General features: G+C 45.7%; 4 protein-coding genes across 5 annotated transcripts; 2 read left to right on the plus strand and 2 right to left on the minus strand.

Annotated features, from left to right (window-relative positions):
* Positions 1 to 13,136: 13,136 nt before the first annotated feature.
* LOC123179906 (general transcription and DNA repair factor IIH subunit TFB5) lies at positions 13,137 to 15,615 on the plus strand. 2 transcript variants are annotated; one of them, XM_044591816.1, is made up of 4 exons: positions 13,137 to 13,322; positions 14,288 to 14,354; positions 14,453 to 14,654; positions 15,396 to 15,615. In XM_044591816.1, the coding sequence occupies exons 2-3, from the start codon at positions 14,320 to 14,322 to the stop codon at positions 14,628 to 14,630; spliced, it is 213 nt and encodes a 70-aa protein (XP_044447751.1). In that variant the 5' UTR covers positions 13,137 to 13,322; positions 14,288 to 14,319; the 3' UTR covers positions 14,631 to 14,654; positions 15,396 to 15,615. The 2 variants fall into 2 exon arrangements, with proteins under 2 accessions (XP_044447751.1, XP_044447750.1); XM_044591815.1 differs by lacking the exon at positions 15,396 to 15,615 and having other exon boundaries at positions 14,453 to 14,844.
* Positions 15,616 to 16,468: 853 nt separating this feature from the next.
* Positions 16,469 to 17,975, plus strand: LOC123179905 (cysteine protease XCP1). Its single transcript, XM_044591814.1, has 2 exons — positions 16,469 to 17,364; positions 17,573 to 17,975. Exons 1-2 carry the CDS (start codon positions 16,531 to 16,533, stop codon positions 17,792 to 17,794), a joined length of 1,056 nt encoding a protein of 351 aa, XP_044447749.1. The 5' UTR covers positions 16,469 to 16,530; the 3' UTR covers positions 17,795 to 17,975.
* A 20,368-nt stretch (positions 17,976 to 38,343) lies between these two features.
* Positions 38,344 to 40,495, minus strand: LOC123179907 (uncharacterized). The gene is made up of 3 exons (XM_044591817.1): positions 40,191 to 40,495; positions 39,422 to 39,633; positions 38,344 to 39,191 (listed from the first exon to the last, which is right to left on the minus strand). The coding sequence occupies exons 1-3, from the start codon at positions 40,468 to 40,470 to the stop codon at positions 38,592 to 38,594; spliced, it is 1,092 nt and encodes a 363-aa protein (XP_044447752.1). The 5' UTR covers positions 40,471 to 40,495; the 3' UTR covers positions 38,344 to 38,591.
* A 9,260-nt stretch (positions 40,496 to 49,755) lies between these two features.
* Positions 49,756 to 53,080, minus strand: LOC123179909 (uncharacterized). Its single transcript, XM_044591818.1, has 3 exons — positions 52,684 to 53,080; positions 50,703 to 50,914; positions 49,756 to 50,472 (listed from the first exon to the last, which is right to left on the minus strand). Exons 1-3 carry the CDS (start codon positions 52,964 to 52,966, stop codon positions 49,873 to 49,875), a joined length of 1,095 nt encoding a protein of 364 aa, XP_044447753.1. The 5' UTR covers positions 52,967 to 53,080; the 3' UTR covers positions 49,756 to 49,872.
* Positions 53,081 to 65,646: the final 12,566 nt, after the last annotated feature.

Consider the following 65,646-nt stretch of genomic DNA (forward strand, 5'->3'; position numbering starts at 1 on the left):
CGTGCACGACTGGCTCTTCGCGGGCGCCGCCGGCGGCGCCCGCCCGGCGCTCTTCATCTTCCGGCCCATCGTGCTGTCCAGCGCGTCCGTGGGGGCCTCCACGCCGCTGCTCGCCGGCGTCGACGGCGCCGCGGGCGCCACCGGGTTCTGCCTCTACCTCTACGCCTGGAAGCTCGACTGATCGATCGACAATTTCATTCGATCCATCATAGCCATTGTCCATCCTCATCATCACCATAAAAACAAAAATGTGAAACCAAGATGAGCGCAACGTAGTAGCAACAATTTTCTCCGATTTTGTATTTCTTTTTTTCTTTCTCGCGAAAACGGCATAATTGAATATAATTCTTTCATAGACCACACAAACATAGTGGTTCACTTTACTCATTCTCCTGAAATTTGCATTTGTTGAGCTCAAGCTCAGTGAGTGTGTGAGTTCACAATCTTGGCACTGTCCCATTCTACATGTGTGTAATTAATATGTGTGACACTGTAATTAGTAGCTTGATTAGTTAGGGATTAGGGAGACACTGTGGGGTGGATGGCACATGCGGTGAGAGGGAGAGTGGGATCCAGTGGTGTGGTGTAGCAGCAGCTGTGCATGGACTGACTCATCAGACTGACCGATCAAGAGAGAGAGAGAGAAAAATATTGCCACCGCAAAAGGTGACAGGTTGGATCCACCACCCTAATCTGATCATGCTCATGGACCCAGATGAATTTGATTAAGTCCATTGTTTTCTTGCCAAATTCACGCTATCATTGATCTGGGGTATCCTATGTCTATGTGATGCCGTCTCACCTCTTTCTTCCCTTGACTTGTACTCCCTCCGTTCCAAATTACTCGTCGTGGTTTTTGAACTGAATTCAAAAACCACGAGGAGTAATTTGGAACGGAGGAAGTACACGCAAAAGTAGTACTAGTGATATTAATGTTTAATTATATATTTGTGCAAATATGAGTAATTTGGGAATGTTAAAAAAAATGTGAGCTGGACCAGCATGTAGACCAGCTTAAATATAGTTATTTGACAAAAAAAAACTATATGCTGGCTGATTTGTATTGCACAATGTTTTTTGACAATTAATATGACTTTTTATGTCACGTAATCAACTTGTGTTTTATTGGTGCCTAACTGATGGTCAAATCTGGGCCTGGAAATGTGTGGGCGCCTTTCATGAGAAAGGGAACGGATAAGTGAAAATGTTCAATTTACTCTAACGTGAGAGTTTTGCGGCGAAAACAAACAACATATGATACTTAATGCGCCGCAAGATTGTCATGAGAAATTTGCAAGGTTGTACTATCTTCTTATTTGTCTACATCCATCCACCTATATTATCTCTATGTTGTATGGATGTGTAGGTGAGATGCTAAAAGGCTGTAAGATTCTGTCATGGGAAAACAATGAAGGATGAATAAACAAATGTTCGTCCATTTTGTTCCCTTGCTAGTAGGAGTAGCTTGCATCTGCTGGATAGCTGGTGCCAACCAATCAAAAGATTAGCTTCTCCGTTCAAAGAAAAGATTATATTCCGGTTGGTGCCATTTGTCTTTGAACCGTGTATTCAACAATTGCTGTGAAGGTATGCATATATAAATCGCACTTAATAACACGGAACAAAACAAAAATAAAATGGGAGACCGAAATTCCAACCAAGGCGATGCTTTGTCAAAGATGGCGATGTTTTCAACAGAATAATAATATATGAGAGGTGGGTGAGGACAATTATTTTACATCGACACGAATCCCGAGGCGCAAACTTCCAAAACATAAATAAATTAGCATATGACAGTTTACCTGTCGCTCCCATTGCCCCGGTCAAAATTGTTCCGTAGCTGGTACAATCTTGCTGATTAATCAATCAACACTTGGTGTAGATTATTGACATGACACTCCAGTGGGATCCTGTGTTCCTGCTGATTCCTTATCACTAGTCTTGCTTATACAGTGAACGAAGGCTTCTTAAGCGAAAGATGTTGAACGTCTGGCTTTTGTAAATTAATAATAAACCCCCAAAACTCTAAACGGTTGAAAGATACAAGAATGCTCAATGAATAGCTTACAACACAATGCACACACGACAAGCACACAAACTCAAAGGAAACTAACCGCAACTTGAAAGATGGCATCGCTCTCCGAGCTCGAAGAACACCATAGCATAAGACGGAAACAACACCAAAGGAGCACTAACCACCTTGAGTACAATTTCGTCAACGCTTGCTTCAGGGCATCGAGAAGACATCACGCTCGAAGAGGGACCCAGCCCCCTCGTCCTGGTTCAAAAGACGTTGCTCCGTCAGGCGAAGGAGGCACTCACCCTAGAACTAGAAGAGGCAAGGGTCTCGAAGCCACTAAGGAAGAACAACCACACTCGACCTCCTCACCAAAGTAGGCATACTTCATCAGCTAGGCCGCTACCCATGGATGACCAAGCCAAAAGAGGGTAAAATGCATTGAGAAGAAATTGACAAAGTTCTAGAAAGGTTGATTCGAAGCGAGAATCATTGAGAGCGATTCCTGGTACCCGGATTGACCCAAATACTCAACACCTCCCTGGCGTTGCCATCGCCAGGAAGGGGAATCCTTTCCCCTCCTACCCATGATTGAGGATGCCGACCCACTGGCGAACGAGGCCTAGCACACAAACAAGCACCAAACAGAAGATGTCAGTATAGCACGCAGGGTCACCAGACCTCGACACCAATGCCGCAACCTGAACCACTCTGTTGTTGGATGACTTTCACAATAGTACTACACACCCTCAGCCACCTTTCCCCATACAACGTCTCCAGGGAGGACACGATGTCGAGTGCTACTATCGCTGAATCCAAAATGGATACTAGGTTCTTACCTTAGGATTCGGGGCAGGGTGTGGGAGGAAGGCGACACCCTCAAGTGTCACAACCACATGGTCCTCCGGGGATCTCTCATGTCCCTGATATCACACCGCCAAGCCCCACCTTCATATGATCCGACAATCAAAGGTCACCAGTGGTTATATCTTGTGGGGGATGGGCAAGAGGATGAGAAAGGGAACAAACCTTCAGATCCAACACCGAGGACCAATGATGTAACCCATAGACCACTCACCACTCCCCCCTCCCCCGATGCCTTGCCGCCCGCACGACAGAGGATGCTAGCCGCGCCCCTGGATGCCCCTGCACTGAATCCGTAGCGGATAGTAGGTCCTACTTGGGATTTGGGGGATGGGAAGGGGGTGACGTGGGGGTGGGAGGAGCGCAATACCCGCAAGCGTCATCACTATCGTGGCAAACCGGTGATCTTTTTGTGCCCCAATCTCACACCACCAAGCTCCACCTTCAGCAGATTCAGCGACAAAAGGTCACCAGTGGTTAGACCTGGCGAAGGTGGGCCCGAGGAGGAGAAATGGCACAAACCTTAAGATCCGACACTTGGACCGATGAAGCAGCGCAGAGACCACTTACCGCTCCACACACGTCGGGGACGTTGGGCCATACATGCTCAGACGCTGTCGCCTCTACCCTCCTGAGGCTACCGCCTCGGCACCCAAAGACCCTTTGTTTGAGCAGTGGAGAAGCCTAAACCTCACTGCCACCCTGAGCGGCGGCAGCATGGGCTTTTTCGGTGGCTACCTCTGGCAACAACATGAGGGGAATGGGAGCAGAGAGGGGGTGGTTGCACGATGAAACCCATGTCACCCTCGGGACGCGAGGGCTAAAGTGTTTGTTTGATCACTAGCTAGTGAATGAAACAATTCAGTGTAATAGATCAAGTGTCCACTGCCGCGGTCAAATGTGGGTTGTGTGCATCTTAGCGATGCAGACACCAAACGAGAACGGGCGATCACTTTATCTAAAAGTGCTCCAAGGGAAAAAGGGTCGGAAGGCACTAATCAAGTAAGCACCAGAGTCACAGCACAGACATGCGTGCATATGCATGCACGACTGATCCATCCAATACCTATCTAGTTTAGTTAACTTGAGGTGTGGACTAACCGGCCTAAGCCAAGTAGCTAACCTAGGCCCAAGGAGTGTGAATGAGTGAACGAATGAGCTACTAGCTAGCTTAGTTTGTGGCGATAGATATATGCGTATGTCTTGTGCCCGGGATCAGCGGACAGGGGCCTACGAGAGTGCAACTGCAATAACCATTTTCTTGCATGGCCATGTGCAGCCACCCTGTTTTGCCGCCTCAAATCACAATGATATGTATATATAGCCTTGTCCTCATCCTCTCATACTAGTGAGTACTAGTACGTACGACTGTTGACATGTACGTGTGTGTATTTCGTAGGCGGCATTGACATGTGTGGCTGCTAGCTCCTAGCTCACACGCCACTCTCGTCTTCACGCAACCATACATCTATCGTATGCATGCAACTTCTGGTAGACATAGATGCATTTATTGAATTTAGAGGGGTACATATTTGTACCATACCATTGCATGGTCATGTATCTATATGAATTTGCCCATGGTTATTATATAAACGTGTATATGTGCTTGTATGTCAAGGGAAATGGAGACAAATGATAAAATAAACATGACGTGATGTGCAAAGATTATAAGGGAGAAGTAGCCAAGGAGCACGTAGCTAGCTAGCTGTTTTCCATCAAATAAAGAAAATGGGGTCGTGCTTTTCTTAGTTCGGACCATTAATTTGTCACCAACACGTCGCCCCCTTGCCTTTTTTTTGCATTTCGGGCTCTTGCTTCTTTTGAGCACAAAGCCAGAAAAGTGCTGGTTCTCTTTGTGCGGGGTGACCTGTTTTTGTTGCCCAAAGAGATCTGCTTCGGTCCAAAGCAGGCAATCACTGTAGCCATTGCTCATTTGGTGAAGTGAGCTCCTAACTGGCAGTGCAAGCCTTGGAAGGCATTGCTACTGATTACTTCTCCATTGCTTTATTCATTTGATGAGAGAGAGAGAGAGCTCTGTGGTGCATTGCTTTATTCACTGGGCCTTGGGTCAGACTGGGCTCACTCATGGGCCTTGCGAGCATTAGAGTTTGTTTAACATGTCACAAAAAAGGTTTTTTCAGCTTCCAAAACGAAAATAAGGGCGCTGCGAAACTCCAGAATCTTCTTCTTCCTCCACCCTAAAAAAGTCCACCATCAAAGCATCAACAAAAAAAAAACAAATGTCTCTCCTCACATTTCACTCTTTAAAATGAAAAAAGATATATTATATGTGTATAAGTCCCATGTATTATAGAGATGAGAAATATAGATTTACATGCTAAGACGGGGATATCAGGTTCCCGCCTTAAGCGACAACGAAGGACCCTCGGCCTAAAGGGTCGACGTTCTTGGGCTAGTCCAATAATTTTTTTCTAATTTTTTTCTTCATTGTTTGTTTTTCAAAATTTTCTTATTTTGTATTTATGTTATATTTTTAATTTTTGTTACATTTTTCTTGTCTTATTTTTCAACTAACTTATATTCTTATTTTTATTTTCCCCATTTTCGTCTTTCGGCAATACGTGAGCATTTAGTTCTCTGAAGTACATGGACAACTCCATTTTGAAATACCCACTTCCGGATTTCACATGTGGTCGTTTGGTGCTTGCTGTATTTTTTCCTGCATTTTTTTATTTTGTTTTTCCTTTTCTCTATCAATCAGGGTTGGGTTTCTCCTGTTTTTTTTCTTACCTTTTTAATTTTTAGTTTTTACATTTTTATGTACTATTGTTTTTAATATATGGTAATCGTTTTTGAAGTGTAAACTAAACAAAATTTTCTACCTTCCCGCCTTAAGAGAGAACCAAGGACCCTTGGCCTAAAGGGTCGATGTTCTTGGGCTAGTCAAATAAAATTTCATTTTCTCATTTTTTTCTTCATTGTTTGTTTTCAAAATTTTCTTATTCTGTATTTACGTTATCTTTTTCATTTTTGTTACGTTTTTTTGTCTTATTTTTCAACCAATTTGTATGCTTATTTTTATTTTTCCCTTTTCCTTTTTTTGGCAGTACGTGAGCATTTAGTTCTCTGAAGTACATGGACAATTCCATTTTGAAATACCCGCTTCCGGGGTTCCCGTGTGGTCGTTGTTGGTTCATTGGCTGCTTGCTGTTCTTATTTTTCCCTTTTCTCTTTCAGGGTGGGGTTTCTCCTGTTTTTTCTAAATTTTTCATTTTCATTTTTTATGTACTATAAAATTTCTTGTAATATAGGGTAAGTATTTTTGAAATGTAAACTAATCAATTTTTTAATATATGATGAACTTTGTTCGTATGCAGTGAACTTTTTTCAATGAACGGTGAACTATTTTCTAATACAAATTTTTCTTTAATATTTTACAATTTTTTGGAATAGGTTTTATTTATTTAGATCCTTACAAAATCTAATAGTCAGTTTTTCGGAAAAACTGATTAGAAAAATTAAAAAAAAAGACAAAGGAAAGCTGCGTACACTTGAGAGTGGGCTGGCCCATTAGCAAGGCCTCTTCTTCCTCTTCTTCTTTCAGCTTCCCTCAAAATACAAAAGGTCAAAAAAAAAAAAAGAACATCGGCGCACGCGGCGGCCCAGGTACATCCACGGCGGTCGCTGCCTCCACTCCGACACCGCCGCCGGCTCTCCTTCCGGCGCCCCGTTCTCGCGGCGGCGGCGCCTCGTCCCCAGGTGCGGCCTCCTCTCCGGCACTTATGCTGCGAACCCACTGCCTGCCCACACTGCCCATCAGATTTGTTCCTAGTTCGGTAGATTTGTTCCTAGGCACGCCGTGTATTCTATCCGTGAATCAGATTCTAGTTATGTCCTCCAGACCTGCACCAAGTTTTCAGAGTACTTACGCATCCTGTTCTAGATAAATTTGGAATCTGATGTTGTGTTTATTGGGACATACTGTATGAAATACAGTAGCAGCAATGCTGGAACAGTATCGACGCACAAAACTGAACTTTTCTATACGAGATGAAGTTGAAACTTGTGATTTTAGTGGAGTAACAGGTCGGCGTCAGTGTATTGTTTGGAGCTGTGAAATTTATAATGGTTCTAGATTTCACTTGCTGTCAAAATCTTGTTCAATTCCCAACTTCACCTGATCATGCTCTGTGTTAATTTGGTTTTGGTACTTATAAGCTGACTTTGATGCCATCTTCTGACAATCGGTTACTGGTTCATAAATTTATTCCGGGGATTTGTCATGTGTGAATGATATTACCCCGGTGGAACTTTGCATTTTGTAAGCCCGTGCACTTGAAACCCTGACTTCTTGTATTTTTGCGCGTCTAATCTGTTGCCTTTACCACATAAGTATACGACTCAAATGCTAACACCAGTTTTTTTTTCAAAAAGATAATTAACTCAGCCCCTATCATCTGATGTAAGACATTTGCATCGGGTATGTCGCAACTGTGCCGCACAAACTTTGGGACAAGTATATATATAGTTTCAAGAGAGAATTCCTTATTTGACACTCTCTTAAAATTGTGTTCCTTATTTGGCACTGGAGAAAATTTTCTTCCCTATATGATCTCTAGTCTTCATTTTTTTCCCTATATGACACTCTAGTGCATTTTGTACACGTGAAAAGACCATTTTACCCATATGTATAATGTTACCACAAATATGTACAAGATAATAGTTGTTCCAAAAAAAAATCAGTCGGGTTATCCATATGTGACATCAGATATGCTGGTATTGTCATGCCAGTCGATTTGCTACTGTTCTGGTTAGATTGTATACCTGCAGTAGCATATCTGTGGAAATGATCCATGCTACATTTTTTGTTAAATATGGGAGCACGCCAGCATGCATCACCATGCAGTGCAACACGGGGAGCACCATACGTACCTAGGTGCGTACGTGCAAGGTCACGTAAACATTTGACCACCTCGCCCACACACACCTACTCGTGGACTTGGTCTCCGCCTTGGTTTCTTCCTCTTTTCTCCAATGCTAAGAGCGTCAATGATCAATGTCGATCAAACCATACTGCATGAAACTAGACCCACAGCTGAATACGTTCTAAATACATTGGATGCATGCGCTCAGGCTCAGGAATACAGAATACACACGCATCCCAAAAGAGACCAACGGAGGAGATAACATGTTCAGCTGTGCTCACTCTCATAAACAAAATTTCCCTAATTAGGCTCAATGCTGCATATTTCTGTTCACATTGTGGATTTATGATCAGCTTATCTATGAATATTATTTGAATCTTCACTGAATTCTTTTATGCATGATTTGATATCTAGTAATTCTCTTCGAACTATCGGTTTTGTTTGGCCAACTAGATTTGTTTTTCTTGCAATGGGAGAAGTGCTTAGCTTTGGGTTCAATCTTGCGGTGTCCTTTCCCAGTGACAGCAGGGGCAGCAAGGCATGTATTGTATTGTTGCCATCGAGGATAAAAAGACGGGGTTTTTATCATGTTGCTTGAGTTAATTACTTTACATCATGTCATCTTTCTTAATGCGTTACTCCGTTCTTTATGAACTTAATACTCTAGATACATGCTGGATAGCGGTCAATGTGTGGAGTAATAGTAGTAGATGCAGAATCGTTTCGGTCTACTTGACACGGACGTGATGCCTGTATATTCATGATCATTCCTTAGATATCGTCATAACTTTGCGCTTTGCTATCAATTGCTCAGCAGTAATTTGTTCACCCACCGTAATATTTTCTATCTTGAGAGAAGCCTCTAGTGAAACCTATGGCCCCCGGTTCTATTTTCCATCATATAAGTTTCCAATCTATAATTTTGTAATCTTTTACTTTCCAATCTATAAACCAAAAATACCAAAAATATTTACTTTACCGTTTATCTATATCTCTATCAGATCTCACTTTTGCAAGTAACTGTAAAGGGATTGACAACCCTTTTATCGCGTTGGGTGCAAGTTTTTTGATTGTTTGTGCAGGTATTCGGTGACTTGTGTGTTGTCTCCTACTGGATTGATACCTTGGTTCTCAAACTGAGGGAAATACTTAACTCTACTTTGTTGCATCACTCTTTCCTCTTCAAGGGAAAACCAACGCAAGCTTAAGAAGTAGCACCATGCCATAAATGATAAAAATGTCATGGTCTAATAAGAATGTCAGGCTACAAAATCATAGAAATGCCAAGGTCTAATTAAAATAAAAAAATTGCATGGTACAAAAGATAAAAATGCCACGGTGTCATTATTAAAAATGCCATGGTTTAACAAAAATGATATGCTACAAAATGATAGAAATGCCATGTTCTTAATAAAAACAAATATATGATAACCTAAAAAATGATAAAAAAATTCATGATTTAATTATTACAAATGCCATGGTCTAATAAAACTGGCATGCCACAAAATCATAAAGATACCATGTTATAATTAAAATAAAAAATGGCAGACTACAAATGATAAAAATGCCATGGTCTAAATATTGGAAATGCCATGGTCCAATAAAATTTCATGCTACAAATAAATAAAAATGCCATGATCTAATTAAAATTTAAAAAATGTCAAGCTACAAAATCATAAAAATGCTAGGGTGTAACTATTATTATTACTAGCATGGTCAATTTAATAAAAATGCCATGTTCTAATACAAAATGTCATGCTACCATTGATAAACATGCCATAGTCTAATTAATAGAAATGCCATGCTACAAAAATGATAAAAATGCCACGGTCCAATTTAATAAAAAATGGCATGATAATAATAAAAAAGGTCATGGTCTAATTATTAAAAATGTTTTTGTATCTTTAATGGAAATGCCATGGGCTAATAAAAATGCCATATTACCCATGATAAAAGTGCATTGTCTAATTAATAAAAATGACATGCTACAAATGATAAAAATTTGCCATTGTCTAATTAATAAAAATGCATGCTACATATGATTCAAAAAATGCCATGGTCCGAAATAGATAATATTGCCATGTTGCATATGATAAAAATAGCATAGTCTAATAAATAAATTTGCCATGGTCTTAATGATAAAGATGTCATGTTACCTATGATAACAACGCATGACAAGTTCAGGAACTTGCTATCTAGTGAACACATGGTAACTTTTGCCAAAATAGGAATGTAATGGACACCCAAGCAGAATTAGGGGATTTGTTTCTTTCAAAAAAATATGGCAAAAGTTCTAGGGGCACATGTTCTCTATCAAAAAAAGGACATGTCGTGGTATATACAATACAATTGCCATGTTATCTGCAAAAAAATGTTCCTACAAATTTATTTTTCTATGGGGACACACGTTGAAATGTCATGGAACACGTTGTTAAAAAACAGAAGAAACTGCCATGGAACACATTGTTAAAAAATCCATGGGACACATGTTCAAATGCCACATGACATGTTAAAATGAACAAATTGTCATTCTTATGGATTGCTGAATCTTGACATATATGTACATATGGTTCATGTTTTGCCATATGCTTTACATTTATCTAGCTATATAATTGCCATGTGCCCTAGTACTAACCACATGGAGCTTCTACAGTTGAGTTGTTTCCATTAAAAAATTGTTGTGCCTCTCCTGCATGATGGCATGACAATTTCACCATGAAGTTTGAAATAAAACTTGACCTAGGTTTTCCATGTTCTAATAACACAACAACCCCCCCCCCCCCCCCAATTTACCCTGTCAGCTCAAAACAAAAAATTTCTCAAATTAATCCATACACTACGACAGAAGTAGGACAATGCATAACCACAAACCACTTGGGATCCGAAACTATCTAATGAGAATAGTGACTACAGGAATTGCGAAGAAAATGAACACAGAATGCCATACATTCAGACAAAAAAAATCTTCAAACATGTATCAAAACGAACATGCAAAAATTTCATGGATGAAGATCAAAATAGTGTGGCAACTTCATGAAAACAACACATGTGTCGTAGCTTGCTGCATAACACCAGGGAGCTTTGGGTGCTCCTCTTATTTGGTTCGTTGAAGGGTGAAGAGATGAACGAATCCCACCTACATGACATGATGATTTTACCCAGGTTTGGGCCATTATGAAGCGTAAAACCCTATGTCCTGTATATTAGGGCCCCGCTGCTCCTCCCGTCGAAGGACTTCATTAAATTGACCAATGCAGACCCCGAGGTAATGTGCTCTCACTTCACAGATGTTCTATGGTGTCCAAGTCTTGTACCTTAGGCTCCTATTAGCTTCCCCATAAAAGGATGAGAGTCACCAGTGCTCTTTTCCCGGTTTTGAAATGGCTGAGTCAATATGATACCGTAAAATTTCTTTTATATGGTATTCACACACCAGACATTGGATGTTTATGAAGTAGTAGAAGCCATGATTAAGACGAGAGAACCACACACCAGACATTGGCTGTTTATGAAGATGGAGACGTAGTCACATTATGATTTTATTCATATGGTAGTCACATTATGGGAAATTTGGCACGCTTGGCACAAAGAAATCCATGAAGGAGAGTTCCAGTCGCCTCTTTGAGCACACTTTTTAGTCAAAAACTTCATCTGTGACATTCAGAGCAGCCAACAGAACAAATCACCATCCAAATGGCCTATAACTCTGAATTAATCACATGCTTTTTGGAAAGTGCCTCTAGAGGGTTTTGCAAAGTTTAATGTTGGCAGTGTGGTGTCTAGCAATGGTGGCCATGGAATGGTGGGAGTCATGTGCCACACTGATCGGGGCCAGTTCCTAGGCTCGTCCTCGATCACATTCAAGAACATCACCTATCCTACGGTTTTGGAAGCCGCAGGATGTTGAGAAGCTTTAGCCTTGGCTGATGATTTGATGTTGTGCAAGGTATTCATTGTGTCAGACTATTTGGAAGCAATAAAAGACATCCATGATAGGGGTAGGAGGCCGCTACAGTGCTATTGTTCTAGAGATTTCCCAACGTATGGATGATTTTTAGGTGTGCCAATACACTCTTGAAGGTAGAAGCCCACAACTTGAAGCTAATAGATTAGCAAAACTCTCTATGTCATTAGATTTCAACCGTCATGTCTGGCTGAGAACGCCACATGATCATGTAACTAGCACTTAATATCCCTGAATGAAGTTGCATGATCCCGCAATTTTTTTTTGGCCCATCAACGCTCTTCTTCACCTCCTCACATTGTCCATGTGGGCAGATCCCAACCTGTTGCGCCACAGAACTTGCCTGATTACAACTACACTGCCAAGCCTTGGGCCCTATGTGCGCTGCCTTCATCGCAAGACCACCCGACTCTTAGTTCTGCTCTCACGGCGGTTGTTGCATCCATCCACTCAGACGATGCCGCCCCTCCTTCCCTCTTGTTGTCGACATCCCCCTCCTCCAGGTTCCACCCTGACCGACAGTGTTAGTTCAATATTGATGCTTCGATCTCGTGCCTTGCTAGTCTGTCATGTGGCCTTGTTCCTCTATATTGCCTCGGTAACTAATCGTGGTACACCGTGTCTGGGATGGTTGAAATCAGCGATTCAAATATATGAAATATATTTATTTCACAATATATATGTATATGTGAACTATTTTTCAATAATATATGCTAAAAGTATGTTAAATAAATAAATCTTGATTTTTTTAGGGTTAAAATGCTGCACTTTATTGATTAACGATCAAGTTTACAGGAGTTACAATGGTGCCATACAGGTTAATAAGCCACAAATGGCGACCCTCTGACAAGTGCGAAGCATCTTTAGGTAAATGATCCGCCTCGATATTAAAGGATCGACTCTCATGAGAAAAAGAGCAGGACTCCAACTCTTCCTTAATTGTTATCTCCTTGATGACTGACGACCGCACTATAAGGTCCAGACGCACGCCTGTCGATTTTAGTCACTTCCGATTTTATAGTCGGATGCTACCACCAGTCTTTGTAACATAAGATTTTTGGCTAGGGACAATGCTTCTCGACACGCTAGGGCTTCATTTTTTTTGCGAGAGACACGCTAGGGCTTCGAGTGTAGCCGGGTCTGTCATCCCGGGGAGAACTAGTGCTGAAGCTCTCAATTATTGTCCAGAGTGATCCTAACATACCGCGCTAATGGCACCCTTCTGCTCAAGCTTGCCGATTTTTTTTAGCAAAACTTGGTTGCCTAAAAAAGTTTGTGAAGGTATTGGGCTGGCCCGTATAGCCAGCCTTGAGCCTTGAGCTGGGAGAGTTTCGGCCACATTTGCCAAACTGGGCTTAATTCAAGCCTCTCAAAAGAGATAATTAGCCCAATAGCAGCCCTTCGCTTCCGTCCTCTTCGATCTGGGCACAGGTGTTCCTCCACCAGCTCGGGAATCCCCTTCCACTCGCCACCGCCACCGCCGCCGCCGGCGAGCCACGGACCTTCTCCTCGCCCCCATCCCCTCGCCAACACAGGAAGATTCGCGCCCAGGAGGTTCTCCTCTGACAGCGGTCGCCGCCGCCCCCTCCAGGTGCCGCCCCTGCCCGATGCTCATCCCACATCGACGCCGCGATCCGCCCTATACTCTCCTCTCCCGTAGATCCGTTCCTCTTGACTGGTTTGGATCTTTTCTGGGATAGACTGGCATTTAAGCTACCCTGATTGCTTGATTCTAGTACCAAACACTCTTTGGGGAAGTGGAATTAGAATTGGTCGCCAAGTTCACTTAGACGTCGCTCCGAATCTCACTTCACCCTGCAACCGATCGTTGTTGGCGTAAATTAAGGTTGGAGCTTATAAGCTGCCGTTGACGTCAATCTAATTTTGTTCCCTGATTCAGCAAATCTACTCTGGACGCCCTGATTTTGTAGCTTAGCGTGTGTACCCTGATCTGACAGATATTGCTTAGAACAATTAAACTTTGATGCCTGTGTGGTTTATTTACATGCAATCCACGATTTGCACTCAGTTATCTAGTCTATCCCGCGTTAATTTTATTTGCCTGCCCAATCTGGTAATCTGCTGCCTTCCCCAAATAGTACCGTTTATTCTGACAGATTGTTTAACTCTTTTCTTTTTGCGCGGGGACAGATTGCTTAAATCTGATGTGCCATGTGATGTAATGTAACACATTTGCATCATCTATGCGTTGGTTTATGTTACCCTAAACTCTGGCACATGTTGGATTCTTTTTTCCATTTTAATGGTTCAGTCCAACTGAAGGTGTGGATAGTTGGTATTTGTGTCCAGATAAATAAAGAGAAGAAGCCAGACCAGTCACCATTGTGATTTCGGCATTTCGCTCTTCTTAGTCCATTTATTTTTGCTACTTTTTAACCATGAAAATTCATTGTTTACATGCTGCTGGCTAAATGGTATCTATCACCCATTGCACTGTAGTAACACCATTGTTTACATGCTATGTGTCAGATTGTTTGTAAATGTTTCAGTAACATTACTATTTGAAATGACTTGGTTGTGCTGTTCGCCAAACAGGTAATATTCTACTGCCCTGAGCACATTGAAAGATGGTTAATGCAATCAAGGGGCTGTTCATCTCCTGGTAAGCTCGCAAATCCCAACAGGATCAACCGTTTTGTTCATTATGCCATCACTCTGCAGTTTTACTTGATCCACTGGTTTATCTTTTTTGTTTCCCAGTGATATACCGATGGCTCAGTTCATTGTTAATATGAATGCTTCAATGCCCGCATCGGAGAAGTTCATCGTGCACATTCTTGACCCCACACACATGTTTATCCAGCCTAATATGGGAGATTACATCAAAAGCAAGATGGCGGAGTTCAGAGACCAGAACAGCTACGAGAAACCAACATGAAGGGCCCCCATCCATTACCGCGCGGTTGTAGCTTCAAACTCCAACCAGAGATATCTAAGTTGATTATCGCTATTTAGAATGGCTATAGGCTGAGATTGAACATTATCTCTTTCTTGTGATGTTCTGGAATGACAGTTGTGTAGTATCACAGAGTATTGCATATATGCATCTTCGGAGTAAGCCTTTATCTGATAATATATTTGCTTAACACTTATACTGTGCGGATAATACAGTACCACTTGTTATTCCTCTTTGCAATATGTTCAGTGGACTTACCGGAGCTCTGAATAGAGGAACCAAGTAGGAGCTGCACCAAGATTGCAGATACGAAAATGATCGATCCTATACTAAAATACGAAAAACAACTCCAACATGTAATTGTGTTAGAATTCACAAATATCATGTCTCCAATTTGGCAATTTGTAAGACTGTAGCCTCTGTAGCATTATATTTTTGTTCATCTTATGTTTTTTTTCTGTATATATGTACTCCATTATGCACTAAAGAAGTATGTTCCTGTGGAGCTAAAAGGTGCTACAAAAACTTACATTGACTTTTGTTTGCATCTAGCTTACTTTGAGACAAATAAGTGTGTCACAAAATGGTGTATGCACATGATACAGTATGTTTAACTTGATGCCCCTCTTTTACTCCAAGTAGCAAGTGTGGTCACCAGGAGATAGCATTCCTTTACATCTTCTGAGAAAGGTACACCCTTTTTCTCCAAGGCAGCAAACTACTGATCTGAAACTATCTGGTGAACAGATGTAGAAACCACTGCACCTTGCTATGTTCAGCTAGCCGAGGCAAGAAGCATTAAGAGATACCTACACTAGCGGTTGATTCCTGGCTATGTGGAATGGTTACAGACTGAACAACATGTACTCTAGTGATGTACTGTAATGGTAATTCTGTAGTATCAATGTATTGAATCTTCATGTCCTCTGGTTGACCCTTTACTTGGCAATGAAATTGCCTTATTTTAGCTGGACTGGTATCAAATTGTTACCGTGGTGAGAGTATATCACCATTTCAAATTTATTCCTTCTGTGAACTTCCGACAGTGGTTCTTAGCAGAGGAACCAAGTAGGAGTTGCACTGGAATTATACCAAAATTTCCCTGTATTAAAAAACAAACAACATGAAGTGAGGAATATATACTTGCTTTTTTCTCTGCATCTGGCTTGCTTTGACTTTTGTTTGGTCTGCAAAAGAGAAATGAGCATGTCACAAAATGGTGTATGCACATGGCACAGTATGATGAATTTGATGCCCCTCATTTACTCCAGGTAGCAAGTGTGGCCACCAGTAGGTAACATTCCCTTCCCTCACATCCTCTCAAAAAGGTACACCCTTTTTTTCCCCCAAAGTAAAGCCAACAAGCTACTGTTCTGAAACAATCTGGTGAACAAATACAGAAACCATTGTACCTTGCTATGTTCAGCTAGCTGAGGACAAGAAAAGGACCCATGACAATCTCTTGACACTGATACTCCATCCTCCCATCAGGTTGCATATGCACAGTTTCCTTCTTCAGTTTAGACTTCAGATATATTCACTAAGATTTTTGCTTTGAGTGAGGTTCACAGCCACTACTAAGGTTTCCTCTCGAACTTTTTGCAGGTACCACAGACAGAAAGGGATGCTCTCTCTGCACCCAGCATACACATGCTTGGAAGCCAAGTCTCGCCGTCAGAGATCAAAGCTTAAAGCCTTGGCATGATTTAATTTAAACACTCAATGGCAATGGCAATGGCAGGCGCTGCATCTCTCTTTTCTCCATTTGCCTTTGCTTTGAAGCAATTCAATTGCATCCCCAAACTGAGGCTACAAATACATTGCATGCTCTGTTGCCTCTTCCATCCTGCAACCAACACTTCAATTATTCGAGGTATCGGTCATGGCTTCCAAGCTCTCGGTTGCTGTTCTTCTCCTCTGCGTCGGCGTGTGCATGGCTCGCAACAGCGACTTCTCCATCATCGGGTACTCCGAGGAGGACCTGTCGTCGCACGACAGGCTCATCGAGCTGTTCGAGAAGTGGCTGGCCAAGCACCAGAAGGCGTACGCGAGCTTCGAGGAGAAGCTGCACCGGTTCGAGGTGTTCAAGGACAACCTGAAGCTCATCGACGAGATCAACCGGGAGGTGACCAGCTACTGGCTGGGCCTCAATGAGTTCGCCGACCTCACCCACGACGAGTTCAAGGCCGCCTACCTCGGCCTCAGCCCTCCTCCGGCTCGCCGGAGCAGCAGCCGGAGCTTCAGGTACGAGGACGTGTCTGCCCATGACTTGCCCAAGGAGGTCGACTGGAGGAAGAAGGGCGCGGTGACGGACGTGAAGAACCAGGGGCAGTGCGGCAGCTGCTGGGCCTTCTCGACGGTGGCAGCGGTGGAGGGGATCAACGCGATCGTGACGGGCAACCTGACGGCGTTGTCGGAGCAGGAGCTCATCGACTGCAGCGTCGACGGCAACAGCGGCTGCAACGGCGGCATGATGGACTACGCATTCTCCTACATCGCCTCCAGCGGCGGGCTCCACACCGAGGAGGCCTACCCGTACCTCATGGAGGAAGGCAGCTGCGGCGACGGCAAGAAGAGTGAGTCCGAGGCGGTGTCGATCAGCGGCTACGAGGACGTGCCGGCGAAGGACGAGCAGGCGCTCATCAAGGCACTCGCCCACCAGCCCATCTCCGTTGCCATTGAGGCCTCTGGCAGACACTTCCAGTTCTACAGCGGGGTAAGCAACTAAGCATACATATATTTCTGGCAATGGAAAAAAAGCCTGACATGTCACCGAAATGTGACCCCACATGCATACTCACGTTGGATGACAGTGACATTTTTCAACTTACACCCTTCTACTGGACTAACTTTTGTTCTTAACATTTGCTCTGAACTATGTTTGAAATGACTTGTAATCTGAAACATTTTCCTGGTTCCTGCAGGGGGTTTTCGATGGTCCTTGCGGCGCGCATCTGGATCACGGCGTGGCGGCGGTCGGGTACGGGTCGGACAAGGGCAAGGGCCACGACTACATCATCGTGAAGAACTCGTGGGGCGCCAAGTGGGGCGAGAAGGGGTACATCAGGATGAAGAGGGGCACCGGCAAGGGCGAGGGCCTCTGCGGCATCAACAAGATGGCCTCCTACCCAACCAAGGACAACTGATGATGACCGCCGCTGCCGATGTTCCAGCCTGAGATGCTGCATCCAGCGGATGCATTGAACCATCCTTGAGAGTCGTTGTTCCTCATCTTTGCATTTCCGTTGCCTTTTCTTTTATGTGGTTTTTATTTTGGTTAACACGACGACAATGGATGGAATAAGAAAAAAAATGTTTTCAAGTTTCCTTTGAGATTGCTGAGCTTGTCTCGTTACTGTGTCGAGTGAGGTGTCTGAAAGTTCACATGTAAGTGTGAGTGCAGGTAAGGTTAATGCATGCAATCAAGCTCTGCTCTTCCTCGGAGACACTCCATAATCTTCACACCAAACAGTCATCACAAGACATAACCCCAGTGCCAACAAACAACTAGAAACGCCACATCTAGAAAAATGCAGTGCCAATCAACACCACATCTGTCATCTAGCCCAAGATTTATCATCCAAGGACAACAGTACTTGCAGTTGAACAGCAAAACCTAGCAGCCTGCACCAGATCCATTACACTTCAATCCAATCCTTTTGGTTATTAGACCAACCAAAAAAATCTCTTACTTCGGACTTCAGAAATAGTTTTGTTTGTTAGACCAACCAAAAAAAATCTCTTTCTTCGGAGTTCAGAAATAGATTTGTTTATTAGACAAACCAAAAAATATCTCTTACTTCGGACTTTAAAAATAGATTAATGGAATCCAAGTTGAGGCCTTGAAGTCTACTCTTTAAATTTATTTACTCAAGTGATCGGTAATAAATAATCTACATCTGCCAATCCAATGACCAGTTTAAATAAGGCATCACGGAAGCCTCAAAGAACCATATTGAAGGACTTTTTTGTTGTTTTTCCAGTTTCTCATGGTTATTGTCATCTTTCTTTTTCAATGAATCCTTCTAGTCACCTCACTTCTTTTACCGAAAAGGGCTTTCACCCAATTTATATATAAATCAACGACCAGATATACACATCCGGATACAACACGCCATCAACACACACACCACACTCACCCAAGGTAAGGTACAAGGGTGCCGACGCACCGCCACACTACCCAATCAACCACCAAGCACACTATAGATGAGCCAAAAAGACCCACTTGGAGCCGACGAGGACCTCCCGAGAGCTAGCCGCCGAGAAGAAGTGAAGTGGGACGCTGGCAGAGCATGCATGGACTCCAAGGCGGTGCCTTCAAGAAGGGCATGACATTGGATTGTCGCCACCGCCCGATCTCGAAGATCAAGTTTTCACCCAGAGCAACGTAAAGGAAAGAGAACCCCATGACAGAGCCTTTATGAAGGAAACGAAGCCCGCGCCCGCCGCCATCGCCGGCCGGAAAAAACCATGTAAATAATGTACTCCGGTGTTAACCCCCCCTCCGCCCATCATGCTACACCAGACATCACCGCACCTATTTATATTGAACTTTTTTATTTAGTCATAAATTATCTTGTGGTTAAATATTGTTTCTAATTGATATACAAAAAATACAAATATGTTGATGCTTATTTACATACATATTTTGTCTATCTAATATTATCATTACAAGTCTTTTTTTTCCAATGTTAGATTAAACCTTAACTTGTGTGTTTCTCTCGCATGTGCATCCTTGATGTCTTAAATAACTCTTTATATCGTGTCCTTACGGACGTATTGGGTATCATTTTAATATTAATATATTACCCTAGAAACTGGTTTTTTAATGTATTAAGCTAGCAAATGACTTTACAATTTTTCTAGATTGTACAAGACTATCAGGTTTAGGTGAAACGGAGAGCTGTAGAGTGTACACAGTACCAACTAGTAGTTTGTCCTTGAATTAACTTCTCCTGTCGCTTGTTTGTGGTGCTTCTTTTGTTTCTGTGTTTATGTAAACACTTGATAGTCTTTTTTATTGTCACACTAGATAATTTGCCATGTGCTGCAATGGGGCATAAATATTCTAATATGATATTTACCTGACATGTTATCATTAATGTGATTGCGTACCAAAAAACAAGATTTTATGGGGCAGTTGAGACCTGCTACTGCAATTGCTTTATATTGACCCTTATATGACCATGTTTAAATAACACTACTCCGGCAATTATATTAATTATTTGTTCTACATCATATGTATCGTATTTGTGCACACATTGGCCCGATACTTTTTGGTCTCGCGCCAAAGAAGGTCCCCAGTAGTATATGGGTCGTTTTCTAGATGTCCCGGCAGATTATGGGCCCCAAATTGTACCGGCAGCGTGTCCGCTAATGTTGCTCAAGTTCTCCCGGCAGTTTGTCTGCCCGAAGATGCTTGTACCGGCAGACACTAATGTCCCGACAGTTCATTTTCCCTTGAACATGTATTTCTTCCAACAGTTAATTGCCCCTAAATAAGTGTTGTGGTGTAGTGTCTATAGTAGTGCTTGTGTGTTGCCTTGTGTAGCTTGCTAGCTTGTTACAACACATCATGTAGGTTTGTATCACCTAGTTGTATTTCTAGAACTTATTTTTTTGCACTAGCCTCTAAAAGTAACTACGAAAATAATTTAATTTGGTAGCCGCCTATTCACCCATCCACCCCCCCCCCCTATAGTTGACATTATCAGCATCTTTGATCCTTTAATTGGTATCAGAGTAAGGTCTCTCTCTTGTTGTTTACCTTCACAGCTATAGAGTAAAGATGTCGACCGATGAGAACCCCGACTACGAGTTGAAAATTTGGAATTGGAAAGGAATCTTGTTATATTTGAACAAAAGAATGTCGAGTCAACCGCCGCGTTGAATGCAGCAAAAGGATGTCGAGTCAACCTCCGCGTTGAACGCCGCCGGCATAGCCGGTATTGAGGTTGATAAGGAAGACTACCTCAAGTAAAGCATCGGCTCCCTATACTTTCACAAGGCACTAATGTTACTAATATATGCCCTCCACCTACTCTTGAACCTAAGAATTATGGTCATTGGAAAGCTTCGATGATATCTCATGTTTGTGGTGCCAACTTTGGCCTTTGGGAAATCATCATGGATATTTACTCCCCCATGAATCCTAAGAATGTAGCCCCCTCGGAAACGAGGGCCAGACAATTTAAATTTCTTGCTTTGTTTATGATTACATGTTTATCCCTTCATCTTGAACCGCACTCGCCTCTACACCACCACGAAAGAATCTTGGGATTCTCTTGAGAGATTGCATGAAGGCAACTCTGATCTCAAGACCTCCAACCTCACGGTGTCGAAGAGTAAGATGGGCCTCTTTGCTATGAGGAAACGAGAAACACCCAATGACATATATACAAGACTCAATGTTCTAGCCCTTGAGTTGAAGGGGGGTGATGCCACCTTCTGTCCGAAAGAATAGGTGGTTGACGGATGCAACCATCCATCGGGTTGGCTTGCCATCTGTCTAGTGTGCACGTATGTACTGATGGAACATGGTTATGGTGGGTCAGTGAATGCGGCCCTGTAATAATTATAATCAAATGTCACCATGCTTACTCTGCCACATAAACCCATTGTGTGGTTCGTGCGTGGTAGGGTTCTATCGTTTGTAATCCACTATAGCTCAGGTGTTGTTTCAAGGGCACCAGTGCATCAGTGGCTGCCATAGTTAAGTACTATGTCAAACCATGCGGAGTAGTAAGAAATATTTGCTATTTGATGCCATGATTTGCTTTGAAAATGTAAGTCCTTCTGAAATCGATGGTAACATATCTGGACTTGTGTGGTAAGTCAATAGAGCGTGATGACGAAGCATGTCATGATGGAGTCCCGTGGTGAATGTACTTCTTATTCGAACATGTACAACTAGAGGATACCCCGTGGATGCGTGAATTGATTGATGAAAATTTAGGTTGAAAACATGAGAACCAAAATTAAAAATACATACTGACTTATTATGTTTGACTACGCATAGTTGTAACAATATTTATTAAATATAATTGAATAATTGAATGGAAAACATTTTACCATGCATGGTTGAATGTTGTGGTGGGACTTTTCCCATGCATGCTGCATGTCGAGGTGAATCTTATGCCATTCATAATTGTACGGTTAGGTGGCATACATAAGAAAATTAGACTTTCTTCCACGGAACTATTCACGGCATATCACACATTTTCAATTTCCTTTTACTTTTTACTATAGTCTATTCTTAATATTATTTTTCTTTCCTTCCATGGATTCTTTGGTCAAGAATTGTCTTAGATTTTTTATTTTGACCTGATTGAAATTAAGTGGATGCAATGAAAAAAGAAATTGAATTAGACTACTTAACTATTTCAATCTACTAATCTATTCTATGTAGATTCAAAGATAATATAATAGAAAGAATCTAAAGTGTCGTAGAAAAAACTATATGTAGTTCTTTCTACCACACTTTAAGATTCCAACCAGATCCTTTCATTTAAGACTTGGATTTTTTTATTTAATCCCTTTTTAATGATTACATGTTCAGATGAATAAGTTAGTGGGTTTGACTCTCTTGGATATACTAGAAAAATCCCCACCCGTTGCTGTGGAAATTTAAGGGTAAAATGTAAACCAATACTAAATCAAAATTACAAATAATAATCATGAAGTAGTTACTCATGAAATAATATATAAGATTATGCGAAAACAATGAGCACAGAGATAGAATTTCATAGTTTATAGCATGTGCTATTATCATCACATAAGTTTCACAATATACATGCCACCAGTCAAATTGTAGTCTCTAGTCATGAATTAGACACATAGTGTCCATCTAGTATGCAAGTCAAATTGAGTATTAATATAAGCAGTAACCAGAAAAGATCTTATCGTCAAATTTAACGAATTGGGAAGAAGACTTCAGAAAGCATACATTTAAATTGCTTTGGGGATAAAATATACACTCTATTGTCTTGTAGTATCTCCGTGTGTTGTGTACCAGACGAAGAAAAGTGTGTTGTTCCTCCGTTCACACGTGCTCCACTGCTATATTTCCTTCAATCCTTATTCGACACAGCTCCTCACACGCTGAGCAAAGATCTCTCAGCTTCACATCCGAGCAGCTCAACAACCGGTCTTGCAAGCCACACGCACCTTGACAATGCAGCCACCACATACTCTGCTTCACACGAGGACTGGGCGACAATCTTCTGCTTCAGAGCCGTCCAAGATACTAGGCAATTCCCATAGTAGTATACCATCCCTGTCATGCTCTTTCGATCATCCACATCACCGGCATGATCACTGTCGTAGTAACCTACCAGCTCTGGTTTTTCAACCGTCTTCTTGTACATACAGCCAAGGTACAGTGACCCATTTACATACCTCAAAATGTTTTGACAGCTATCTTATGATCCTTAGTATGCTTCTCCATGAACCTGCTCACGTACCAAACAGCAAAACTGAGATTAGGTCTAGTATGTAACAAACAGCTACCTCAGGCTCCCAACCACACTATGATACTTTTATTGGATCAACTTCTTGAGCCTGACTTGCGTTGGAGAGCTTCAGTCTTGACTCCATGGGAGTGTAGCTGTGTTTGCAATCTGACATGCCCATCTTTTCTAGCATCTGAGCTGCATAACCAGACTGTTAGAGTGTGATTCCTTCTACTGGCTATTTTACTTCTATCCCCAAATAGTAGCTCAGTAGACCAAGGTCTGTCATGCTCCCTAGTACATATCCTAGAGGCTGACTGACATAAACTTCCTCAGTCAGGTCCCCACTGAGGAACGCAGATTTGACGCCCATCTGATGCATCTTCCACCCAAACTGAGCGGCAAGTGCCACCAGCAAGTGAACAGACTCAAGTTGTGCAACAAGTGCAAAGACTTCTTCAAAATCTATACCTGGGTGTTAAACATACCCGTTTGCAAATAGCCTTGCCTTGTGTTTGACCACCTCCCAACTTGGATCTTTCTTGTGCTTGTACACTCTCTTTAAGCCAAATCGGTTTGTGTCCCCTGGGTAGGTTACAAAGAGCAGCCAAGTGCCATTTTCTTTGATGGAGTTCAGCTCTTCCTTCATTGCTGTCTTCCAGCAATTTCTTTCAATGCTTCCATATGATTGAAAAGGCTCTGGCAAACCCAAATAAACACGGCCCTGCATACGCCTGCTTGATCTTTTTTGTTTCTTCATAGATCTCTTCGAGCGGCCGCCTTCCTTGGGGACCCTATGCTTGTCTAACGAGGTGCTATCATGGTGCAGCCAAGCCATGCTTCTGGTGCTACTGCTGCTGGGCGAGCAGTGAGTCTCCTCGTCAGGTGCTTCTGGTGCTACTGCTACTACGCGTGGGTTGCGGTCAGGCTAGCCAGGGCTTTCGAGCCTGCTTCGTGCAGTGAGTCTCCTCGTCTCCGGGGGTTGCCTCCCTTCGAGCAACGGTTGCGGCTCCGGTGTGGCAGCATGTCGAGGCAATGGTGGTTGATCAGCCCTCTTTGATCTACCCATCGGCGAGTTCCGGGCTTCTTCTTCGAAGGAAAACAAAGACTAGCGTATATGGCGCTCTTTGATCAGCTTGGTTGGAGAGGGGTCGGTCGTGTGCACCCGCAATATCAGCATGACTAGATTCACCGGGGTATCACGAAGCTCTGTTTTTGTTGACACCTTGGGACATGTCTGCACCAAGATTTTCGACGGATAAACATATGCGGAGAATGTCATGGCGTGATTGGAGGGCCTACAAGTGGCAAAGGCGGGGTCTTGGATGCGATGAAGACTTTGCTTCACAGGCAGTTGTGCAGACTTGGCTTGCAGGATATATTCCCGTCCAGACCGGGCATGAGTTCCTGTGAGCCTGGTGATACGTGACTTGTAGTAGTAGCCTCCGCAAGTGGGGGCGGCAGCATTGGAGGACTTCTTTGTTGGTGGTGCTCCTTTGAGTACGAGTATCAAGTCGTGATTTTCAGGGTGAAAACCCAATGTCTGGCCTTTATTGGTTATGCCTGACAGTGGCCTTGTTGAAGGTATTGTTTTGGGAACGCGGCCTTTCTCTAGGTGAAAACCTATGATCTTTGATCAGGCAACGACAACGCTTGTGCATTGTTTCCTTCTTGTAGGCGTTGCTTTTGGAGAACCTTCTTTGTAGTCCGGGTGTTGTCTTTGGTGGTGGTTAGAGTGCTGCTACTGCGGATGATTGATCATCGTGGCAGGGTCTTTTTCTTTTCTTTTCTTTTTTTCTTTTCCATTTTGTTTTTTGGCTGTGTGCATTCTGGATGTCCTTGGACATCTTGTTGGTGCAGAGGCTGGGTGTAATTGATATCTGTTTGATATTAATATATTCCCCTTTTCAAAAAAATCATGGTGGCAGAATTCGATACCATGGCAGCTTTTTTCTGCGCCACAAAAGGGTCTTCACCGGGCGTCTTTGCTGCCATGGCAGCATTTTCAGCTGCATCTTCTGACTCCCCTTGATCCAGCTGATCTAGATAGTGGACACCGAATGAGCTCCAATTCCATGGCGTGTCTTCTTGAAACACTACATCTGGATCATACATGTGGTTGCCCTGTTGACCCGGTTTCATATCCAATCATCACCATCTTCTTGCTTCTGTCAGCTAGCTTGGACTGTCCCGTCCCAACGTTCTTCACATGAGTGGTGCACCCAAAGGTGTGTTGTACAGATGGCTTTCTTTCGTTCCATGCCTCACAGGGTGTCATCCCCTTCACACTCTTTGTTGGAGCTCGGTTCAGCAGATACACAATGGTAGTCACGACTTCACCCCAGAACCTTGCTGGCATGCCCATCATCTTGAGCAGGCTCCTAGCCGACGGTTTGATTTCTTCTCTCAACCACCCCATTGTGCTGAGACGTACAGGGCGTTGTTTGGAAGAGCTTGATGCCGAGCCGCTCACGGTACTCAATGAATTCTTCCAAGGTGAATTCACCACCCCAGTCAATGTGCAATGCCTTCAGTTTCATAGCCTTCTCGACCTCTGCTGCAGCCTGTACCTTCTTGACGCCACCCAGCACCTCATCTTTTCCTCGCAACAGCACAACCTACATGTATGGAGAATAGTCATCGACCAGCAGCAGAAAGTAGCACCTGCCACTTAGGGTCGGAGGTGTGATAGGCCCAAAGATATCCCCGTGCCACACACAGGTCTAGCTGCTGCTGGACTGCTTGGTATGCTGCCTGTGCTGGAACGTCTGCTTAGCAATCATGCAGCCATCGCACACGTGATGCACCTGCTCAATTTTGAGGCATCCCTTGGACCATCTCCCCTACTGCCAGTGATCGCAATGCTCTAAAGTTTATGTGTCCAAAACGCATGTGCCACAACCAGGCATCCTCCTTCACATGGCCAAGCAAGCTCGCTAGTTCTGACGGTTATATGTGCAGTATGTACATTCTATTGCCACTCCATGGCACACAGGCTAACACCTTCTTCTGCATGTCCCACACCGTCAGGATTCCATTCTCGCCGGCGTACCATGTACCGTTCTCATCGAGCTACCCAAGACTGATAATATTGTTCTTCAACTGTGGTATGAAGTATACATCAGACAAGACCCAATGTTCTCCGGTGAGGCACTGCAGCAGCACCAAACCACGTTATCAAGTCACGTGGTTGGGTTGGGTGTATGAAGAAAAGGATGGCAACAATAAGCATTAGCAGCTTTCAGGGAAAGGCATTCTGCATCCAGCTCCGCTGCTTTCTTGTGTTATGTCCGGGTGAACTGTTCCTGAACCCAAAATGGTACTTGCTCCATCCCGAAATAGTTGTCGCAGAAATGTAAAGAAGTAATTCGGGGCGGAGGGAGTATCAGCAAAACCACATGGCATACAATCACAGAGAGATGATCAGTTGCCGACAAAGAAAGAAAGAAAGAAAGGAAACATGACATTACCTTGACATACAAAACAGATTCGGCAGCAACCTAGGGCACATCAACCAGCAGTTGGATAATCTCTCTGAGCAAAGGATCTAAAAAACTATTTGACCTCTGAATTAGCTGGCCTAAGTGCTAATAAATTCTATATGGTGATAATTAGATACTCCCTCCGTAAACTAATATAAGAGTATTTAGATCACTATTTTAGTTATCTAAACGCTCTTATATTAGTTTACAGAGGGAGTAGACTATAGAGACCTAAGCAGGCAGAGCAAAAGCGACAAAGGAAACTGCTCGGGGAAATCAACGAAACATCCCAGCCCTCAGGCCGGCAGGCAGCCAGCCCCATGCGCAGCCCTCATCGAAGAGAATGGCACGAACATCTGGTTGCACACTGTCGAAAGTGCAGGCGCTCCTGTGCTTCCAGATCATCCAGGACGTGAAAAATACGGTGCTCGCAAGACCCTTGCCGCTTTTTAGGGGTTCTCTGCATGGCTTGCAGGTTGCAGCCACCAATCGATGAGTGGGTCGCCAGGGATGGGACCTCTGACACGGCATGGATCCAGGAGAGGACCAAACGATGGCGCTCGCATAACAGGATAGGAGTCTAGAGAGCTTATCCTTTTTATTACCGTATCGGTTGCCTTTGTCAGCATGTAATTTTCCTTTTTTACTTTGCTCTGCTCCGTTTGCGAGCTGTACGACTTTTATGACGATTCTTTGTGGACTTCTAATAACATGGCTGTATGCATCTTCATGATGCAGAGGCCGGGGGCATGCCTCCATTTTCAAAAAAAAAGAGAGGACCGAACACCAAACGTCCGCAGTCAACTGGAAGGTGCTGCATGGTCTCCAAGGTTTAATTTGGCCACACAACATGCAGGCAGGATTGCGTGGCAGCTCTCTGCGAGCTAGGCACTGTGCTGCCCAGCAACGATCCAGGCCGGCGATCCAGAAGAAAAACTTTAACCTATGTGGATCCCATGCATGCCTTCCGAGTAAGCTTCCAAGCGTGGCAGCCGACTGAAGGTTGCCCTGTACCATGAACGTGCAGAGTAGAAAAGAGTGCAGCAGACAACACGCTAACCAACGTGCCAAGGAATTATATGAAAATGGAAGAGCAACGATCAGGAACCTACATGAAAATCATCTTGTAGAGTCACTAGATCCCTACATCAGTTTGATTAGATTGAGAAGCTTAAAGCAATCTGACCAAGGGATGCAGCATCATTTTGCTCAACAGAGATATCTTCAGAAATTGGAAACTAATAAAATATGTAAACCAAGACTTCGGGTAGTTGAACAAGTGGTATAGGTTTCAGATGTAAAAAGAACAAATGGCCACATTGGCCATTCATAAGATTAAATGGGCTAAAATCATTCAAAGATTAAACAGAAATTTTAACATAGAACTTCAGGCTTATGAACCTTCCTCTTTCTCTTGTTATCTTGGAAAATCAGGTAATGCTGCTTCTCTTTTGGGTAATCAAGTTAGAAGAACATCTTCAAGGCTGGTGTACATTAAAAGATAACAGAAATTTAATGAATAACAAGTGATATAATATGCACGAGTGTATCAACGTTTTCTAGCCAATGCGACAGAATGAGTATAAGAACAAAACCAGCATGAAGTGCTTTGAGTTTTTTCGTAAGGACCAACATATTCCCGGAAAACATTAGGACATACCATGGAATTACTATTATCACTTTCATTCCTCATTGCAATCCCTTCTTTTATGGAAAATTGTAAGGGAGGCATAACAAATAGGAACCCAAACTCAATCCCATGAGAACTTGGGCCCAGGTGGTGGATTGTAGATCCACTCTCCCTTCATGCAGTCCCACCCAAGGGAGCTAGGCATTCCTCCATCACATTTACTTAATTTCGCGGCTACTTCCTATAATTCTACCAAATCAGCAGCCTCTATTGTATAACATGATGCTGAAGCCATCAAGTATCACACTGACAAATAGCAAGGCCCGCCTTAACGTACGAGGAAAAACAATGTAGGAAATGAGAACAGAAGATTATGCATAGATAGTAGCAGGAGGCAGGTCTTATCCAGTTACACAACAACAACAATGGCAAGAAAATTATTTCGGACATGGATAGAACGATGATGCAACGTCATAACCTCGTCATTGCTGCTATCGTTGAAAGAGGTTCCTGGATATCCAGCTTCTTTGTTAGGAGCCCTTCGGACTGGAAGCAGAGACCAGTACTTGCAGGAGCTAAACCTAAGATGACACATCTGGTGACTGGTCATCCGGCAAGGCATCTCTGTCCTTGCCCTCCTTCCACTTAGCCCAGCCACATCTCAGTGTTGAATGCTCCGAGCACATACGCCTGCAAGAGCAGCAAGACAATGAACCACGACTTTGAACAGATACACGGTAGCAGTATTTTGATCTGAAGCACCATAGAAAACAAAGGCAGGGTTTCTCTGATGGAATGTGCCGATTTCTCTGAAAACTAGATCAGATACTGCAGCAATATGTCCACCGGGAAATCACAAAAATATAGGTAGGGGTGCTCTAAAGGAATGTGCTGATTGCCGGTGTTCTGGAAACGGGGTCCCCAGACTTGCCTGCCTGCGGCCTGCGGCGTGGCTCAAGCGGTGGCCCAGTACGGCCCGTCTTCATCAACCCAAGCTCAAGACCCTCGCGAGGGGCCAAGCCTCGCAGGGCGGACGGCACAAGGCCTCCTCAGGGGCGGCCTCACCAGGCAGGCTCGCGAGGAGGCGGAGAGATCAAGGCAAGGGGTACCTCGCGAGGTGCTCGTGACATAAGTCATGACGATCAAGACCACGCGGGCGCCATCCTGCGCAGTGTCCTTGTTTCCTCGTTGGTGCAAAGGGGGCAAGTGCAGGCGCGGAGTACCGAGGCATCAAGCAAAGGTTACCATATCAGTGCAACGAGACCAAGACCAGCAGAGCGGCAGGACGGAGGTCATCGTGGAGCCCAAGACGGCGTCATCACCAGTGCTTTTGGCAGCCGAAGACCACCTTTAGTCAGGATAGCTTGTACTAGCTGTCCCCCTTCAAAATGGCCGTTGTTGGCTCCCTTCCCGCTCAATATTTGGGAAGAGGACCAGGGCCTCTATAAATAGGGCTAGCCACCACCGTGGAGAGGAGATCGAGACCCAATCAAACCCCTCCCAAGCAGAGCAACCAGCAGCTCAAGAACACCCCTCGCGAGGCTGTTCTTCCTTTGTACTGTTCATCATCAGCCCAAGAGGCAATCCACCACACCACACACTGGAGTAGGGTATTACACCACAACGGTGGCCCCAACCAGTATAAACCTCGTGTCTCTTGTGCTGTTCATCGTGTAGTTTAGAATCGCGGCGAGGCTATGGGGCGTGGATCGGTAGGGAGAAGATCTTCGTGCGCACCCCAGAGTTCGAACCTTAAGGGTTTTGCCGGAACGCGACATCCGACATTTGGCGCGCCAGGTAGGGGTGCGCCGGAATCTTCTTTCCGCGCTTCTGCATTCCATCGCTTCGTCGCATCCATGGAGGACGCTTGCCGAGCTCGCGCCGAGCGCCGAGCTGCTCTCGCCGCCCATGTCGCCCAGACGGCTCCCGTCGGTGGGCCTCCTCGTCGTTCTCCGCCGCCTGCCGCCAATGCCGCTACCGGCCCGGCAGGGAACGAGCAGCAAGCATCGTCGCTGCATCCTTCGGTGCGGCGGGAAGGCCGCACCGCCGCTCCATCGCTAACCCCAGCCGGTTCGTCGTCTCACGCTCATCGCGCTCCCACGGACGCGTAGGCCGCGTTGCTCCTGGCACGTGAGCTCCTGCACTACCGCCCCGTCGAAGACCTCTACGAGGAGTGGCTCGCTCGCATCACCGAGCTCGTCAGTGCCGCAGGGGGCTCTCCCGCGCCGTCCCTATCGCTGCCTCGCCCTCCGTCATGCGTGGGCGACGCTGCTCGGGGAGCACCTCCGCCACCTCCTCCCCAAGAAGGTGCCCTGGCTCCAAGGCGCGTGGCACCTGGACGCGACCCGCCACGTCTGGTGCCCGTGCAGCAAGAAAGAAGCTGTCAAGAAATCCCTCGGCCCCAAGAAGGCGCTCGCGTGCTCCCTGCTCCAGAGCGTCAAGACCGCATCCCTGCGCCAGCACGTCAAGACCCCGCGCTGCCCCTGGCAGCGGCGCGTGGGAACCACCAAGAGCAAGCCCTGCATCAGCAAGGGGCTCCGGTGACCAAGGCAGGTTGCCGCGCCTTCACCACCAAGTTGCGTAGCGTCGCGTGGCCCGGCAAGTTCAAGCCGGACCTGCCTCCCCACTACGACGGCACTGCCGACCCCGCGGAGTTCCTGCAGCTCTACGAGCTGGGTATCGAGGCGGCCAACGGAGATGAAAAGGTCATGGCGAACTGGTTTCCCATGGCGCTCAAGGACGACGCCCGCACCTGGCTCCTGAACCTGCCTCCCGGCTCTATCTCCTCCTGGGACGAGATGCGAAGCCGCTTCATCGCCAACTTCCAGGGCACTCGCGACCGCCACTCGGCCGTGGGTGACCTGCGCCGCATCAAGCAGCAACCTGGGGAGACCCTGCAGAAGTACATTCAGCGTTTCAACAGCGCCCGCCTCAAAATTCCCAAGGTGACCAAGGAGGCCATCATCTCAGCCTTCTCTGACGGCGTCCGCGACGTCAAGATGAAGGAGGAGCTCGCCATCCACGAGGATCTGTGCACCTCACTGGAGTTATTCACCTTGGCGACCAAGTGCACAAGAGCTGAGGAGGGGCGCCTCTCCCTCCTCGAGCTTCCAGCTGCTGACCCGGAAGAGAAGAATGCCAAGGCCAAGGACGTGAAGCGCAAAGGAGCAGCCGTGCTCGCGGCAGAACCAGACATGAAGCGCGGCAGGGACCAGCCGGAGTCGTCCAAGGGCAACCAATTCTGCGCCTACCACAACCTCTACACACACAACACCAACGAATGCCACGAGCTTCGAGCCGTTCGAGAAGGGCGCATCGGTCGGCGCCCCGAGCGTAATGATCGGGGCTACGGCCGAGGAGGAGGAAGAGGTGGAGGAAGATGGGACAACCGAGGCCCTCGACAGGAGTGGCGTGACCACCCTCGCGAGGATCGCTGGCAGGACCAGCCTCACGAGGGGGCTTGGAGGGATCCGCCTCGCGAGGACCGCCCGCAGGGCAACGCAGGCCTTCCTCCTCTGCCACCACCGCCAAGAAGAAACGACGACCACCACCAGGACGAGGGGCTGGGGGCTTCCAGGAGCCACGTGCTATCGCTTGCATTTTGGGCGGTGCCCAGGCCCCAGCCTCTCAGCGCATCTTCAAGCAGTTTGCTCGTGAGGTGAACGCAGTCCTCCCCAAGCTCGAGGCCACGCGCCCTCTCAGGTGGTCCGCGTGTGCTATCACGTTCAACTCAGCGGATCAGCTCAAGTGTGCGGCTATAGCTGGCATCCTCCCAATGCTTTGTTCCCCAGTCATCAGCAACGTGCAAGTTACCAGGACTCTCATCGATGGAGGGGCAGGACTCAATGTTCTGTCCGTCGAGACGTTCAACAACCTCCAAGTGCCTTATGATCAACTTCAGCCAACCAAGCCCTTCTCAGGAGTCACTGACGGTTCCACCACTCCGATAGGGCAGGTTCGCCTCCCTGTCACTTTCGGACAGCGCAAGAACTACCGCACCGAGCTCATCGACTTCGACGTTGCCCACATTCGCCTGCCATACAATGCCATCCTCAGGTACCCAGCCCTGGCCAAGTTCATGGCGGTGACCCACCATGGCTACAACATCCTCCAAATGCCAGGAAACGGCGGAATCATCACGGTCCCCCGTGAAGAGAAGGATGCGGTGTGCTCTCTCGAGCGTGCCTTCCAAGTTGCGTCAGTCGAGGACCGAGACAGCAAAAGAGAGAACCCTCCCGAGGCAGTCCTCAAGAAGAAGAAAACATCACCCAGCTCAAGGCCTCAGGAGGTTGGCATCTCCGGAGGCACCGTATCAGGATCTGCACCCGTGCAAGGGGCGCCTCCCTCCATCGCATAGGAAGGCGCGCCCGGCGCCCACCTCGGGCAAGGCTCGGGGGCTCTCTCCTGGAGGGCCTCAGACTTTGCCAGGATCACGAGGGAGGCGCTCGGAGACCACTTGGAGGCGTGCTTCGCGGCACGTTTCCCTCAAGAAGGCAAGGGGCGAGGAAGGCCCGACCCTTAGGAGCTTCAAGAATCAAGAGTCATACGTGGTGATCGCTGCCTACCTGGCGTAGCTCCCCATCCAGGCGAGGATGGCGGGCTGCGCGTCTGCATCGACTACCCGGGGCTCAGCCGAGTCGCGTCTCAGGAGCATTTCTGGCCTTCGCGCGTGGGACGCTATGAGGGTCAGCCGCACAGCTATGTTCACATGCCCTTCGGCCTGCCGAACGCGGCGGCCGCTCACCAGCGTCTTATGCGGAGCATTCTGGAAGCTCAGGAGGCCAGACACCATGCGATCCTGGCGGAGATGGAGATGGTCCTCGAGGAACCGCCCGGACCCCCAGAGCCTCCCGAGGCTCAGGGCTCCGGTGGCTCGTGAGGATCGGCTTCTTCACCGCGCTTCGTCAGCTACTCCAACACCCGCTCTACAATGGTATCAGGTGACATCTCTCGAGTTCATTTTAGCCGGGAGCGCCCTCAGGGCTGCATTATTCCCAGGTCGCGTGGGTCTGTCCCTGCGGCATGTACCCCTTTTTATTATGTCCTTAGTTTACCTTGTTAGGGGGCGTCCCTCGGGCTGCATCATCCCCAAGCCGCTCGGGCCTGACCCAGTGGCATGCATCCTTCCTACATTTTTCTAAGCTGATTTGCCTTTCATGCTTAACCTGCCTGTGATGATCGCCTGCTCGATTGACACCTACCTTTGGAGCCGCTCGTGCTGGCATGGCGCTTGTGCATGGGTCCGTCCCTGCAACGTCGCTAAATCTGAGCGGTCGAGCTCTGGCCCGCGGCAGCCCCGCAAGGGTCACCTCACCAGGCCCTCAGTGCCCTCACCACTCTCTTGGAGCAACCAATGGCCGGCCGACAATCATAATGGCAACCTGTGCTTTTCTCGTATTGGTTTACAGGGACTACCCGAGGCCTAAAACGGGAGGCATCGCGAGCTCTCTTTCTCCCTTGCCCGCGCGATCTGCTTGCACGTTAAAAGGGGGGCTCCTGAGCATCGCGACTCAGGAGCTCTTACTGGCTCTCCAGCCCTCACCCCCTGGCCTTGCCCACGGCATCGCGACCCGGCATACCAGCGGCGGCTGAGCTCGCTCGAGGGCCGGGACCTGAGGACGTAGAGCACAAAGGAGAGTACGGGAAGGGAGGGGAAGCTCGCGAAGTCCTAACCCAACTACTCCCCAGCTGTTGGCGCGCGAGCCCGGCGCTTCGCGAATGAACAACTCCGTGCTTCCGAGATAAGTCTCGCCCCTGGAACAGCTAATTGATGCAACACAAAACCTCCACTTGATGCGGCTCTGTAACGGCGACGTTGCCTTCCTTTCTCACCTCTCGGCGGCTGCTTGAGCGCTAAAGGGGACCTCCTGAGCATCGCGCCTCAGGGGTTCTTACTGGACCTCGGGCCGCTCACCTCCTGGCCTTGACCACGGCATCGCGACCTGGCATACCAGCGACGGCTGAAGCCTGCCTGGGGACCGGGACCTGTCAGCATAGAGCGCCAAGTCGTCGCGAGGTTAGAAAGGGGGAGTCAAGCCGGAACAGGACATGCATTCACACCGCTTCATAATGAGGATAATATCAACAAAAGACATTGCGGACCCTTTACATGCCCCCACAGGGTGTTTTCTCAATTCCTCGCAGGGAACAAAAGGTGCAAATCCTAAGGAACCCTAACTACACGCGCCCTCATGGCCGACACCATCATCAACAGTGGGCCACAGGAGGTCGGTGCCAACCCCATCCAGATCAGCCGCGTCGCGGCCCGATGCAGCCGCCTTGCTCCGGGCACGACGCGAGCTCGGGGGCACGTAGCTGTCGTCGCTCGTCTCCGGAGTCTCGAAGTGCTCGGGAGAGTCGCTGAACTCCCAAGCATCACCGCTGCTGCCAGAAGAGCCGTTTGGGAAGCGGGTGGCAGGCCTAGCCCTTGCCACGTCGATGGCCAGGCTGCCTCCACTGGGGCAGCACTCCAGCCGGCGGCCTTCCGCATCGAAGACCTTGAAGAGCATCAAGGAGGCGCCGACGTATTCGAAATGAATCACGAGGGCACCCCTCGTTAGGCAGACCCGGGCGATTTCGCCCCAGCCCTGGGTCATGTAGACCTTGCCCGGAGCAACGACTTCAATCTCTGCTCCGGTCGCCGGGGCGCTGCAGTCGGCGTGCTGTAGCCAAAGCTCGAGAGGCCCCCTCGGCGGCATCTCGAAGGCGAAGAAGGGAGGGAAGTGGATCCAGGAGCTCGGAGGCATCGCAGCATGGAGCACGAGCTCGCGAGAGGAGCCCGCGGCATGGACTCCAGGAGCAACGGCGCGCACCGCCGTGGCTCGTCGGCCTCGCCGACGGCGCAGGCGGCGTCGCTCGACGTCTCCTTCTTCAGGGCCCTCGGCCCGGGCATACAGAGGGAGCGGGAACCCAGGAGGCGGCCGCTCGTACCAAGGCCTCGACATCTCCGGCCCTGCAACTCTGTCATGGCGGCCGGGGACCGGCCGTTTCTTCGGCGGAAGCGGGTCAGGCCCCTCTCGGGGGGCCTTTCCTTTCTCTTTGGCTGAGAACCGGCGGATCGGTGCCATCGGCGGCAAGATGGAGGGGGAGCAAGGAAGAAGGAGCAAGCGGAGCAAGGAGAGATGGACAACAGGGGCTCACGCCTCTCCGTACTTATAGTCCGGAGGAGGCCAACCGTCGGCCCCCACGATCTCAGGTAATCATGACTCTTTTTGCATGTAGCAGGGTCTCGTCAAATCGGGCAGTTGCCGAGGCAGCGTGGGCAAGCGGAGACGCCCACTTCCAGTCAAGTCGCCACGCGTCGACCAAGGCCACAGGCTTTTGGGGGCCCGTGGCGCTCCGCACTTGCCCTTTGGCTTCGCTGCTAAGCCAAGTCCGAGCGCGCCTTGGGCCCGGGGGCTACTATCGGTGTTCTGGGAATGGGGGTCCCCAGACTTGCCTGCCTGCGGCCTGCGGCGTGGCTCAAGCGGTGGCCCAGTACGGCCCGTCTTCATCAACCCAAGCTCAAGACCCTCGTGAGGGGCCAAGCCTCGCGGGGCGGACGGCACAAGGCCTCCTCAGGGGCGGCCTCACCAGGCAGGCTCGCGAGGAGGCGGAGAGATCAAGGCAAGGGGTACCTCTCGAGGTGCTCGTGACGTAAGCCATCACGATCAAGACTAGGCGGGCGCCAGCCTGCGCAGTGTCCTCGTTTCCTCTTTGGTGCAAAGGGGGCAAGCGCAGGCGCGGAGTACCGAGGCATCAAGCAAAGGTTACCATATCGGTGCAACGAGACCAAGACCAGCAGAGCGGCAGGACGGAGGTCATCGTGGAGCCTAAGACGGCGTCATCACGAGTGCTTTTGGCAGCCGAAGACCACCTTTAGTCAGGATAGCTTGTACTAGCTGTCCCCCTTCAAAATGGCCGTTGTTGGCTCCCTTCCCGCTCAATATTTGGGAAGAGGACCAGGGCCTCTATAAATAGGGCTAGCCACCACCGTGGAGAGGAGATCGAGACCCAATCAAACCCCTCCCAAGGAGAGCAACCACCAGCTCAAGAACACCCCTCGTGAGGCTGTTCTTCCTTTGTACTGTTCATCATCAGCCCAAGAGGCAATCCACCACACCACACACCGGAGTAGGGTATTACACCACAACGGTGGCCCCAACCAGTATAAACCTCGTGTCTCTTGTGCTGTTCATCGTGTAGTTTAGAATCACGGCGAGGCTGTGGGGCGTGGATCGGTAGGGAGAAGATCTTCGTGCGCACCCCAGAGTTCGAACCTTAAGGGTTTTGTCGGAACCCGACATCCGACACTGATAACTCTGAACATAGGACCGTCAACATCAATTGACAGACGATATATTGCTGCAGTAATATACTATTTTGGGCTCAGCTTGGTTGTTGTTGGGCATTGCTTGCTGCGGGAATGTTGGTGGTGGTGGTGCGGCCGGTTGGGGTCGACGGTGGTTTGTGTTGCTGCTACCTTGCTCCCTATGTGTTCGTCTTTGGTGGTGTTCCCCGGTGATGGCCATGTTGTTGTGCAAGTTCAAGTCCCTCCATTGGTGGACGATGTGTTGCGGTGAGCTTTGTGCTCTTGGTGTTGTTCCAGTTCATCTTTGCTCTTCGATGACGCAAGAAGCCTCCCCAACTTGCTAATCGTCCCGAATTCCTGTAGCGGAGCTCCCAGTCAAGGTACGTGTTGTCACTCGTTGGTTGTGGATGCTCCTGAGTTGTGTCATGAGGTTCGGTATGCACACCGGTGCGGTGCGTTAGGTTGCTTGCTTAGTCTAGGTATTGTGATCCCTCGACGACACCCCTCATCTACTTGTGCCTCCCGTGGTGTTGGTCCTTCGGTCTGCTAAGGTGTTGGTCCTTCGGTCTGCTAGCTAGGCCATGACTTGTCCTGGGCGTCCTTTTTCCTTCTCTTGTTAGTCTTTGATGTGCGTCTATTTTTTCTCATCTTCTATAACCTTGTTACTCGTACGGTTTTCGGCCCGGTTTTCCTCATAAACAGGGTCAATTTGCTTAGGTTTTCGATCTTGTTTCCCTTATAAACTGGATCAGCCAAAGCTTAAGGGGCAACTCTTAGCTTTGGCAGCTTTTTGAACAATATACAGGTGGGGAGGGATCCTGGAGAAGCATGCCTCTTGGTTCTCATCAATGCGTTCAAAACAGCTAGTTAAGCCAAAACATCAAGAGTGTTACAACCAACGGTTTTTAGAGGTAGATATGGCAATCATTCAGAAGTTCAGATTGAAGTGCCAAACATTACAACATACTGACCTCTATCCTCTCATTGCGCTAAATTCTTGTAGCCAAGTCAGCAATTCCAACATTTTCCAGTGCACTTCTCGTCACCACCAACTTCATGCACTAGCATATTTAGAACAAGAAATTACACTAATGCATAACATAAGAGCAAAATCGATCATGTACTGTAAAAATCATGAGTTGTTCGTCTTTGGGCTAATGACACTCAGTATGACAGGAAAGGCACTATGTAATATACTTGATTTAGTGGAAAATAAACGAATGCCCTAGGTAATATACTTGATTTAGCAGAAAATCATCAGAGATGTCGTCAATTAGCATATCCACATATGCATATGTAGAGGCATTGCCAGAAGCCCAGAACCAAACACAGTTTATAAAAGAGAACATGGGTAAAAAAAGTACCTCTGGTGGCATGGTGTCTTGAAGATCGTTTATTTTCTAAAGATCCTCAAATTTCTTATGTACCAGCAGATTTAGTATTGGCTTGAACAGGCAACATGGATCAAAAAATGAAGCCACTTTCTCGTGAAGGACACTCCTTCCCAAAAAACATGTGGTTAAGGACTGATAACATGAAGGTGTCTCCTGCCTTCCTAGTTGAACCCAGGCTGTGCTTCAGAAGTTAGTTCAGAATAACAGCAACCAAATGCAATGCAAAGCCATATTCCAAATAATTAAATTTTCAGGACATTTAGATAACACAGACGTGACCATGAGCAATCAATACAAACCACAGATAAATATGGTAGAAAAGTCCCTTAACAGTGACAAATGTTCATCTTTCCGCCTAATACATGTCTAACAAAATGCCAAGTGCGCTAATCTGCTTTGATTATGCCAAAAAATTAAACCAACAAATTCGATATAACACGCCACCATAATACATAATAATTTAGTTCGCTGCATCATTACTTATAATCCATCAAGTTACCTAATAACAATAATATAACTTAGTGCACCACACCATTACATCACGATTAACTTAGTTCACTGCATCATTACACCACGATTAACTTAGTTCACAGCATCATTACACCACGATATAACTCAGTCCACAACATCTACTTGATCCATTACATCACTGACTCGCGATATAACTTAGTTCAACTTGGTTTATAAAGGCACAAGATTACAGCCTAAAGTCCATCAAGGACCAGACGACCCTGAATCCGAACTTCCCAGCACCACACGTAATTTCCAATTCATCTGCACCAGTGCGGCGTGGACTTAAATCAAAGGTTCGTTCAGCACAAACACCAGCAACCTCATTATTTATGCGAAACATCACATTTCTTTCCAGACAGATAGTAATGACACTTCGCCGGAGTTTGATAACTCCACTTTCATCACTTGTAACCACGCCATCTGCTGTGCTATCATGAATCACAATCGTTTGTTCATTGTCCAGCTTGCGAGCTTTATCCGCGATGCCAACTGTTATATTTCCTTTCAAAAGCCCCTCAATGAGCTTGATTTCAAAGGTGCACTCGACTGCATTCAGGACAGTTGTGAATCTCACTTCTGTAGTGCTGAGCCAGCTCTCAAGGGTTTCCCTTCTAACCATGACATCTTTCTCTCTAGACAGTACTCGGCCATCAATGCTTATTAGACCCTTGCTAAATGGCCTGTCTGGAACTCCTTCTTCCCTTATTTTAAGATCTATCTCTAGATAGATGAAATCAACCAGCACTAGACCTCGATATGGGCCAGTTAAAATCAGCATTCCATCCTATGAAAAGAATTGCACGAGAGATTAGAGTATGCTCATCCAAACACTGCTCAAAATGAAGATTGGAAGCATGCCATAAAAGCTACTCCATTTATATGCAGATGACTGTCTGGATCGACAACCACCAGCACTAAGATGACTCCATTTAGAAGCCAATTAACAGTTGATATTAAATGCATCACCTGATAAAACGAAACCCGATTGGAACAAACTTAGAAGCAATGATGTACCTTGTTGAGATGCTGGCAGTCATCTCTATTGCGGTGAAAGAGATAAATGCACTTGTAGTCAATGCTGTCTCTGGCAATGACACGGCCATAGACATTGACTGGGAAGCCTACATCTGAGGAGACTATGCTGACAGAGAGGATGTTTGCAGAGTCTTCTAGCCCAAATTCATCTTGGTAGATACTATCGGTGTATCGCATTGGAGGGACAGACGCTGCAATGAATAAGCAAAATAAATCTATCAAATTATTTCATCACAACAAACAGTCCCAGTTTGTGTTTTCCCCATTTATATCCGACTGAGTTAACCACCTAATATTCTTACTTGACTTGCGAGTTAACTTGAAGAGAAAGCTATCATCTCACCATTTGAACCAAGTTAATTTCAATTTTAGCAAAATCAGTGATTCCTGTTGTTAAGTGATATACATATGAATCATAAATGAACTGAGATTCGCTGTTAACTTCAAGAGGAAACTATCACCTCACCATCTGTAGAAAGTTAATTTCAGTTTTAGCCAAATCAGTGAGTTCCTGTTGTTAATTGATACATCTGAATCCAATCTAGTAAACGGACTGAGATTTGCTGTTTACTGCTATATATGCATCAATAATGAACATGGCATGTCAGAGGATTCTCCTAACAGAGGATTATGCAGGTGAAACGTACTAATTCAGTTCCCATGCATACTGTCAATCAGACAATTCTACAAATATAAAGCCAAAAGAGAACAGTACTACACCGGCTTCAGAAACGGAGAGGCCACTTACACTCTTCGTTGATGTCAAAGACGGAGAAATCTCTGAGAAAGAATCGGGTGTAGACGTTGCGCTCGACCTTGGGATCATACTCGATGATGGAGTCCATGACCTTCTTGTGTGCCTCGCTTCTCCGCCGGTTCTCCTCCGTCTTCCGCGCCTTCTCCTCTTCCTCCCGCCGGCGCCTCTCCACCTCCTCCTCCGCCCAGGCATCCCAATCCTCACTGTCATAGAAGAAAGGCTCGAATCCCTCCACCTCCTCCTCCGACTCCAACTCCTCTACAGACGCCATGATGAATGAATCCCTACTCGCCGCCGCCTCCGAGCAAACCCTAGAGCGCCGCTGTCGACTCGGCCGGCACCTCCTACTCGCCGCTCGCTGCGGCAAGGAGTGGCCCCTTCGCACAGGCCCGGCCCATTGGTGACGCGAGACGCAGTTTTTTGTTTTGCTTGTTTTCTCAGATCAGAGTAGGAGACCGAGTTGCGAAATTGTGAATAAATTTTGAGAATTTCGTCCGTTTTATAAAAATGGAAAAAAAAATCAAAATATTTTCATAAAATGCGAACAATTTGTAAAAGGAAAATCAAAAAACGAACACATTTGTAAATGCCAATTTTTTTCAGTAAACACAAACATTTTGAAAATTTCTAACTTTTTCAAAAGCAGGAGACATTATGAAATTCCCAACATTTTTCGAAAAACACTAAAAACTTTTTGAAAACACGAACAATTTTTTGGAAATCCCAAAATTTGGAATTCTGATAGTTTTTTTTAGAAGAAAACAAACATTTTTTGCAATCCTGAAATTTTTTGGAAATTAAACATTTTTTGAAGATTAAAAAAATGTGATTTCATATTTTATAAGATAATAAAAACGGAAAAGTAAGTAAACTAGACCAGAAACCAGAAACACTTTTTTTGAGACAATTCCGCGAAGCTTTATTAATTCGTCACAATGTTTACAGGGACGGACAAAAAATTTCCCGGATGGCCTAACCAAACATGACGGCCACCTCCCAAGGTGAGTGCATGCTTCGCTAAATTGTGAGCATCAAAATGTGAGCTCCTACTTTCATAGACTATATTACATGAAGTGAAAGAACTAGACATATCTCTAATCTCCTGAACTATTGCACCATAGCAAGCCAAGCTCCGCTTCTGGATGTCTTCCACCACTACTTTGCAATCGGAAGCCACCTGTATATTCTGAGTATATAGATCATTGGCCAAAGCCAAAGCCTCCCGTATAGCTAGGGCTTCAAGCGTGGGTGGATCTGATATGAATCTGAAGACTAGTGTTGAGGCACCCAGGAATGTACCTCCCTGATCCCTAGCAATGATGCCAATGGATCCGACATCGTGCCTTGAAACAGCGGCGTCAGCGTTGAACTTCGAGAAACCTGCCTCCGGCGGAATCCAGGGTGACCTGCGTTGTGGAGCGGTGCGAGCAACAGTTGGTGAAGTTTTTGCGTCTATCTGTTTCAGCTCCATGATGTAAGAATTGATGAACCCATGAACTGTCGCTGGTGCTTGGAAGATGTTTTCATGGATGGCCTTCCTTCTCGCTCCCCAGATTGCCCATAGGGTTACTACCACTCGCACAAAATCATCTTGGGACATGATTTTCTGAAACCAGAAACACTTGGGAAGGAATAAAACCGGTTCCATTACCTAATGGAAGATTCCCAAATTGGTAAAAACTTGGGCTGGAACCTTCCAGCAGGTTCCAAAAACTAGAACAAGCGGAAACATTAAATAGGTCGGCCCAGGTCGGTCGCTCTATGTGTTGTATGCCGCTCTTTGCGGCAAGTAGTCGGCCAATCGCAAAGGAGCGAGGGTAAAACAGGGGAAAATGGTTTGCGATTCATGGGATTCGAAACCGCGATGATAAGAGAATCAATACGACTGATGTGCTCTTGTCTCTGATATGCATCGAGAAACTAAAAGATATATCAATCTATCAAAATTAAATCTCCTTGAAAAATCACGAACAAATTTTGAAGTCATGAACACATAATGAAATTCCCGCACATTTTCCAGAAACGGGAACATTTTTTAATTTTTGCACAGAATCTAAAAAAGGGAACAAATTTTTGACATAAACAATTTTTTTAAAGCCCAGACACTTCTAAAACTTTAAGAATGAATTTTAAAATGAAGAGCAATTTTGAAATACACGAGAATATTAGGAATTGCCAACATTCTTTTAATACGTGAACAAACTTTTGGAAAACCGACACTTTCTGGAAACTTTGAACGTTTTTTTACAAAACACAAACGGTTTTCTGAACTTCAAACATTTTACTAAAAATCCGAACATTTTTCGTTAACACAAAAAAATTCTGAACTACAACAAATTTATGAAAGGAAGAATTACGAAATCACGCACAATTTTTGAATTTAAGAACAAATTTTGAAACAGAGAACAATTTGAAAAACACGAACAACTTTGGAAATGTGCACATTTTTTAATACACGGACAATTATTTTTGAAAACCGAAACACTTTCCGAAACTTTGAACATCTTTTGCAAAATGCGAATAATTTTTTAAAATACTAAACACTTTTTGAAATGTTAACAAATTTGAACTATTTTGAACATTTCAAAACATTTGTAAAATTCTGAAATGAAAAAAACGAAGAGAAGTAAAAATAAAAAAGAAATAGAAAACGGAAAAGATGAAAATAAAACTAGATAAAGGAAAAGGGAAAAAGAAAAAAGAAAAAAGAAAAGGGAGACAAGAAAAAAAGAAATAGGAAAAATAAAACCAAAAACCAAAAAAGAAACAGAAAACAAAAGTTTTTGGAACCTCCTAGATGGTTCCCAAAACAAGAAAGAAACGGCTATGAACCACCACAATGGTTCCAAAAATCAAAATCGCTGAAACGTTTCACGTGCCGGCCCACCCCCGAATGCTCCTCGATATCCTTGTGCGGCGCCCCGACGACTGACTTGTCGTAAGGAGCAGCAAATAGGGTTTTGCATCGCGGACGCGCTCAAAATTCTGGGCCGACCCAATAAAACGCGATGTGGCTATTTGCCCCGATCGCACACTGGTTCGCTCAAAAAAAATCGCGTACTGGTTTAGATAAAAAGAAGATAGGTTCACTCGGTCACGGTTATCCAGTTTTTTTTTTGAGGGGGGTCACGGTTATCCAGTTGACGGTTCACTAGTTGACCGGTCAACTATTGAACTTTAAAGAAATAAAGAAAACACAGCAATTTTAAAAAAAAACATGAATTCAAAAAATGTTCATGTATTTTAGTAAAAAGTTCACGAGTTTGAGAAAAGGTTCATCGATTTTGAAAAAGTTCATTGAACTCAAAAAAGTTCAAAATTTTGAAAAAATGCCACTGATTTTCAAAGAAATGTTGATTGAATTTGAAAAAACAAATCGTCAATTTTCAAATAAAGTTCATCGAAATTTGAAAAAGTTCATCGGATTTGCAAAAAGGTTCATCAAAATTGAAAAAATTCATCGATTTTTCTAAAAATTGTTTGTTTGAAAAGGTTCATCAAATTTAAAAAGTTGTGCATTTTCAAAAATGGAAAAAATAAGTAAAAAAGAAAAGGGAAAAAGAGTAAAGAAAAGAAACAGAAAAAGAAAAAGAAAAAAACCTAAACGAAAAAAAACCCTGGCTGGGAAGCTTAGCTCCCTCCCGCTAGAACCTAGATCGACCGCCCATTTCCGAACGCTTCAGGCGTCAGTTAACGAAATGCACGTTAACTAGCATTGAAGGCGTCGAGTAGGGATTACCTTCGCGTCGACTCCTTTTCCTCTTTGTTTATTCTATGTCGCAACTGCTTTTGGCCGGGCCAAGCCCAAGTGACTTATCAGCCTACGAAGCCCCAAGGCAAAACAATCTCCCTCGTCTCTATACTACTTTAAAAACTAGAGATGATTATCCTAGAAAAAAACTAGAGATGATACTCTGCACGTAGTTGCGGGAATTGATTGCAGTTATTTCAATGATATTTGGTTGTATGAAACATTGGTATTTGTATTAATAGTATGATCACTAAAATATATGTAATTTATTGAGTTTGATTATTGTATAATTGTAAAATATTTATTGAATAATACTAGCATGCATGGTTCATGTTGCATGTTAAGATAGGTCTTCCCATCCATGATGAATGATGAGTTGGCATAGTTGCATGTTGAGAGTACTAGAGTTCGTTGGGATTAATTATTAGATTTGGTTATATGAAACATTAGTGTTTGGGTTAGTAGTATTATAATAAAAAATACATAAAAATTAGTGTATTTTATTATTGTATAGTTGTAGAATATTTCTTGAATAGTAGTAGCACATATGATGAATGATGGGTGATGACTGATGAGTTGGTTGACGAGTGGATTTTGTGTCACTTTTTAGAACTCATTTATTGCTATTCATCAACCATGCTACCACAGTACCACCAGCGAGTTGGTAGTACTCCATGTCGTCCACTCTGGACTTGTCTTATCCATCGGATCCATTAATTCCTCCTGGAGAAAGTTCTCAAGTCCTTTTGTCTTCAAAATCAGCAATGCCTGCTCAAGTAATTCTTGACACCCTCCATTTTGATATCATTTGGCACCAACTCTATTTTCTGTGTCAACTCGGTACGAGAGATTATTGCATTGCTGGAGGATGCATCTCTGCCTTTGCGGTGAGAAGTTGAGCCATTTTTTCAAAAATTAGTTGAATCACGTGATTCACCCACCCCCATAGTAGTGTAGACTGCAAAACTCACACAACTAGCAAAGCTGCTCCTCTTGCAATCAGGCTCAGCAACAATGTTTTCATTGTAGCACCTTCTCCTCTTGCAGATTCTTGAGCAGCACTAACTTAAGAGCTAATTCCGGCAACCCACCTCTTATCTAGTTCTTGCAGAAGCCACGAGCTATCGTCCTCTTCACTGCTAGCTTGTTCACCTTTTCTCTGCTCGCACACATAGCACCCACCAGGCACCTCCATTGCTTCTCCTTTGTGAGCTACAAGCAGCCAGACTTGAAGGGGCCCTTACCCAGCTAGTTTAGTGTCAAAAACGCTCTTATATTATGGGACAGAGGGAGTACCTTTCACCCTCATGTTCCAGCGTCGTAGCCTGTAGGTCGTTGTACTCACACGCGCAACCAACCGCAACCTCCACAGCTCCACAACACTTGCAACAGCACCTTCACCTGGACAATACTCCTCTGCCTGGTACTGTTGTCATACATTGAGCTTATTATGTGTCTGCACAATTGTCCACAAGCACTGAAGCTCTACACACCGCCGATTACCACCGACGATCCCTACAATCCTCTCCATATCTCACGCTCCGCTCCAATCCAACCACCGCAACACCCAGGGTTGGGCTTCGGCTTTCTGCATGACCACAAACCGCCCAACAGCATGAGGTCGCCGACATATCACAACCAGCAGCTAGGGCTCGGTCACCATCATCTAAGCTTTGACACCATGAAGGCTAGTTTGGGGAAACCTCTAGAATCACTAATATGTTCCCTTGGTGCAAACAGAGTACAACATATATGTTCAAACACACACGCCTCCCCCCCCCCCCCCCCCACACACACACACAAGACTAAACACCCATACTCTCGTCTCAGGCGATGGACGTGCGGTGGAAGAGTCTGGCTATATTGTAGGGAGCCGTTTGTAAGTTATTATGTACTGGCTTTTAGAAACTAGGCAGTACCCCGCACATGATGTTGTAGAAATTGGTGACTATATATTTTGATGAAATTGGAACATGAATATTTTATTACTGTATAGATGTAAAATATGTATAGAGTATATGTAGTATAATAGTTTTCACAAGCATGGTTGCATGTTGTTGTAGACTTTTCTCATGCATGATAGCATGTGAGGTGCCTATTTTGCCCCTGCATTGTTGCATGTGTTAAGGTCGTATAGTTGAATGTTGAGATAAATAAATGCAATGGAGATCAATCTCTTAAATATATAGAAAATCCTTAAGTGGTTTTGATCGGAGTACTACTACGACTTATAGGGTGGAGGGGGGGAGGGGGTAGGGACTACTCCCGGTCTCTATTTCTGGATTACACAACAGTTTGTACACCATGAGAAGGAGGTGGGAGCTGCCAAAGGCAGTTGTATAGCAGGATCCACTTGAAAGCAGAAGCACTGGGGCGGCATGCATGGATCCCTGTATACAATTAAAAAGAGGGCGTCAATACTCAATATACATACAATTAAAAAGAGGGCGTCAATATACAGCTGACGTTCCCTTGGGGGTAACCCGAGCGAATGACCGTTCTCCAAACCAGGTAGGAATTGTAACGCCCTGACCAAACACATCAGTTCCTAGCCGTTGCGCTTGGGATCTAAACTGGCCTTACTTAAACACTAGTATTTCATGTGCATTTGTTTCCTCACTCGTGCACGCACTTAACTTGGATGTTCCTTTCGGATGGCGCCCTAAAAAGCAGGTGTACCTTGTTGATATGAGTAATATATCATTCTCTTAAGCCTAGATGTCACACGAACAAGCAAACATTTTCGTTCATTGAAAAAACTCTCAGCAAATGCTCAAAAAATGTGATGTTGTATAAGGAGTTGCCATGTTGTAAACTAAAAATTGCCATTCAGGATTTGCCATACTAGCTGAATGAAATCGTCATGCTACATCAACGGAAAAAGGTGATAATTGACATGCTCTAAAAACATAAATTATTATCGTCTGTGAATGTGTTTGCTCATATTGACATCCTGAGCGAACCAATTAGTGCTTAGTGCCAACACCTCGTAGTTTGCTCAAAGGATGTATTTGCAGTGAACAGTTCAGGATTGGTGCGTGGGACCCGACATGCACGAGGTCGTTCGCTCGGACTCCTTAAAAATCTGACATCAGCCTTCTAACATTTAGGTAAAAAAAAGATAGCAGGACCAGACAACTGCTTGGCAAATGCATCAAGTACAAATGAGCAGAAAAATTGTATATAATGCCTACAAAAATAGTGAAAAGTTAACATCATGTCAGTGCAACATAAACTAACATTTAAACATAATGCAAGCCCAGAAGCAACCATGTAATACTGGTCTCAGGCTTCCCTTCAAGCTCCATGGAAGATTCAGAGGTTGGGGTGCGTCGCATGATCCTTTTAACTTTTTATAGTTAGATTAGACAATGCTCGAGCGGCTGTCCTATGTCATGCTGAGACTGGAAGAAGAATGCTAGTTCATATAAGGACAATGTATTGACTGTTTAGGAAAATTAAGCGCCATCATTCAAGATGAACATCTCTGCTTTCACTTGGATAATGCCTTGACTGAAACCTTCATTGATCACCTGTTTCCAAATTCAGTTGAACATGTCTCACGAGCAAACAAGTTTCAGACTCAGGGTCATCGGCAATGCTAACCATCAAAGTTTGCTCTGAAGCATCAAATCCGTTTTTTTTTTTTTGACCGGCAATAGCCTGCTTTTTCATTTAAGAATCAAGATGAACACTCAGCCAGCCATGCTTTGGAGGACGACTATGAGCATAAGCTATACACTACAACCTCAGCGTTTGCACTCACATCCTCAAAAGATCGGCAGTTTCTCCCTTTCCATAGATTTTACGCAATGTAATCAGCAGCAGTGTCTTGCTTCTTCACGACAGCAAACTTGCTCAGGGCGGAAGATTTGTGCCACCATACTTTGATTGTGACAGCACGAAATCCGACGGTAGCCACCTTATTGTCAGAGGGACAGAAGAGGTGCCGAGCGAAGGAGCAATTAAACGTCAGTTGAGTAGCAGATTCAGGAACCTGATCACATAGGACAGAAGAGGTGCCATTCTTCAATAGAAGCCGCAAGTAAAATTTAATTTTGGGCTCAGCCTTCACTTTCCAAACACTATCCAACAGTGGTTGAGGGGAGTTTGCAGCACAGTGAAATCCATATGCAAGGCAGCCGAAGCGACCATCCGCTGTTAGTAGCCATCGAATATCATACGGGCCCATGGACAACTTAACAGACCGCACTTTGTCCCACAAAACAATGAACTGACCTAGTTCGTCTTCACTATTCATCCTCAGGAGGTCACACATCCAACCATTTCAAAGTTTCTTTGACAGTAATATTCTTCTGCCAACCCGAAAGAGGCCAGGAGCAACCAATGGTCCATCCAAAAACCCACTTTAGCTGCATCACCAAGCTCAATGCGTGTGCAACAGTGCAAGCAGAGAACATAGCTTTATGCCTTTATCAATAATTATCACAGGGGGTAGGGCTGCCAGACCAATGTCTCTTGGGTCATTCCAATGGTGCCAGAGCCAACGCAGGCGCAGTGCTCTACTAAAACAAGCAGTGTCCCTGATGCCCAAATCACCGACATTCTTGGGGGAGCAAACAGAGCGCCAATTCACGAGACATTTCCTCCCCTTAGCCTCCTCATCCACGTTCCAAAGAAAATTTCTTGTCCATTCTCTTGGTTGTCCATTTGCTTGGAGCAAAAACAGTGAGGAAATAAGTGGCAGTGGCCGTGAGGAAAGCATTAATCAATGTCAATCTCCCAGCTCTAGCCAATAGCTTTCCCGTGATATTCTGTTCTATACTATTTCAGGTTTTCAGTTCATGCTCAACGTACTACAATTCTGATGTTCTATAACTCCATATTTATTTATTGGCCCTCAAGATCCCAGTCAATTTTATATGTAGTTACCATCTTCAACTGTTACCAGTCCAATTCTAAATTCTTGTAGCCAAGTCAGCAATCCAACATTTTCCAGTGCACTTCTCGTCACCGCCAACTTCACGCACTAGCATATTTAGAACAAGAAATTACACTAATGCATAACATAAGAGCAAAATCGATCATTTACTGTAAAAATCATGAGGGGCTAATGACACTCAGTATGACAGGAAAGGCACTAGGTGATATACTTGATTTATGGGAAAATAAATGAATGCCCTAGGTAATATACTTGATTTAGCAGAAAATCAACACAGATGTCGTCACTTAGCATATCCACATATGCATATGTAGAAGCATTGCCAGAAGCCCAGAACCGAACACAGTTTATAAAAGAGAACATGGGTAAAAAAAGTACCTCTGGTGGCATGGTGTCTTGAAGATCGTTTCTTTTGTAAAGATCCTCAAATTTCTTATGTACCAGCAGATTTTGTATTGGCTTGAACAGGCAAAATGGATCAAAAAATGAAGCCACTTTCTCGTGAAGGACACTCCTTCCCAAAAAACATGTGGTTCAGGACTGATAACATGAAGGTGTCTCCTGCCTTCCTAGTTGAACCCAGGTTGTGCTTCAGAAGTTAGTTCCGAATAACAGCAACCAAACACAATGCAAAGCCATCTTCCAAATAATTAAATTTTAAGGACATTTAGATAACACAGACGTGACCATGAGCAATCAATACAAACCACAGATAAATATGGTAGAAAAGTCCCTTAACAGTGACAAATGTTCGTATTTCCGCCTAGTACATGTCTAACAAAACGCCAAGTGCACTAATCTTCTTTAATTATGCCAAAAAATTAAGTCAACAAATTTGGTATAACAAGCCAGCATAATATATAATAACTTAGTTCGCTACTCATTACTTATAATCCATCAAGTTACTTAATAACAATAATATAACTTAGTGCACCACATTATTACATCACGATTAACATAGTTCACTACATCATTGCATCACTTCATTACATCAGAACTAAGTTTACCAAGTCACAGGATTACAGCCTAAAGTCCATCAAGGACCAGACAATCCTGAATCCGAACTTCCCAGCACCACACGTAATTTTCTCTTCATCTACACCAGTGCGGCGTGGAGTGAAATCAAAGGTTCGTTCAGCACAAACACCAGCAGCCTCATTATTTATGCGAAACATCACATTTCTTTCCAGACAGATAGTAATGACACTTCGCCGGAGTTTGATAACTCCACTTTCATCACTTGTAACCACGCCATCTGCTGTGCTATCATGAATCACAATCGTTTGTTCATTGTCCAGCTTGCGAGCTTTATCCGCGATGCCAACTGTTATATTTCCTTTAAAAAGCCCCTCAATGAGCTTGATTTCAAAGGTGCATTCGACTGCGTTCAGGACAGTTGTGAATCTCACTTCTGTAGTGCTGAGCCAGCTCTCAAGGGTTTCACTTCTAACCATGACATCTTTCTCTCTAGACAGTACTCGGCCATCAATGCTTATTAGACCCTTGCTAAATGGCCTGTCTGGAACTCCTCCTTCCCTTATTTTAAGATCTATCTCTAGATAGATGAAATCAACCAGCACTAGACCTCGATATGGGCCAGTTAAAATCAGCATTCCATCCTATGAAAAGAATTGCACGAGTGGTTAGAGTATGCTCATCCAAACACTGCTCAAAATGAAGATTGGAAGCATGCCATAAAAGCTACTCCATTTATATGCAGATGACTGTCTGGATCGACAACCACCAGCACTAAGATGACTCTATTTAGATGTACATTAACAGTTGATATTCATGGCATCTTCAAATAAAACGAAACCCAATTAGAACGAACTTAGAAGGAAGGATGTACCTCGTTGACACGCTGGCAATCATCTCTAGTGCGGTGAAAGAGATAAATGCACTTGTAGTCAATGCTGTCTCTGGCAATGACACGGCCATAGACATAGACTGGGAAGCCTACATCTGAGGAGACTATGCTGACGGAGAGGATGTTTGCAGAGTCTTCTAGCCCAAATTCATATTGGTAGATACTATCTGTGTATCGCATTGGGGGGACAGACGCTGCAATGAATAAGTAAAATATAAATCAATCAAATTATTTCATCACAATAAACAGCCCCAGTTTGTGTTTTCCCCATTTCTATCCCACTGAGTTAAACCATCTAATATTCGGATTTCACTTACTGAGTTAACTTCAAGAGAGAGCTATCATCTCACCATTTGTAGCAAGTTAATTTCAGTTTTAGCAAAATCCGCGATTCCTGTTGTTAAGTGATACGGAGTACATATGAGGAGTCAATTGCAAGAAACCACCACATTTGCGGCTAGGTTTGCACGAAACCACCAACTCGCTAATCCGTTGCAAAAAACACCGGAAAATCTGTGAACTCGTTGCAAAAAGCACTGATCGGATGATTTGGCCCATTTAATCACTTTTTGACAGGTAGGGCCAATTTGTAAGGAGCTGAGTTGGCAAAATAATTACATACACACCCCTGGATCCAAAAATAGAAAGCAATCAAGCCCTCCTGCTCTCGATCCCCTTCTCTGGATCCGATTGGGAGGAGGCTACAACCGACCGCGCCGCCCCCGCCGGCTCCTGTCGGCGCGGCCGGAAGCCCACCGCCAGCCACGCCTTTTCTCCTCCTCCACGCCATGCGTCGTCCACGATGCCGGCCAGGACCTCCGGCAGAGCTCGCGCCCCTGACCTCCGGTGAGGTGCCGTCCCTCTGCCAGCGAGCTTTTTACCGCAGCAGTTCCTCCTCATGCGCGATGAACCGGACGCCCTGAGCCGCCGTGCCCTTCTCCTACCCTAGGATTGCGTGCGCCGCCAGGATCCGAGTGGCCTCGACTGCCCCGACCTCTGCGGCCAGTCCATGGCGCGGACGTCGTCGCTCCTGGGCAAGGACGAGAAGCAGCACGCCCCGTGAGCTTGTCGTTGACCTGCAGCGAGGGGCGCCATGGGAGGCTGCAGGCCGGGTCACCGGCGCAGGCGACCATGGTGGTTGGCAAACCGGGCTGTGGTCGTGTAGGACGGCGGCCGTCTTGAGGCAAGTGGCGGAGGTGGTCGTCCGATGGGGCTGCAAGGGAGGCAGGGGCGGAGGCGCTGCAGGTCAGGCGGGAGGCGACGAACTGCGGCGAGCAGCAACAAGAAGGGGATGAAGAGAGGGTGCGCGGCATGGAGGAGCTCCCTGGTAGTTGTCCATAGGGGGGTGTTGATTGCTTTTTGTTTTGGATTCCAGGGGTGTTTGTGTCAACTGTTTGCCAAGTCAGCTTCTTACTATCCTGTCCTACTTGTCAGAAAGTGATCAAATGGGCTAAATCACCCGATCAGTGCTTTTTGCAACGACTTAACAAATTTTCCGGTGTTTTTTGCGACGGATTAATGAGTTGGTGGTTTCCTGCAAACCTAGCTGCAAATGTGGTGGTTTCTTGCAATTGACTCTACATATGAGCCAAATAAATGAATTCAGATTCGCTGTTCACTGCTAGTCATCAATAATGAACATGGCATGTCAGAGGAATCTCCTAATAGACGATTGTACAGGTGAGAGACATCCTACTGTTCCCATACATCAGAAATTTAGAAAGATATTAGTCAAATCCGCGATTTATATCGTTAAGTGATACATATGACCCATATAAATGAATTCAGACTCGCTGTTTACTGCTATCCATCAATAATGAACATGTCGAGGATTCTCCTAATAGACGATTATAGAGGTGAGAGACATCCTACTGTAACGTACTAATTCAGTTTCCAGACATCAGAAATTTAGAAATATTAAACAAGAAAAGAACAAGCAACGATGGAGATGGAGGCCACTTACACTCTTCGTCGATGTCAAAGACGGAGAAATCTCTGAGAAAGAACCGGGTGTAGACGTCGCGCTCGACCTTGGGATCGTGCTGGATGATGGAGCCCATGACCGCTTCGTGCGCCTCGCGTCTCCGCCGGTACTCCTTCTCCTTCCGCATCTTCTCCTCTTCCTCCCGCCGACACCTCTCTTCCTCCTCCTCCGCATCCGCCACCATCTGCTCCACGTACTCCTCACTAAAGAAGAGGGGCTCCATGTCCACGACCTCCTCCTCCTCCTCCTCTACGTGCGCCATGAATCCCAAGCCGCCGCCGCCACGAGTCCCCCAGTCGCCGCCGCCGCCAAGGTCGATGAGGCTAACCCTAGTCGCCGCGCTCGAGGCTTCTTGAGGGGAGTAACTCTTTTCGTCTTTGTTCGTGCATCATATCGCTGCTGCTTTGGGCTGGGCTAAGGCCGGTGAGCTTTAATTTAATATCGTTTCAGGTTTGGGAGGGCCAAGGCCCAAGTTAAAAGGTGTTAGCACGTTTTTCTTGTAGGTCACTTTTTTTCTTACTAGTAAGATTGCACGTGCGATGCACGTCTCAAACATTGTTCAATCAAAATTCAAACCAATATACATATAAATGGTTCAAAATATATATATTAAATGCATTTCATAATAAATGTTTGAAAATATAAATTAAAAGCATATAAAATGTTTCAAAATATATAAATTAAATGGATACAGTGTTGTGATCTGCCCAAGTTGTATTTTGAAAAGTGGAAGTATTGTGGTCATACAAACAATATATACATTATTTCATCCGTTAAGTATTTTCATAGGTTGTAAAAAGAATAGATTAAATCTAGTTATAATTGTAAAGCATCATTGAATTGTGTCGAGTCCATGGACATGCAATCCTAAAATTGTTCCTAATATCATGATGTAAACAGGTGATAACTAAAGATGGAAAAAGGTAATCAATGGATATAGTCAATATCATGGTATGATCAATGGACAACTCAAGGCTGAGAAAAATTAAATCAAGGAATAGTTAAATCAACGGATGATTCACAGATGAGGTCGCTAACCAAAGGCTTGTGTAAAGATGCTAATGGCGTTGATAAGGTATTATGGAATTTCTAAGACTTGATTATGTACTGCAGATACTCACCCTAATGACTACTAAAATGGAATATATCACACACAAATATCAATGCCATTTAACCAACATTCAAAAGTGAAATCTAAATACCAAAATATTTTTCTTAAAGCAGAGAGTGTATATTACAACCGTTATTGCCAATAAAAATAAATGCTGACAAAAAATATCATAAATCCAGGACATCCATCTGATTACCTGCACTTAGAAAAATGACCTTACGTTCACATCATTAGTCCTGGTTTGATTACGTTCACATCATTCTTATTTCTAAAACTCTCAAATATATTAGCACGTTTTAGAGGTTGGAAAAGATGGTCTTTTAAGCCAGCTTTCATTCAAAAAAAACGGTGCATTATTTGTGGTCTTGAGTCAAAAGTTGTGCAAATTTCCATGCAAGCAGTCCAAGAATTTATTACAGCGCGAGGCTCAACAAGTTTGCTCCTGCCACAACTTGGGGCTCACGAATTTACCCTTCTTTTTGAGTTGTTTTTACACCTAACTAGTAGGTGCTCCTAGTATAAGTACTCCCTAGCTGTTCCATGTGAAGGGGGGTGAGATTTCAGAGTTTATGTTTGTAGACAGCCGGTGAGGTTGTGTTGTGCTGTGAGCACTAGTATCATTGAGTGTTAGCTCGTGTGTGTGGATTGGAGGGCCTGTCCTCAATTCATATAGGATCCTTGTGGTTCTCTCTTGTGATTCTTCTTAGGTTCACAAGTTTCATGGTTTGGGTTGCATCCTTGTAAACCAAGCTAGTTATCCGCTGCAATATATTTGAGAGTGTTTCCTCTTGTTCCTTTCCACTTGAGTGAACCAAAGTTTGTCGAAACAAGTTTGAGAGAGATAGTTTCTGCTTCTGGTGAGTTCTTTGGCACCGTGAAAGGTCGTTTCCGAGGCATCCCGTATCACGAAGCTTGTCCGACTCCTCCACGCCCATGTCTGGCGGTCGGCTGCGCTCCCCAGAGTGTCGGTCCAGTCGCCGGCGAGGTAGAGTAGGACATGGGACATGAGCTGGCTCACGGGACTCGAGGCGTCGCCGTCTCCCATGCCCTACACTTCCTCGTTGGAGCCCCGAACCCTGACGGTGCCGGTGGATGTGAGATCGACGATGGATCCATCCTGGGAAGAGGCTATGACGTCCACCACGACATGGTTGCGACGCCTGCACTGATGCACCTTAAGGGGCATCGAAGAATGCTTCACCCTTCTTCTTGAGGGAAAATCTCAACGCAGCTCACAAGTAGCATACACCTCTTGCGCAACAGTGCCGTCAACACATGAGCCACCACAAATCCTCGTTGCCAGCCAACGCTGCGAGCCGGATCTAACCTAGCACGGCCAGATCAGACAACCACCAACAGTTAGAGCATCTCCAGCCGCGCCCTCAACAGCCCCCCCAGGCGACTTTTTTGGCGCCGGCGCCGAAAAATGCCCCAGTCGCGCCCCCAGGACGCCGAAATCCGCCGGTTCAGCCCGTTTTTGGGCCCGGCGATCGCAGGCCGAACCCGGCGCACTGGGGGCGCTCGGGGGCTCCGGCGCAAGGGAAAAGCATGTCTGGCCCACACCGTCAGGTGAAAAGTCAAGTCTTTCTTCCACATTCACCTCCCACCCCCCCGCGCGCTCGGCCGCCAACCGGCTGTATCCCGGCGCCGCCCACCTCCCGCCACCGCTAGAAAGTCCATCCCCGCCGGAAAAAGAGCAGAGGTTTCGCCGAGGCAGCCCCTCCACCAGCAGCGCGATTTTTCCGGCGTTTCCGGCCGCGGAGGGGCTGTGTAGCGGCGAGTACGCACCCACCGCGCCCGCAAGTTGTGTTGGGGAACGTAGCAGAAATTCAAAATTTTCTACGCATCACCAAGATCAATCTATGGAGTAATCTAGCAACGAGGGGAAGGGGAGTGCATCTACATACCCTTGTAGATTGCGATGCGGAAGCGTTGCAAGAACGCGGATGAAGGAGTCGTACTCGTAGCAATTCAGATCACGGTTGATTCCGATCTAAGCGCCGAACCACGGCGCCTCCGCGTTCAACACACATGCAGCCCGGTGACGTCTCCCACGCCTTGACCCAGCAAGGAGAGAGGGAGAGGTTGGGGAAGACTCCGTCCAGCAGCGGCACGACGGCGTGGTGGTGGTGGAGGAGCGCGGTACTCCAGCAGGGCTTCGCCAAGCACTACGAGAGACGAGGAGGGAGGGAGGTAGGGCTGCGCCAAGAGGGAGAGGAAATCATGTGTTGGGCAGCCCCCATACCTCAAGTATATATAGGGGAAGAGGAGGGGCTGCGCCCCCACCTAGGGTTCCCTCCCCAGGGGTAGCGGCAGCCCCAGATCCCGTCTGGGTGGCGGCCAAGGGGGGAGAGAGAGGGGCGCACCTAGCGTGGGCCTTAATTAGGGCCCATCTGCTCCTAGGGTTTGCCCCCTCTCCTCTTGAGGGCGCCTTGGGCCTTGGTGGGAGGCGCCCCAGCCCACCTAGGGGCTGGTCCCTTCCCACTATTGGCCCACGTAGGCCTCTGTGGCTGGTGGCCCCACCTGGTGGACCCCCGGGACCCTCCCGGTGGTCCCGGTACGTTACCGATAGCACCCGAAACTTTTCCGGTGACCAAAACAGGACTTCCCATATATAAATCTTTACCTCCGGACCATTCCGGAACTCCTCGTGACGTCCGGGATCTCATCCGGGACTCCGAACAACATTCGGTAACCACGTATATCTATTCCCTATAACCCTAGCGTCATCGAACCTTAAGTGTGTAGACCCTACGGGTTTGGGAACCATGCAGACATGACCGAGACGTTCTCCGGCCAATAACCAACAGCGGGATCTGGATACCCATGTTGGCTCCCACATGTTCCACGATGATCTCATCGGATGAACCACGATGTCGGGGATTCAATCAATCCCGTATTCAATTCCCTTTGTCAACCGGTATGTTACTTGCCCGAGATTCGATCGTCGGTATCCCGATACCTTGTTCAATCTCGTTACCGGCAAGTCTCTTTACTCATTCCGTAACACATCATCCCGTGATCAACTCCTTGGTCACATTGTGCACATTATGATGATGTCCTACCGAGTGGGCCCAGAGATACCTCTCCGTTTACACGGAGTGACAAATCCCAGTCTCGATTCGTGCCAACCCAACAGACACTTTCGGAGATACCTGTAGTGCACCTTTATAGTCACCCAGTTACGTTGTGACGTTTGGTACACCCAAAGCATTCCTACGGTATCCGGGAGTTGCACAATCTCATGGTCTAAGGAAATGATACTTGACATTAGAAAAGCTCTTAGCAAACGAACTACACGATCTTGTGCTAGGCTTAGGATTGGGTCTTGTCCATCACATCATTCTCCTAATGATGTGATCCCGTTATCAACGACATCCAATGTCCATGGTCAGGAAACCGTAACCATCTATTGATCAACGAGCTAGTCAACTAGAGGCTTACTAGGGACATGGTGTTGTCTATGTATCCACACATGTATCTGAGTTTCCTATCAATACAATTCTAGCATGGATAATAAACGATTATCATGAACAAGGAAATATAATAATAACCAATTTATTATTGCCTCTAGGGCATATTTCCAACAGTCTCCCACTTGCACTAGAGTCAATAATCTAGTTCACATCACCATGTGATTAACACTCACAGGTCACATCACCATGTGACCAACATCTAAAGAGTTTACTAGAGTCAACAATCTAGTTCACATCACTATGTGATTAACACTCAATGTGTTCTGGTTTGATCATTTTATGCTTGTGAGAGAGGTTATTAGTCAACGGGTCTGAACCTTTCAGATCCGTGTGTGCTTTACGAATATCTATGTCATCTTGTGGATGCTACCACGCGCTACTTGGAGCCATTTCAAATAACTGCTCTACTATACGAATCTGGTTTACTACTCAGAGTCATCCGGATTAGTGTCAAAGTTCGCATCGACGTAACCCTTTACGACGAACTCCTTTTCACCTCCATAATCGAGAAAATTCCTTAGTCCACTAGATACTAAGGATAAGTTCGACCGCTGTCATGTGATCCATTCCCGGATCACTATTGTACCCCTTGACCAACTCATGGCAAGGCACACTTCATGTGCGGTACACAGCATAGCATACTGTAGAGCCTACGTCTAAAGCATAGGGGACGACCTTCGTCCTTTCTCTCTCTTCTGCTGTGGTCAGGTCTTGAGTCTTACTCAATACTCACACCTTGTAACACAGCCAAGAACTCCTTCTTTGCTGATCTGTTTTGAACTCTTTCAAAATCATGTCAAGCTGTGCGTTCTTTGAAAGTATCATCAGGCGTCTTGATCTATCTCTATAGATCTTGATGCCCAATATGTAAGCAGCTTTATCCAGGTCTTCCTTTGAAAAACTCCTTTCAAACAACCCTTTATGCTTTCCATAAATTTTACATCATTTCGGATCAACAATATGTCATTCACATATACTTATCAGAAATGTTGTAGCGCTCCCACTCACTTTATTGTAAATACAAGTTTCTAACAAACTTTGTATAAACCAAAAAACTTTGATCACTCCATCAAAGCGTATATTCTGACTCCGAGATGCTTGCTCTAATCCATGGAAGGATCGCTGGAGCTAGCATACCTTTTAGCATCCTTAGGATCGACAAAACCTTTCTGATTGTATCACATACAACCTTTCCTTACGAAAACAGGTAAGGAAACTTGTTTTGACATCCATCTGCCAGATTTCACAAATGTAGCTAATGCTAACATGATTCCGATGGACTTAAGCATCGCTACGGATGAGAAAATCTCATCGTAGTCAACTCCTTGAACTTGTGAAAATACTCTTTGCCACAAGTCAAGCTTCATAGACGGTAACATTACCGTCCACGTCCGTCTTCTTCTTAAAGATCCATTTATCTCAATGGCTTGCCGATCATCGGGCAAGTTCACCAAAGTCCATGTTTTGTTCTGATACATGGATCCTATCTCGGATTTCATGGCTTCTAACCATTTGTCGGAATATGGGCCCACCATCGCCTCTCCATAGCTTGTAGGTTCAGTATTGTCTAACAACATGATATCTAAGACAGGATTACCGTACCACTCAGGAGTAGTACATATCCTTGTCGACCTACGAGGTTTGGTAGTGACTTGATCCGAAGTTTCATGATCACTATCATAAGCTTCCACTTCAATTGGTGTAGGTGCCACAGGAACAACTTCCTGTGCCCTGCTACACACTAGTTGAAGTGACGGTTCAATAACCTTATCAAGTCTCCACCATCCTCCCACTCAATTCTTTCGAGAGAAACTTTTCCTCGAGAAAGGACTCGTTTCCAGAAGCAATTACTTTTGCCTCCAGATCTGAAATAGGAGGTATACCCAACTGTTTTGGGTATTCTATGAAGATGCATTTATCCGCTTTGGGTTCGAGCTTATTAGCCTGAAACTTTTTCACATAAGCATCGCAGCCCCAAACTTTTAAGAAACGACAACTTAGGTTTCTCTAAACGGTGTCGTCTCAACGGAATTGCGTGGTGCCCTATTTAAAGTGAATGCGGTTGTCTCTAATGCCTAACCCATAAACGATAGTGGTAATTCGATAAGAGACATCATGGTATGCACCATATCCAATAGGGTGCAGTTATGATGTTCGGACACACCATCACACTGTGGTGTTCCAGGCGGTATTAATTGCGAAACACTTTCCACAATGTCTTAATTGTGTGCCAAACTCGTAACTCAGATATCTCTATGATCATATCATAGACATTTTATCCTCTTGTCACGACAATCTTCAACTTCACTCTGAAATTACTTGAACCTTTCAATAATTCAGACTTGTGTTTCATCAAGTAAATATTCTCAGCATCTACTCAAATCATCTGTGAAGTAAGAACATATCGATATCCACTGCGTGCCTCAGCACTCATTGGACTGCACACATCAAATGTATTACTTCCAACAAGTTGCTATCTTGTTCCATCTTACTGAAAACGAGGCCTTTCAGTCATCTTGCCCATGTGGTATGATTTGCATGTCTCAAGTGATTCAAAATCAAGTGAGTCCAAACGATCCATCTGCATGGAGTTTCTTCATGCATATATACCAATAGACATGGTTCGCATGTCTCAATCTTTTCAAAAACCGAGTGAGTCCAAAGATCCATCTACATGGAGCTTCTTCATGCGTTCTATACCAATATGACTCAAATGGCAGTGCCACAAGTATGTGGTACTATCATTACTATTTTATATCTTTTTGGCACGAACATGTGTATCACTGCGATCGAGATTCATTTTAGGTGCAAGACCATTGAAGGTATTATTCAAATAAACAGAGTAACCATTATTCTCCTTAAATGAATAACCATATTGCGATAAACATAATCCAATCATGTTTATGCTCAACGCAAACACCAATCTCGATGGTAGAGGGAGCATGCGATGCTTGATCACATCAACCTTGGAAACACTTCCAACACACATCGTCATCTCACCTTTAGCTAGTCTCCATTTATTCCGCAGCTTTTATTTCGAGTTACTAACACTTAGCAACCGAACCGGTATCTAATACCCTGGTGCTGCTAGGAGTACTAGTAAAGTACACATTCATATAATGTATATCCAATATACTTCTGTCGACCTTGCCTGCCTTCTCATCTACCAAGTATCTAGGGTAGTACTGCTTCAGTGACCGTTCCCCTCATTACAGAAGCTCTTAGTCTCGGGTTTGGGTTTAACCTTGGGATTCTTCACTAGAGCAGCAAATGATTTGCTGTTTCATGAAGTATCCCTTTTGCCCTTGCCCTTCTTGTAACTAGTGGTTTTACTAACCATCAACAATTGATGCTCCTATTTGATTTCTACTTTCGCGGTGTCAAACATCGCGAATAGCTCAAGGATCATCATATCTATCCCTGATATGTTATAGTTCATCACGAAGCTCTAATAGCTTGGTGGCAGTGACTATGGAGAACCATCACTATCTCATCTGGAAGATTAACTCCCACTCGATTCAAGCGATTGTGGCACTCAGACAATCTGAGCACACGCTCAACGATTGAGCTTTTCTCCCTTAGTTTGCAGGCTTAAGAAACTTGTCAGAGGTCTCATACCTCTTGACGTGGGCACTAGTCCGAAATCCCAATTTCATTCTTCAGAACATCTCATATGTTCTGCGACGTTTCAAAACGTCTTTGGTGCCACAATTCTAAACCGTTAGCATTACGCACTGAACTATCACGTAGTCATCAAAACTTGTATGTCAGATGTTTCGCAACATCTACAGACGACGCTGAGGTTCAGCACACCGAGCGGTGCATTAAGGACATAAGCCGTCTGTGCAGCAATGAGGACAATCCTTAGTTTACGGACCCAGTCCGCATAATTGCTACTACCAACTTTCAACTAAATTTTCTCTAGGAACATATCTTAAACAATAGAACTAAAGCGTAAGATATGACATAATTTGCAAAGACCTTTTGACTGTGTTCATGATAATGAAGTTCATCTGATTATTTAATGAACTCCCACTCAGATGGACATCCCTCTAGTCATCTAAGTGATACATGATCCGAGTCAAACTAGGCCTTGTCCGATCATCACGTGAGACGGACTAGTCATCATCGGTGAACATCTCCATGTTGATCGTATCTACTATACGACTCATGTTCGACCTTTCGGTCTCTTGTGTTCCGAGGCCATGTTTATACATGCTAGGCTCGTCAAGTCAACCTAAGTGTTTCGCATGTGTTCCGAGGCCATGTCTGTACATGCTAGGCTCGTCAACACCCGTTTTATTCGAACGTTAGAATCTATCACACCCGATCATCACGTGGTGCTTCGAAACAACGAACCTTCGCAACGGTGCACAGTTAGGGGGAACACGTCTCTTGAAATTTTAGTGAGGGATCATCTTATTTATGCTACCGTCGTTCTAAGCAAATAAGATGTAAACATGATAAACATCACATGCAAATCATAAAGTGACGTGATATGGCCAATATCATCTTGCGCCTTTTGATCTCCATCTTCGAGGCGCGGCATGATCACCTTCGTCACCGGCATGACACCATGATCTCCATCATCATGATCTCCATCATCGTGTCTTCATGAAGTTGTCTCGCCAACTATTACTTCTACTACTATGGCTAACGGTTAGCAATAAATTAAAGTAATTACATGGCGTTATTCATTGACACGCAGGTCATACAATAAATTAAGACAACTCCTATGGCTCCTGCCGGTTGTCATACTCATCGACATGCAAGTCGTGATTCCTATTACAAGAACATGATCAATCTCATACATCACATATATCATTCATCACATCCTTTTGGCCATATCACATCACATAGCATACCCTGCAAAAACAAGTTAGACGTCCTCTAATTGTTGTTGCATGTTTTACGTGGCTGCTATGGGATTCTAGCAAGAACGTTTCTTACCTACGCAAAAGCCACAACGTGATATGCCAATTTCTATTTACCCTTCATAAGGACCCTTTTCATCGAATCCGATCTGACTAAAGTGGGAGAGACAGACACCCGCTAGCCACCTTATGCAACTAGTGCATGTGAGTCGGTGGAACCTATCTCACATAAGAGTACGTGTAAGGTCGGTCCGGGCCGCTTCATCCCACGATGCCGCCGAATCAAGATAAGACTAGTAACGGCAAGTAAATTGACAAAATCGGCGCCCACAACTACTTTGTGTTCTACTCGTGCATAGAAACTACGCATAGACCTAGCTCTGATACCACTGTTGGGGAACGTAGCAGAAATTCAAAATTTTCTACGCATCACCAAGATCAATCTATGGAGTAATCTAGCAACGAGGGGAAGGGGAGTGCATCTACATACCCTTGTAGATCGCGATGCGGAAGCATTGCAAGAACGCGGATGAAGGAGTCGTACTCGTAGCGATTCAGATCGCGGTTGATTCCGATCTAAGCGCCGAACCATGGCGCCTCTGCGTTCAACACACGTGCAGCCCGGTGACGTCTCCCACGCCTTGATCCAGCAAGGAGAGAGGGAGAGGTTGGGGAAGACTCCGTCCAGCAGCAGCACGACGGCGTGGTGGTGGTGGAGGAGCGTGGTACTCCAGCAGGGCTACGCCAAGCACTACGAGAGACGAGGTGGGAGGGAGGTAGGGCTGCGCCAAGAGGGAGAGGAAATCATGTGTTGAGCAGCCCCCATACCTCAAGTATATATAGGGGAAGAGGAGGGGCTGCGCCCCCACCTAGGGTTCCCTCCCTAGGGGTGGCGGCAGCCCCAGATCCCATCTGGGTGGCGGCCAAGGGGGAGAGAGGTGGGGCGCACCTAGGGTGGGCCTTAGGGCCCATCTGCTCCTAGGGTTTGCCCCCTCTCCTCTTGAGGGCGCCTTGGGCCTTGGTGGGAGGCGCCCCAGCCCACCTAGGGGCTGGTCCCTTCCCACTATTGGCCCACGTAGGCCTCTGTGGCTGGTGGCCCCACCTGGTGGACCCCCGGGACCCTCCCGATGGTCCCGGTACGTTACCGATAGCACCCGAAACTTTTCCAGTGACCAAAACAGGACTTCCCATATATAAATCTTTACCTCCGGACCATTCCGGAACTCCTCGTGACGTCCGGGATCTCATCCGGGACTCCGAACAACATTCGGTAACCACGTATATCTATTCCCTATAACCCTAGCGTCATCGAACCTTAAGTGTGTAGACCCTACGGGTTCGGGAACCATGCAGACATGACCGAGACGTTCTCCGGCCAATAACCAACAGCGGGATCTGGATACCCATGTTGGCTCCCACATGTTCCACGATGATCTCATCGGATGAACCACAATGTCGGGGATTCAATCAATCCCGTATTCAATTCCCTTTGTCAACCGGTATGTTACTTGCCCGAGATTCGATCGTCGGTATCCCGATACCTTGTTCAATCTCGTTACCGGCAAGTCTCTTTACTCGTTCCGTAACACATCATCCCGTGATCAACTCCTTGGTCACATTGTGCACATTATGATGATGTCCTACCGAGTGGGCCCAGAGATACCTCTCCGTTTTTACACGGAGTGACAAATCCCAGTCTCGATTCGTGCCAACCCAACAGACACTTTCGGAGATACCTGTAGTGCACCTTTATAGCCACCCAGTTACGTTGTGACGTTTGGTACACCCAAAGCATTCCTACGGTATCCGGGAGTTGCACAATCTCATGGTCTAAGGAAATGATACTTGACATTAGAAAAGCTCTTAGCAAACGAACTACACGATCTTGTGCTAAGCTTTGGATTGGGTCTTGTCCATCACATCATTCTCCTAATGATGTGATCCCGTTATCAACGACATCCAATGTCAATGGTCAGGAAACCGTAACCATCTATTGATCAACGAGCTAGTCAACTAGAGGCTTACTAGGGACATGGTGTTGTCTATGTATCCACACATGTATCTGAGTTTCCTATCAATACAGTTCTAGCATGGATAATAAACGATTATCATGAACAAGAAAATATAATAATAACCAATTTATTATTGCCTCTAGGGCATATTTCCAACAAGTTGTTCGGCAATTTGCCTACCTCGACAATGGACTTGGACGACGAGGAAGTGCTCGCCGCGCTGCTGGAGAGGAAGCCGAGGACGACGTCCAGGAAGAGGAACATCTCATTGTCCTCGCCACCCTTGCCGGCCTGCTAGCGAGCAATGATAAGCCGCGACGAGGTGGCTCGCCGCCGGGACGGATGAAAGCAAAGAACCGACATCGTCTCGAAGGCTACTGCATGCTCTACTCCGACTACTTCGCCGACGCTCCACTGCATGGCGACAAAACATTTCGGCGCCGTTATCGGATGAGCCGAAAGCTTTTCCTCAGGATTGTGAATTCCATCCGGGAGTTCGACAGCTACTTCAAGTGCAAGAAGGATTGCACCGGCAGACTTGGATTCACCTCGATCCAGAAGTGCACGACAACGATGAGGATGCTTGCATACGGAGTTCCCGATGATTCACTCGATGTCTATGGGCGCATGGCCAAGTCCACCACCATTGAGTGTTTCTACAAGTTCTGTCGGGCAGTGGTGGCAGTGTTTGGACCGCAATACTTGCGAACACCCAATGCGGAAGACACTGCTCGGATCCTAGCACAGAATGCAACATGAGGATTTCCTGGGATGCTTGGAAGCACCGACTGCATGCATTGGAAATGGAAGAACTGCCCATTTGTTTGGCAGGGGACGTACAAAGGCGCCAAAGGCGGTTGTAGTGTGGTACTTGAGGCGGTGGCCACACAGGACCTCTGGATTTGGCACTCCTTATTTGGTATGCCAGGAACTCACAATGACATCAACGTGCTGCAGTGCTCCCCTGTCTTTGCCAAGCTTGTTGAAGGTCATTCTCCTTCGGTGAACTTCGAGGTCAATGGGCGGCACTACAACAAGGGGTACTACCTAGCTGATGGCATCTATCCGAGATGGTCTACATTTGTGAAGACTATCTCAAACGCTGTGCCAGGAGGCAAGAAGTCCCACTTTGCCAAGGTGCAGGAGGCTTGCAGGAAGGATGTCGAGCGGGCATTTGGTGTGCTCCAATCTCGATTTGCTGTTGTCCGGTACCCTGCTGCAGACCTGGTCGAAAGACCAAATGTGGGAGATCATGACTTGCTGTATCATCTTGCACAACATGATCATCGAGAGCGAGTAGGAAGAGCCAATGTTTGACACTGAACCATACTACAGGCAGGGTCCTCTAGCCGAAGTTGATCACCAGCTACCGGCAACCTGGACTGCCTACCTCAGTATGTGTCAGGAGATCCGAGACCCACAAGTGCATCATCAACTGCAGCAGGATCTAGTGGAGCACCTATGGAGTA

The sequence above is a fragment of the Triticum aestivum genome, chromosome 1D (assembly GCF_018294505.1).
Source record: "Triticum aestivum cultivar Chinese Spring chromosome 1D, IWGSC CS RefSeq v2.1, whole genome shotgun sequence".
NCBI classification, from domain to species: domain Eukaryota; kingdom Viridiplantae; phylum Streptophyta; class Magnoliopsida; order Poales; family Poaceae; genus Triticum; species Triticum aestivum.

Excerpts from the sequence above, each read along its gene's own strand:
- LOC123179906 (XM_044591816.1), top strand. The coding sequence starts at position 14,320 with ATGGTTAATGCAATCAAGGGGCTGTTCATCTCCTG. Across the intron at positions 14,355-14,452 it reads AAGGGGCTGTTCATCTCCTG|TGATATACCGATGGCTCAGT; the intron begins GTAAGCTCGCAA and ends TTTGTTTCCCAG.
- LOC123179905 (XM_044591814.1), top strand. The coding sequence starts at position 16,531 with ATGGCTTCCAAGCTCTCGGTTGCTGTTCTTCTCCTCTGCGTCGGCGTG. Across the intron at positions 17,365-17,572 it reads ACTTCCAGTTCTACAGCGGG|GGGGTTTTCGATGGTCCTTG; the intron begins GTAAGCAACTAA and ends TGGTTCCTGCAG.
- LOC123179907 (XM_044591817.1), bottom strand. The coding sequence starts at position 40,470 with ATGGCGTCTGTAGAGGAGTTGGAGTCGGAGGAGGAGGTGGAGGGATTC. Across the intron at positions 39,634-40,190 it reads CTTTGACATCAACGAAGAGT|CGTCTGTCCCTCCAATGCGA; the intron begins GTAAGTGGCCTC and ends TATTCATTGCAG. Across the intron at positions 39,192-39,421 it reads ACTGCCAGCATCTCAACAAG|GATGGAATGCTGATTTTAAC; the intron begins GTACATCATTGC and ends TTCTTTTCATAG.
- LOC123179909 (XM_044591818.1), bottom strand. The coding sequence starts at position 52,966 with ATGGCGCACGTAGAGGAGGAGGAGGAGGAGGTCGTGGACATGGAGCCC. Across the intron at positions 50,915-52,683 it reads CTTTGACATCGACGAAGAGT|CGTCTGTCCCCCCAATGCGA; the intron begins GTAAGTGGCCTC and ends TATTCATTGCAG. Across the intron at positions 50,473-50,702 it reads ATTGCCAGCGTGTCAACGAG|GATGGAATGCTGATTTTAAC; the intron begins GTACATCCTTCC and ends TTCTTTTCATAG.